This window comes from Lactuca virosa, chromosome 7 (genome assembly GCF_052849685.1).
Source record: "Lactuca virosa cultivar CGN04683 chromosome 7, Lactuca_virosa_CGN04683_v6, whole genome shotgun sequence".
Classification (NCBI taxonomy): Eukaryota; Viridiplantae; Streptophyta; class Magnoliopsida; order Asterales; family Asteraceae; genus Lactuca; species Lactuca virosa.
The window spans coordinates 208,352,661-208,424,749 of NC_136432.1; the positions used below are offsets into that span (position 1 = coordinate 208,352,661).

The following is a 72,089-nucleotide window of genomic DNA, read 5'->3' on the forward strand; positions in this document are numbered from 1 at the left end:
TTCTGTTGGTGTTTTCAGTACCAGTTAAGCTCCAAATATGCTTTAAGTTGCATCATATTTATTTGGAATACTACTCCACTTCATATTACCTGAAACAGACATCAAGTCATACATGCATTCCAGTAAAAACACAAGTTGTTCAATTATTATACTAATGTAGACACAAATGCAGAAAACATGATGTAAAAACGATACTAAAAACTAACATAAAAGATGCATAAAAATGCATCTAACAACAATTAATATCCTCTTTAGGAATACCAATAGGCCCGACCCATAAATAATACATACCGAGCTCCCCCGATGACTACTGCAAGCCAATGTTAAACTTTTTTTGTAGATTTAAGAGTCTCATATGGTTAGAATGGAGTTCATAGAAGACTGTTAAATCAAACAAACTTTTAACCATGCCCTTGTACTAAGATTCGGAACTAAATATCGTTTGAACTTATTACCCAATATCCTTTACCGCATTATCATTTTAGAAAAAAGTTTTTTAATTTATCAGCGTAAATCTATCATTTAACATTTAGATACTCAAAACTATATTATTTAAGCGTAATTTTCACATCTAAGTAACAATAATTAGATTATTAAATTTTGATATACGATATCCGAACATCCATAAATTCTCACAACATCTACATATACTATATTTGTTATTTTTGAGAAAAGGAAAGATGGATCGACTAAAATGCAACAATTTAGTAGTCTTGTTATATCATATGCTAAAAAAAGAGCACTTATCAATGGTCAATGAAATAATTAGTTCATAATTATTAAATTGTTTTGCTTTGACCAAAATATATATATATATATATATATATATATATATATATATATATATATATATATATATATATATTCACGATTAAAATTCATTCACTCATCTTGAGTTTCAACAAAAAAAAATCTAAAATACAAAAAAAAAAGTAAAATGTATATATATTTTTTTCTCTTATCTTCGTTATTTTTTATTTCAAAAAAAAAAAAAAAAAATCAACGTCACTATTTAAATTCATTCACTATTCTAACATATTATTATATTATTAGACTATTACTCATATATATATATATATATATATATATATATATATATATATATATATATATATATATATAAATATTATTCTATTAAAATATTATAATTTATAATTTTTTATAGAATTTTAAAATATTCTAATAGAATATTACATATATTATTCTAGTCTTGTATGTTTAGAATATTTACATTGGTGACGTTGATTTTTTTTATTTTTCATAAAAATTCTAAAATACAAAAAGGTGGAAAAAAAATTAAAAATGTATATATTTTTTATCATTTTCGTCAATATAAAAAATTTATGTCACTATAAAATTCATTCAATATTCTAATAGAATATTCTATAAAAATATTACTCATATACTATGTATATATGTATTATTCTATTAGAATATTATAATTTATAACTTTTTTGAAATTTTAACATATTCTAACATAATATTACATGTATTATTCTAATTTCGTATGTTTAAAATTTTTGCCTTGTTGACGACGATATTTTTAACTTTTATTTTTTTTCAAGTTTTTTTTTATTTTATTTTATTTTATTTTTTTTTTGCAAATAAAAAATGTATAAAATAATATAAAGTATTATATTTTTATTTTTTTTCATTTTTTTCGCATTTTAATATTTTCTTTTAATTGTTTTAAATTTTAAGATGAGTGGCAACGATAACGTCCCCATTTCACACAAAAAAAATCATGGTCTCAAATGAACATCTCTCTCTCTCTCTCTCTCTATATATATATATATATATATATATATATATATATATATATATATATAGGGTTGTAAACTAACTGAACATTCGGCGAACCGTTCGTGAACTGTTCGGCGGGAAATTCGTTTATGTTCGTTTATTTAATAAATTAACAAACATGAACAAAAATTATCGTTCGTTTAGTTAAATGAACGAACATGAACAATGGTCTCGTTCGTTCATTTATGTTCGTGAACGTTCGTTTATGATGTTCGTTTACGTTCGTTTATGTTTGTTCGTTTAAGTCTATTTATATTCATTTATATTCAATTTTTTTATTATATTTCTATATTATATGTTCGTTTATGTTCATATATGTACATATATGTTCAATTGTGGGTTTTTTTTTGTTCGTTTATGTTCGTTTAGCATATTCACGAACATAAACGAACGAACATGAACAAAGTAATTTGTTAAACGAACGAACATGAACAAGAAAATCTCGTTCGTTTATCCATTCGTGTTCGTTTGTTATGCAGCTAACATAAACGAACGAACATGAACAAGACCTTGTTCGTGTTCGTTTAGTTCGTTTACAGCCCTATATATATATATATATATATATATATATATATATATATATATATATATATATATATATATATATATATATATATAACATCAAGATCATTTGCGAACCTATATTTCCTACGAACCACTTTTAAAATGTAATCTTTTTTGTGTGATAATTTTTCAAAAAAAATTACAAAACACCAAGTCGGTCGTATATAAGCATATTCGCAAAAAAAAAAAAAAAAAAAAAAAAAAAAAAAAAAACTTGAAAAAATGTCCATATACGACAGGTGCATATGTGCATTTTTTATGAACTTTGTGAATTTCTGACGTTTGTAGACATACGCACCTATCATATATATATATATATATATATATATATATATATATATATATATATATATATATATATATATATATATATATAGGGCTAGGTTATTTTGTTTCTTACATTTATTGTGCGCTAGGATGCACAAATAGGAATTTAGTAAATTAAATAATTATTTAATTAAATAAATATAGATATTAAATAATTTTCATAATTATAATTATTTTTTTATGGAAACTAATTAAATCCTTCATTAATATCAGCAATAACATTCTTTCAGAATGAATTCGAATCTAGGTTTTATATATGAGTTCGAATTTTGTTTCAGGACCCACTCACTTAAAATACATAAAGTTGCATAGAATATGAAGAACGAGAGTGTATTCTACTAGAATACACTCTCATTCTGCTGGAATACATTCTCATTCTTCTAGATATGAATTCATTCTGAAAGAATATTATTGTTGACATTAATGACAAATTTAATCAGTTTCCATAAAAATAAGTTATAAGTATGGATAGCCTTAAATATACATATATTTAATACTAAATTCCTATTGGTGCATTCTAGCACACAATAGATGTGAGAAACATTTGAACCTACTTCTATATATATATATATATATATATATATATATATATATATATATATATATATATATATATATATATATATATATATATATATAGAGAGAGAGAGAGAGAGAGAAATATAAGAAATTCTTTTCAGAACCAAAAGATTTGCGAGAACATGAGAAATCTTAATCCGCTCATCATTTTTCAAAACCAAAACCACCAATATTAGCGAAATGCAGCGTCAAAGCCATATCCTGGCTTAAAAAAAGATTTGACAATTTTGTTTTTTAAGCCGATATATGGCTTAGACGCCACATTTTCCTAATATTGGTGGTTTTGGTTTTGAAAAATGATGAGCGGATTAGGATTTGTCATGTTCTCGCAAACCTTTGGTTCTGAAAAGAACTCCATATCTCTCTCTCTCTCTCTCTCTCTCTCTCTCTCTCTCTCTCTCTATATATATATATATATATATATATATATATATATATATATATATATATATATATATATATATATATATATATATATATATATATATATATATATATATATATATATATATAGGTGCGTATGTCCACAAACGTCGGAAATTCAAAAAGTTCATAAAAAATGCACATATGCACCTATCGTATATGGACATTTTTTTGAGATTTTTTTTTTTTGCGAATATGCTTATATAGGATCTATTTGGTGTTTTGTCATTTTTTTTGAAAAATTATCACACAAAAAAGATCACATTTAAAAAAGTGGTTCGTAGGAAATATAGGTTCGCAAAAGATCTTGATGTTATATATATATATATATATATATATATATATATATATATATATATATATATATATATATATATATATAGGTGCGTATGTCCACAAACGTCGGAAATTCACAAAGTTCATAAAAAATGCACATATGCACCTGTCGTATATGGACATTTTTTTGAGATTTTTTTTTGGCGAATATTCTTATATCGGACCGATTTGGTGTTTTATCATTTTTTTTGAAAAATTATCACACAAAAAAGATCTCATTTAAAAAGTGGTTCGTAGGAAACATAGGTTCGCAGAAGATCTTGATGTTATATATATATATATATATATATATATATATATATATATATATATATAGAGAGAGAGAGAGAGAGAGAGAGAGAGAGAGAGATGTTCATTTGAGACCATGATTTTTTTGTGTGACATGGATACATTATCGTAGTCACTCATTTTAAAGATTAAAACAATTAAAACAAAATATTAAAATGCGAAAAAAATTGAAAAAAAATAAAAATATAATACTTTATATTATTTTATACATTTTTTGTTTGGAAAAAAATAAAACTTGAAAAAAAATAAAAGTTAAAAATATCATTGTCAACAAGGCAAAAATTTTAAACATACGAAATTAGAATAGTACATGTAATTTTGTAAGACCGTGTGACCAAATCTAAAAATAATTTTAAAATGCAAAATAAAAGAAATATTCGAAGATTCTTTTTTTAATTATTATTTTCGTCACTTTAATTACCTCAAAGAAATAAAAAAAATATAAAAAATTACCATTTTTTTAAATACGTGAAATATTCTAATAGAATATTACACTGTACATATTCTAATGTGATTTTTAGAATGGTAGAATATTCTACTAGATTTTCCAAATATGTAGAATATTCTAATATTCTACTAGAATATGTAAAAAATGTATTTTTTTTTTGTATTTTTTTTATTTTTTTTGGAAAATATAAATTCCGAAAATAATATTTGAAATTTTTTTTTCGAAAATTTTCAATTATTTTGTATTTTAAAAATGCTTTTTTTTATCTACCAAATGAGTGGCTAGGATTGCGTCTCACGGTCTCATAAAATTAGTCCGTCTCACATGAACCTAACCCTATATATATATATATATATATATATATATATATATATATATATATATATATATATATATATAAATCTTCAGTCATATGGACTACGGACGTAGATATGCATGCATGCATATATATATTTGATCATTTTTCATAAAAATTCATCAAATCTATTTTTTTAAGCCTAGATATGGCTTAGACGTTGCATTTCGTTAATATTTGTGGTCTTGGTTTTTAAGATTGATGAGCGGATTAGGAGTTCTCATGTTCTCGTAAATATTTTGGTTCTCGCAACTAAACCATATATATATATATATATATATATATATATATATATATATATTATACATGTTTATACATATATTTATAATCATAAATTATTACGCATATATATGACTGTTAACAAAGTGATTAATGATATATGATTATGGTGGTTGGTGGCAGAGGAGGTGGTGGTTGCGGAAGTTGATGGGTTTTATAGGTTATAAAAGACATATGAGTGTGGAAAGACACTTAACACTTAAGGGCACATGCAAACTATAAAGGATCTATGTTTTCACAATTAATAGCAACATACGATGAATATCAAGAACCCTTGAGGAATCCGATTGAAACCGAAAATTCAAGAGTAGGGTTTACATACCTTTAGATTTATTGTAGCAAATAAATATCGTTGTCCTTTCTTTTAGTTCTTCAGAAAGCTAGCAGCAATAGCTTAGTGTCTATAATGGCTTGTACCGAAAGCCTAGCAACTAGAAGACAACAGGAGATAGGATAGAGAATGCAAATTTCGGCTATCCTTTTGTTATATGGAGTGTATGAAAATGCAAGGCCAAATAATCCTATTTATAGCTGCTCAAGGAACCCCTTCAAAAACAAAGAGTCCTTACATAATGAATTCTAATTAACTGAGAATTAAATCCAAATTAATTCTTAAATAATTATTACTATTTCTACTTAATATATTAATCATATAGTATATTAATAAATCATTTATTTCAATGTCCAATTAATTTTTTTATTCATATAATAAACTAACAAATTATCCTCTCTTTCCAAATGTCATTCTACTCGGTTACTAATTATGAGGGCAATCCAAAAAGGACTTTGCTTTTAATTACAAGTGTATTCGAATTTAGTTATGAGCTTGGACACCTTAATCCAACAATCTCCCACTTTGATAATTCTATAACTACAATGACAAGTATAACGTTGAACCGAACAACAAAGTGTGCTTTCCAAAGCAATTACCTAACTCTTATTCAAATTAAACGTTGGCCCTTAAATAAGTTATACACTATTCCTTCGTTCTTCATGATATCATATTATAACACCCTGTTTCGGGTCCTTTCTTAATTCGGGGTTGTGGACCGAAATTCGATCATGAAAAGGCTTTCGGCATTGAGAAATTAACGTTGCACCTTATTAAAGGTTGCTAATGTTGGTGGTGAGATGTAATCCCTTGACTTGTGTGCTAAAACCGAAGGGTAGAAAGCGAGAGTTATAGATCGGGCTTCTTTCATGGATTATGGTCTATGCAGTTATCGCGGTCCAAAATCTTATCGCGGTCACTTGCCGCGATTTAAAATAGCGGTTCTCGCGGTGGGATAGCGGTTTATATATATATATATATATATATATATATATATATATATATATATATATATATATATATATATATATATATATATATATATATATATATATATATATATATATATATATATAATCTCAAAGAGTCATATAAAATGTAAAAACACATAACATAGTTATACAAGGTCCACATCCACATAACATATATTAAAAGAGTCTAAATCAAATTTTCAAACAAAGATCAATCGCAATCCATTGGTTCGGCTTCCGAGTCAACATCGTCTAATGCATTCACTCTACATCAAGGTCCACATCCACATCATCTTCCACTTCAACTCTAGTCTGATCATTATTATCATCATCATCATCATCATCTCTATAACGCTCCATTTTGCTCCTCGTACTAGGCCCGATGTCTACATTTCCACCCATCGCTTCTCGCACATCCGACCAAAGAAGACCATCATGTGAATCCACAAAGTCTTGAAGTTCAGCCTCTATCGGTATCTTCCACTCATCATTTTCCTCTACATCACTCAACAAAATAGGATCAGTTTTATTGCTTTTTAGAGATTCAAATCTCCTTTGTAACCTTGTGTTATATTGGATAAACACAAGGTCATTGAGTTTTTGCTGTAAAAGACAATTCCTTTTCTTGGAGTGTAACTAAAAGAAAAGAAATATAAAAAGTTAGTTAGAGTTTCAAGCTTTCAATTAAACTAATGTAATCTATAATTTATAAAAAATTTGTTTAAAAGACTTGGATTGTCAAATGTACTCCAATTGCGTTCACAAGGTGAAGCACTACACGTTTGACCAAGGACCTTGATAACAAATTTTTGGAGCAAAGGAGTATCGATCCCATAAGAACGCCACCATATATCTATATTTTATAAATAAACATAAGTTAATAAAAAATAACAAATAATAAGATTTGATTGCATTATAATTTTTTACTTACATGGTGCAACTTTCATTCGACTTCTTTTAGCTGTTGCAGATCCAAATTGGCCTTCTGAATCAATGTAGATATTCAATTGTTGTCTTAAAAGATCGTTCTCATCTTCATCGGGAACAAGACGGTCGATGGCAACATATAGTACCGTTACTATATCTTTATTTTTCTCAATCTTTGAATTTTCACCATGAAAAATGGCAGGATTAATAAAACATCCAGCTGCACATTCATTAAAATATTAAAACCAAACAATAAAAATAATTTTTAATTTCCATCAATAAGTGAAGTTGTATGCCTGCATGTAAAGGATGATGAAGTTGGTCAGACCATCTTTGTTGAATTATAGACAAAACTATACTCTCCATCCTTGCATTAGGCCCACCTTTTAGATTTTTGCTTATTTGCTCTTTTGCTCGACTCATTGCATCATAGATATAATCCATGCACGGTTGATCTTCCCTATCAACCAACCGAATCATATCTACCAAAGGTGAAAATACTTGACAAGAGAAATACACATCGTCCCAAAATGCTTGCTTTGCAACTATCCTCTCCACCTTCTTTCCCATAACTTTCTTTACAAAGGCACTTTTTGTCCATTGTTCAGAAACAAACAACACTTGAAGATGATGACGATTCTCATGTACACTCTGTAAAGTGTAGTACTGAGTGGCAAACCTAGTTATACAAGACCTATGCATCATGTTCAAAATTCTTACATGGTTATAAATGTAAACCACAATTGCTCTTGCATCAGTCAAAGCACCCTTTATCTTTTTATTTTTTCCCCGAGATCTTGTATCATAAGGTTCACACAGTGTGCTGCACATGGAGTCCAAAACAACTTTGGATGTTGTTCTTCCAAAAAATTTCCCGCAGCTTTATAGTTTGAGCCGTTATCTGTAAGAAACTACAAGAAATGAAAAAAATATATGTAATTAATACAAGTAAATGGAAGTTAAAAATAAGAAACAAGATAAGACATCTAATAGTCAACTATTATGTTACCTGTACAATGTTTCCTCGCCAACATCTTCAATCACCTGATTAATCATCTTCACGATTAATTGAGCATCCTTCACATGCTTCGATGCATCAATTGGCTTAAGAAATACCGTTCCGGTTGGACAACTCACTAAAAAATTTATCAACGCCCTTCCTTTTCCATCTGTCCAAAAATCGGAGATAATGCTATATCTGTATTTCTGCCACTGTGGCCGAAATGAGTCCACAAACTTATATGTATCTTGTAACACATCCTTCAGTAATGTCACCCGAACATTATGGTAACTTGGAGCGGGCATACCTAAGATTGCTAGATATAATTAATTAGTTAGTAAATATTAAAATATTAATAAATAAATATATGATAAAAGGGATTACTTAATTACCTTTTCCATAATCTCCATTGGCATCAATTACATCTTGGAAACTTTCATCACGTACGACATTAAATGGTAAGCCAACCGCGTAAGCCCAAATCGCAAACTTTTTCCAAGCAATATTCTTCAGCTTCTCCTTGATTGGATTGTTTTTATCCAATGTGCTTTGATGTGCTTTTCCACGATCGCTCTTATAAATACAATCAATTGGACCGCGAACATTACTAGAACTTACAAACTTTCTTTTCTTGCTATCATCCCTGACTCGTATCACATCTTCTTCATCCTCGTTATCAGGTAATCCTATTGTGCTTGATGATCTTAGAATTTCTATATTTCTTTGTTTTTTTTTTTTTGCTTTTCTTTTTCCTGTATCGATGTAAACACTTTTTTCATTATATATGGTGTCACGTTAGGGCATTTGGAGACTTCTCCTAGTATATGAGCAAGGTGTTGCTTCAACCTTGTGATTCCTCCACATACCTTTTTGTCACAAAGAGTGCACCACATATTCGATTTTTTGTGGGATCTTTCCAAACTCCCCACTCCCAAGACATATCTCCATTTAAACATCTAGTACTGGCATCTGATGATGTAGTAGTAGTATCTGTTGGGTTTGTTGAAGCATGTGAAGATTGACCTTCCATGTTTACAAGTAAAAACGGTAACCGGTTGCACAAAAGAGTTGCAAATTAAATGCATTAACTGAGGTTTGATTACAATTACAAGTTAAATGCATTAATTGAGGTTTCATTACAATTTAAGAGAGTTTATATTAATTTTTTGGTTCCAAGTTCCAACTTCCAAAAAAACAAACAAATACCGATGAGAATTAATAGACAAGAAGCAACTAGCAACTAGCATTTAATCGGAATTAAGTCATCGATCAACATACAGTCATCGATCAGTATATAGGTACACCAACAAAATTAGGATTTAATGGAGATGGGGGGAGGAAGAGTCGAAGTTTCTTAAAGGAATAAGATGCTTACTTCCTTGAGCCGTTGGTGGCTTTGATTAATCTTCTCGTCACTTATTTTGATGGCTAAACATGAGATTTGGGATCGATCGCATTGGCAAGAACAGCGCAGTCGTAGCACGCAAGGAAAAATATGTGTTTCGTAATTTCTTCCGAGTTCAGATTAGGTCACGACATTAGATAAGGAGATTGGGCTTATATTATTCGAAGATGTGGGCTGATCCATACAAATAACTTATTTTTTTTAATAAATATGTACAAAAAACCCAAATAATCAAATATCGGAAAAAAAAGTGGGATATCGGTTTTGAAATATCGGTCAAATCGCGGCTGATATTTTTGAACGGTATCGGTTTTGAAATATTTTTTTAATAAATATCGGCGATAATCTCGGCTTCGATATTTTTGAACGATATGTGAAACCGCAATTTTCCAAACACCCGCGAAACGAGATCACACTTAGATCCCATCGGGATCTCGGCGCTATTAGTTGCCCAGATTATGGTTTTAGTTCGGTATGTGATAAGCCAAACGTAACTTCATAGGATTGTGGAGCTCTTTAATACCTTTATGTGCATGTAAAGAACACCGGATATGGAGTTGAAACGAAGAAGTTATGGTTGTTTAAAGTTGAGTTGGAAAATGGAGTTTGGCACTACGTTGGGCGTAGTGGTTGAAGGGTGAGATGCGTTTTTAGTGGGAGGCTACGTAGGGCGTAACTTCGCAGAGTAAAAATCTTAATTTCGGGATTTTAAGCCCTATTTAAGGACTCTAACCCCTTGGGGTCCTTCTTATCATCATCCTCCACCCTCTTAATGTCACACCCCCGGACCAGACGGCGGAAACGTCCAGAGGCGGGTGACTTCATTTTGCAGTATCATAACAATTGAATATAAATGAAACAGAGCAATCCAAACATCATACATTGAGATAACAAACTTACATTGTTTACATATTGTATTTGTCCTTCGAATTACACAAAAGAGATATAAGCAGAAAAATCCAAACTACAGCTAAATAGTCTTGCATACGCATCCCTTGTTACCTGCTTACTAGATCCCTGAGAATACAAGTTGTTTTGAAAAGTGTCAACTAAAAAGTTGGTGAGTTCATAAGCATTTTTGTATAAAATCGTTTACACTTGTTTAGAATCGTTCTTATTGAACTTTCAGAAAATCCGATATTTTCTATGAAATCGTTTAAAGCCTTGCTTTGGAAATCATGGATATATGTGTGCATGTCGTTACTTTTATTCATCCTTGCAAGGAATGATTTTGAAAAGTAGTGAAATTTATAAAGGCGAGCTGTTTTCGAGAATAGTTCTTTTGAATAGTAATAGTCATCCGTTTCCAGAAAATCCCTTATTTTCAAAAAGAGAATATGGTTGAAAATCTTGTTCCTCTTATCGAGAAAAATTGAGTGTGCGTTCTAGTTTATCGTTATCGAAATCGTAGAAAATCGTTTTCTCCAGAAAATCGTTTTCTCCAGAAAATCCTATATTTTCTACTATAAAATATTCGTAAGTTCTATTTTCAACTGTGTATATGTGTGGGTTAGTTTATTGTTTTCAAAATCGTTTAAAAACGTTTTCCATAGAGTCATACGCTTTTTGATTTGTAAAATAACAGTATTACGACCCTATACTTGTTAGGAGAAAGAATCAACATGACAATTGTGGACATTCTACGCGATGAAAAAGGACAGTCAACGCAACAAATGCGGACCATCACTTATCATGTATAGGACAGTCAGCACAACGTGCCAAAATTTATTTATGAGGTTTTTCCATGCATAAATTTCTAAATAACATAACATATTCTAGTGAGTCCTTCTAACCATACTAATCTGACGGAGTGCCTGTTTTGGCGTTTCTCGGGCGCCCTCGTTTTGGAAAAGACATTTGTCACCCTAGACTGGCCTGTCTAGCTGTAGCGAACGGCGAAGGTGCGGGGTGTCAACCCCGTATAGATCTATACACAAATTTTCGCTCTCCCTCCAGGAGACTCTGGCTATAACTCCTTACAGGACTTTAGACGTACACTAATATTTTTATATTTAGGTACTTTTGAGATTTGTCTGACTAGAATATTAACAACCTTTTGAGCAATCGTTAGAGATCCATTATTCGTTAGATAAATAATGAAATTCGTATTCATTGAATAGAAATATCGTTCTCGTTCCATATCGTTGATTGTGCTCGTTAACTGGGTGCTCGTGTTCGTTCCTTTTCGTTTATTGAAAAAGAAGTCATTTAGTCAAGAGAAAAAGTGTCAAGTTATAATTTGTATAAATTTATAATTGCCGGTTATGACACGCATTTTCTGTTTTATGACATATAGAACATTACTTATGTTCTTGGAGGTTTTACGACAGCAGTTTATGACATGCAAATATTTTTGTCATGAAAACTCTGTTTTCGTATATTTTCCTTGATAAAATTATTATATTAAATATTTATAAATAATCACAAATAGTTTGTTAATCTGGCAAAAAGTCATGAGTATGACATAATATTTCAAGATAACCCTTGTATTTATGTTTGGCCAAAAATGATCTAAAATATTAATATTTCCATACTTTAATCATTTTCCAAAATATTTTGTCCAACAACTTGTTTAAGCAAATATTAAAGTAAATCCTTATAGTTGTTGTTATAAAAATTTCGTAACTTATACTTGGTAACATACTAGTTCTTGATTCCAAACGTGATTTGTGAGATATAATCCAAACTCTTGAGACTTAACCAAAATCTCGAGTTTTTGGACTATTTATAAGAGTTTTCATACTTAAACACATGTAAGATGGCATGCATACATAGTAAGCAAATAAATCATGATTTACACAAGACTTTGACTTGTATTCACCCCCAAAAACAATAGAAATCTCGAAAAAGTAGGGGTATGAAGCTCACCTTGAGTTGGTTGAGGAGTTGTTTGGAGTGATGGAGTGAAGATCTTAAGCTTAAATTTTTGGCTGAGATGAGGAACTCCTCTGGGAAGAATGTTGTCCTAAAGTTGATTATCACATATTATTATGAGTAAAATAATATGGATTCATCTTGAAAATTACATAAAACGTTAGATGAGTGGAGAAACTTACTTAAAAACTCTAGAGAGAAGTTGAGAATTTAGTTTTCAACCAGATCTTGTTCTTGCTTTTGAGATGAGTTCTTGAGAGAAAATGAGAGAGATAGAAGTGGGGAAATCTAAAACTCCTCCACAGACGTTGCTTTAAGAGGATAAAAGAAAAGGTGGGATACTTAGGTGCATGAAAATCTGATGGTCCAAGCATTGATATTTTGTGGGTAAAACATTGGATACCGTGATTTGCATGGGAAATGGAAGATTACATCAAATCACAAGGTCAAACCTCTTTGTCTTTATCTTGATTTTAGGATAGGATCTTTATAAATCCTAAATTTTATTTTATGTAAATATGATTTAAAGAATCAAATTTGGCATAAAATAGAGGTTTTAGGGGTCTAAGTTACGAAAAATACGAGTTTGTTGTGATTTCCGATGTCAAAATGCCTTAAAATGATGAAAACGTCCGAAAATGACAAAAATCCGGAGTGTAGCCTTGCTCCTGCGAGGGTCCGAAGGGCTGAGGGAAGTTCCGGAGTCACTCTTCAAGGTTCCGGTGTCAGGTTCACATTTCCGGAGCATTTTGTCGGATTTTCGAAGTCACATGCGCAGTCCGGAGGTCCGGACCGGAGGAGCGAAGCCGGCTCACCAATTCTGAAGCGGTGCGAGGTGAGGCAATGTCTTCCGGAGCGAAGTTCTGAAGCTAGGGGAGTTCCGAGATTGCGAGTCCTCTTGGTTCCTTAGAAGGCATTCCAGAATAAGAGGGTTCCGGACCAGGAGGGTTCCGGACCAAGAGGGTTCCGGCCAAGAGATTCAGGACCAAGAGGGTTCCGGACCAAGAGGGTTCCGGACCAAGAGGGTCCTTTTGGTTTTTCTCCTCCGGTGTTGGGCTGTTTTCGACTAAGGAAGGTACGTAAAGAGATTTGGGAGAGATTCCACATACTTGGAGAGATTTGGGAGATATTTCATATTCTTGGAGAGATTTGGGAGAGATTTCACATACTTTGAGAGATTTAGGAGAGATTTCACATACTTGGAGAGATTTCACATATCTGGAGAGATTTGGGAGAGATTTCACATACTTGGAGAGATTTGGGAGAGATTTCACATACTTGGAGAGATTTGGGAGAGATTTCATATTATTGGAGAGATTTGAGATACATGGAGAGATTTGAATTCTATCTTTTCATGGTCCATTAGGAACCATAAAGTATACTTCTAATGTGTTAGCACAAGTCTCACAATAGTTATTGCTTACATGAGGACGAAATTTTCTAGCCAAAATGCTAGTTGTGACATCATCCCCCCGTTAGAGGGAATTTCGTCCCAAAATTCTTTGGATAGATAGGGTCCTGAATATCGGGATAGGTGAAGGTACTTTTGATTTATCTGGTCTTCGCCCTCCCAAGTGAATTCTGGCTCACGTCTAGCGTTCTCTCGAACCTTCACAATTGGGATGCGGCTTTGTTTTGTGTACTTAACCTTTCCGTTCATTGACTTGATAGGCTGATCAATGATTAGTAGGTTCTAGTTCACTTTAGTCTTTTTTAAAGGAACTGGGCGGGTTTTGTCCAATAGGCACCTCCTAGGTTCAACACATGGAATACAGGGTGTACGTTACTAAACTCGGAGAGTAGTTGGAGTTTGTAGGCTACTGGACCGATCCGTGCGAGGATCTCAAAGGGTCTGGTGCATTGGGAATTTAGTTTACTTTTCCTTTCGACTCGTGTCACTCTTCCCCGAAGGGAGTTCTTAAATAATACCCCTATTCCATACTTGGGATTTCAAGGTTTTAAGATGTGATCTGCATAGCTCTTTTGCCGGTGTTACGATGTTTGGAGTCATGTTTGGGTTTGGACTATCCTTTCCGTGGTTTCTCAAATAATCTCGGGTCTAGTGATTGTGCTATTGGGCGTTTGTCATCTTGTCGGCTGAGTATCTCCCATCTCAGCCTAACAGAGGATGATCTGCACCTCTGGCCACACAGGGCCTCGATGGGTGCAACTCCTATGCTCGAGTGGTAGCTGTTGTTATATAAATACTCGATTAGAAGCAAGTGGGTATCCCAAACTCACATGCTTCTCTTCGGGATGTGGGTTCTTGTTTACCTTGACCTCGTCAGGTGGGATTTCTAGAGTTTCGATGGTCTGACACTTGTGAGTGCTGAACACATTGAAATGTATGAAACTGGGTCCTTTGGTTAATCGGTGACTATGAGTTATCGGGCCTATCTTGGCGAGGACTTTTGAATGGTTTCTTAGAGATCGGGATCCTGGTGTCCTAGAAGTAGGGTTTTCTGCGCCCTAAGAGTTGGTACTATGGTCACCGAGGTTGAGTTTGCGTGTGGTGTAGTTAACCTTATGAGTCTTAGATTACCTTGGGAGTTTTCTTCCTATAGTTTTCCCGAGCTAATGGTAGGTCGGCCTCTGCCAGTCCTCGTTGTTGATTGAATATGTCTCTGATTCAAGGGTAGGGAGTATCGATCCTTAAGGATGGGTTTGTTTGGCTTATTCGTAGTCGGTGGTGCCTATGGTAGTTTCGTCTTTCTTCCTTATGAGTTAGATATGTGCTTCCTTTGGTTAGGGACTGGGTCTGATGTTTCCTTTATCTAATTTGTCGATCTCGTGATCAGACACTATCTGTTCTTGTGACCGTGCTAAGTGGTATCGGGTCTTTGGTTATTAGGGCGGTTCCAGGAGTCGGGGTGACTCTATCTCCACTTAGCACTTGGTTGAGGTTTCCAAAGGGATCCTTGGGAATCTCTGGAGGAAGGTTGGAAACCTTTCGGATTCCCTTGATGCTTTTTGCTTCTTGATTTTCCCTCTTTATTGGGGCTAGGGAAAGGGTGTGGTATTTCTTACACCAGGACTTAGGTGTCTGGTTGCTAGGGATTCATCGTTACTGGCTGAAAGAGTTTAGCTATCTGATTGAGTAAGACGAAGGTCTGTCTGTAGAAGGTTGTAAGGTGAGGATCAAGTCTGTCCGTGCCAATTGATGACATTGGACTCCTTGTTGATACGTCGATTTGAGGAGTATTGGTTGCCAGGAACGACAGGGTGTTCTATGTTCATATTCTTATTGTTGCTAGTTTTGTTTTCGTTGTTACCATTGGGTCTATCTTGTTTCTGCTTGTTAGGTGTTCCAATGTTCGTGTTCTTATCGTTGCTAGTTTCGTTTTCATTGTTACCATTGGGTCTATCTTGTTTCTGATTGTTAGGTGTTCCAATGTTCGTGTTCTTATCATTGCTAGTTTCGTTTTCGTTGTTGCCATTGGGTCTATCTCGTTTCTGCTCGTTAGGTGTTCCAATGTTCGTGTTCTTATCATTTCTAGTTTAGTTTTCGTTGTTACCATTGAGTCTATCTTGTTTCTACTTGTTAGGTGTTCTAATGTTCGTGTTCTTATCATTGCTAGTTTCGTTTTCGTTTTTACCATTGGGTCTATCTCGTTTCTCCCTGCTAGGTGTTCTGGCGACACGAGGGTGCTGTTATAAGGCAAGGGAATTCGTAATCCGAATTCTGCCAGGTCCTTCCACTATAGATGGATGTGACCTAACCGTACATACTTAGGATTTTTTTAGAGATGGTTGGCTGCGGGGTTCTGTCCTAATCGCTATTCAGCCCAGGGACAGAAAATAAGGCGAAATCGCACGCTCTTAGTTTGCAGAATCCTAACTATATATGATACTAACGTTCATATGGGACCATCATGGTCCATTCGTAAGGATCCCTAGCTTCCTGTGATTTATAAGATTTTCTCTAACGAGAAAACAGTTTTTGGATTATATTTTTAATTGACAAAAACTTTTGTGATAATTTGATGTTTAAAGTTTATCGTGGAACTTACCAAAAATTGCGGTACGATTCCTTGTCGTCTCTTCCTGTCTAATTGCCGACTCCTTCGTTAGTCATCTATGTTGGACAATCTCTCTTGAAATGTCCTGTTGCACCGCACTTGTGACAAACAGGACTTACTTCTGGGTTGAGGGTTGGAGCGACGCATGGGGCCGGAGCCCTATAGTAGCGGGAGGTGTGCCCCATCTTGTTGCACCTTTTGCAACAAAATGTCTGGCAGGATCCCCAATGATGGTATTTGCACTTGTTGCAGGGTGGATTGTTCCCAAGGTATGATTGTCTCGATGGGGGATGAGTAGGGTTAGTAGGGGTAGGAACTGGTCCCGGTTGTTGCCTTTTAGTAAGCCTCTGAGTCGAACTGCCTCCTTTTTCGTTCCCGAACTTTCATTTCTTAAGTTTAGGTTTAGGTTTTTGGGTGCATTGGCGAGTTGTCCTTCGTTAGTTTCCCTGGTTGTTGTTACGATTGAGTTTATCGATACTGCTTCCATTTTCGTTCGTGTTGTTGGCATTGAAGTATGCCATGACAGCTGCCACGGTAGCTGCTACAGTGGCTTGGAATGTGGTGGAGTCTATTCGTAGGATCGGTGCATCGTCAGGGTACATGTTATCTTCATGGGAAGACATGACCCTGTTGCACACGAAAAGTGAGCTCGTAAGTACTTGTAGCTAGTTTCAAGTGAGTTTACTCGTATAATCTTAACGTACTGGTGCTAATTGTGTCAACCTACATCCCCATGATGCAGTTATGGTATAGAGTGGAAACATATATTGCATGGCGTTAAGCCCGTCAAAATAGCACATAGTTAGTGGTATAGTTGGTGGATTTGGTTGCATGGATTCTTGGAGGGCGTACTCCTCTTGGTTTACTACTACTGGTTGCGATTAAAGGCATCATGAACCTAAGGCGAGTGGTGCGGTGATTCTCTTTTATCGACATGGCGCACAAGGTGCTTGGCCTTTTCACTCCTATCCTGAGTGCTCTTTTTGTGTTCTTTACACTGCTAAGGCTGCCCTAGCCTTGATTACAATGAGTTCTAGTCTCTAAATGACCACCTCCTCTTTCAAGGAGTTTAGATGGTCTGCATAGTTTTCTGGTTCTACTTGTGGGTTTCGCAAGGCATTTGGAATGGCATTCTTGTTACTTGTGGGGGATCGGATTTACATTTTTGCATACTGGGCTTTGCTTACGGTCTCCACTACTCCATGAAAGAGAGTTGGAAGCCGGGAGTCAATTCGGGTTACTCGTGGCCCATACAGAGGTGATGCTTGATTCGTGAGGGTGTTGGCTATCGGAGTTTGGTGCATGTGGATTGTGGATCGGGGTGTCTTTCGTGAAGGTGCACCCTAAATTGGATAAGAGTCAATTACTCAACTTGTTTTTGCATGGGTTTCGTTTTGTTTCTAGGTATGTCAATTCCAGGAGTACCTATATGGGGTGTTTATGTATTTAGGAAGAGAAACGTGAAAGGGTCTTCTGCCAATAGGAATAAGCTTGCTATGAGTTCCCTTGGCGCTTTCATCCTTGTTTGGCCCTTAGTCGAAATCCTTCCTTTCACAATTCATCTTTTGGTATTCCTTAGGATCCACTTCTGGGTTTTCCTCATGGACTTCTTTAGGTCTATCCTTGCCCCATTCATAATTTACCGTGATAGGGTAGTAGAAGTCCTGGCGAGGAATTTCAACTACGTTGCTTGTGCGAGAATCGAGGTACGAGATATACGGGGAAAGTTTTAGGTGTGGGAGGGGTTTATAGTATCCTAAAATACTCTTATAGTATTTTAAACTTGATGTTCGATTCTAGTATTCTCTTGTACTCATAGGTGGTAGGTTTTAGGTTTGTTGCAACACCACCATCACTCCCAAGCACATGTTAGTCATATCTCAAATAAATATAGTTGATCAAGCTATATTTATCCCAGATATGATTACATACTGCCTAGGTTTGACTGTAGCGTTCAACCTTTAGTTACTTTTGTTTTCTTCTCGTTATGATACTGTGTTAGTAGATATGTATACTTTTATAAAATACTTATCTTTTTAAATTATACTTTCAGGCAGAGTGTGTTTTAGTCTGATTGTATTTATAGTTGTATATCTTGCATGGCTAGATATACCAGTTCACTATAAACAATGCTCTGATACCAATCTGTCACACCCCCGGACCAGACGGCGGAAACGTCCGGAGGTGGGTGACTTCATTGTGCAGTACATAACAATTGAATATAAATGAAACAGAACAATCCAAACATCATACATTGAGATAACAAAACTTACATTGTTTACATATTGTATTTGTCCTTCGAATTACACAAAAGACACATAAGCAGAAAAATCCAAACTACAGCTAAATGGTCTTGCATCCGCGTCCCTTGTTACCTTCTTATTAGATCCCTGAGAATACAAGTCGTTTTGAAAAGCGTCAACTAAAAAGTTGGTGAGTTCATAAGCACTTTAGTATAAAATCGTTTACACTTGTTTAGATTCGTTCTTATTATACTTTCAGAAAATCCGATATTTTCTATGAAATCGTTTAAAGCCTTACTTTGGAAATCATGGATATATGTGTGCATGTCGTTACTTTTGTTCATCCTTATAAGGAATGATTTTGAAAAGTAGTGAAATTTATAAAGGCGAGCTATTTTCGAGAATAATTCTTTTGAATAGTAATAGTCAACCGTTTCCAGAAAATCCCTTATTTTCAAAAAGAGAATATGGTTGAAAATCTTGTTCCTCTTATCGAGTAAAACTGAGTGTGCGTTCTAGTTTATCATTATCGAAATCGTAGAAAATCGTTTTCTCCATAAAATCCTATATTTTCTGCTTTAAAATATTCGTAAGTTCTATTTTCAACTATGTATATGTGTGGGTTAGTTTATCGTTTTCAAAATCATTTACAAATATTTTCCATAGAGTCCCACGCTTTTTTATTTGTAAAATAACAGTATTACGACCCTATACTTGTTAGGAGAAAGAATCAACATGGCAATTGTGGACATTCTACGCGAGGAAAAAGGACAGTCAACGCAACAAATGCGGACCATCACTTATCATGTATAGGACAGTCAACACAACGTGCCAAAATTTATTTATGAGGTTTTTCCATGTATAAATTTCTAGATAACATAACATATTCTAGTGAGTCGTTATAACCATACTAATCTGACGAAGTGCCTGTTTTGGCGTTTCTCAGGCGCCCTCGTTTTGGAAAAGACATTTGTCACCCTAGACTGGACTGTCTAGCTGTAGCGAACAACGAAGGTGCGGGGTGTCAACCCCGTATATATCTATACACAAATTCCCGCTCTCCCTCCATAAGACTCTGGCTATAACTCCTTACAGGACTTTAGACGTACACTAATATTTTTATATTTAGGTACTTTTGAGATTTGTCTGACTATAATATTAACAACCTTTTGAGCAATCGTTAGAGATCCATTATTCGTTAGATAAATAATGAAATTCGTACTCATTGAATAGAAATATCGTTCTCGTTCCATATCGTTGATTGTGCTCGTTAACTGGGTGCTCGTGTTCGTTCCTTTTCGTTTATTGAAAAATAAGTCATTTAGTCAAGAGAAAAAGTGTCAAGTTATAATTTGTATAAATTTATAACTGCCGGTTATGACACGCATTTTCTGTTTTATGACATATAGAACATTACTTATGTTCTTGGAGGTTTTACGACAGCAGTTTATTGAAAAATAATGTTCGCCGGTTATGACAAATATTTTTGTCATGAAAACTCTGTTTTCGTATATTTTCCTTGATAAAATTATTATATTAAATATTTATAAATAATCGCAAATAGTTTGTTAATCTGGCAAAAAGTCATGAGTATGACATAATATTCCAAGATAACCCTTGTATTTATGTTTGGCCAAAAATGATCTAAAATATTAATATTTCCATACTTTAATCATTTTCCAAAATATTTTGTCCAACAACTTGTTTAAGCAAATATTAAAGTAAATCCTTATAGTTGTTGTTATAAAAATTTCGTAACTTATACTTGGTAACATACTAGCTCTTGATTCCAAATGTAATTTGTGAGATATAATCCAAACTCTTGAGACTTAACCAAAATCTCGAGTTTTTGGACTATTTATAAGAGTTTTCATACTTAAACACATGTAAGATGGCATGCATACACAGTAAGCAAATAAATCATGATTTACACAAGACTTTAACTTGTATTCTCCCCCAAAAACAATAGAAATCTCGAAAAAAGTAGGGGTATGAAGCTCACCTTGAGTTGGTTGAGGAGTTGTTTGGAGTGATGGAGTGAAGATCTCAAGCTTAAACTTTTGGCTGAGATGAGGAACTCCTCTGGGAAGAATGTTGTCCTAATGTTGATTATCACATATTATTATGAGTAAAATAATATGGATTCATCTTGAAAATTACATAAAACGTTAGATGAGTGGAGAAACTTACTTAAAAACTCTAGAGAGAAGTTAAGAATTTAGTTTTCAACCAGATCTTGTTCTTGCTTTTGAGATGAGTTCTTGAGAGAAAATGAGAGAGATAGAAGTGGGGAAACCTAAAACTCCTCCACAGACGTTGCTTTAAGAGGATAAAAGAAAAGGTGGGATACTTAGGTGCATGGAAATCTGATGGTCCAAGCATTGATATTGATGGGTTTTGAGCACTACAACATTCCTATGGTGTATATGCAAACCCTAAAGCTTTGGATCTAGTTTGTCTAATGAACATGCAATAATCATCCAAAGCCATAAACCCTAGATCTAGCATGTGATAATCGATATTAACATATGAAAAAGGGTTTAGATCTTACCTTTGATTGTTATGTAGTAATAACAATCTATTCCTTCTTGTAGTTGGCTTTAGAAAGCTTAGAGTCACAAGTTTCACTCCTCTAATGGCTCACAAACACCAAGAGCAAGAGGATGAAGAAGGATAAGAGGAGAGGCACCCAAAAACATCTATAAACCCTAAGGAAACTCTTAGCCACGTTTTTGGTGCCCTAAGGGTCCTTAAATAGTGAGGCTATTAGGGTTATCTAACAAGGAAACACTAATTTGACTGCTTAGGCCCTAAGCAGCCCATGAACTCCCTCCTTAGAGGCCTTGGACGACTTCTAATGGGTTTCCCCATAGAATTCGTCAACTCCTCTAATATGGAGTCCATTAGCCCAATATTCAACTATCACACAATTGATAGTTCCAGTCCCCTAAGTTTAATTAATCTCTTTTAGCCACAAAATTAATTCTTAATTAATTATTGACTAATATTAATTAAACAATATGATTTCTCCTTTAATATATTATTCTCATAATATATTAATAAATCATAATTAATCCTCTCTCTCCATAATTCATCCTATCAAGTTGCTTTGGTGAAGGCAACCCAAAAGGACCATGCACCATCGGGTCAAGTACATACCAAAATAGTTATGAACTTAGACACTAATCCAACAGATATTTGGTGGGTAAAGCATTGGATACCGTGATTTGCATGGGAAATGGAAGATTACATCAAATCACAAGGTCAAACCTCTTTGTCTTTATCTTGGTTTTAGGATAGGATCTTTATAAATCCTAAATTTCATTTTATGTAAATATGATTTAAAGAATCAAATTTGGCATAAAATAGAGGTTTTAGGGGTCTAAGTTACGAAAAATACGAGTTTGGTGTGATTTCCGACGCCAAAATGCCTTAAAAGATGAAAAAGTCCGAAAATGACAAAAATCCAGAGTGTAGCCTTGCTCCTGCGAGGGTCCAAAGGGCTGAGGGAAGTTCCGAAGTCACTCTTCAAGGTTCCGGAGTCAGGTTCACATTTTCGGAGCATTTTCTCGGATTTTCGAAGTCACATGCGCAGTCCGGAGGTCCAGACCGGAGGCGCGAAGCCGGCTCACCAATTCCGAAGCGGTGCGAGGTGAGGTAATGTCTTCCGGAGCAAGGTTCCGAAGCTAGGGGAGTTCCGAGATTGCGAGTCCTCTTGGTTCCTTAGAAGGCATTCCGGACTAAGAGGGTTCCAGACAAGGAGGGTTCCGGACCAAGAGGGTTCCGGCCAAGAGGTTCAAGATCAAGAGGGTTCCGGACCAAGAGGTTCAGGACCAAGAGGGTTCCGGACCAAGAGGGTCCTTTTGGGTTTTCTCCTCCGGTTTTGGGCTGTTTTCGACTAAGGAAGGTACATAGAGAGATTTGGGAGAGATTCCACATACTTGGAGAGATTTGGGAGAGATTTCATATTCTTGGAGAGATTTGGGAGAGATTTCACATACTTGGAGAGATTTGGGAGAGATTTCACATACTTGGAGAGATTTCATATTCTTGGAGAGATTTGGGAGAGATTTGAGATACATGGAGAGATTTGCATTTTATCTTTTCATGGTCCATTAGGAACCATAAAGTATACTTCTAATGTGTTAGCACAAGTCTCACAATAGTTATTGCTTACATGTGGACGGAATTTCCTAGCCAAAATGCTAGTTGTGACACTTAAGCATAAAACTCGAAACCCTAGCCATCTTGTGAGGATTTTGAAGCATTTTATTGTTCCTTGTGTGTTTTGATAAGAAGTGTAAATTATTTGAAAAAATGGTCCCATGTGGTAATTAAATAAAATGTGTGGATCTGATGGCGTGTGTTGGGTGTATGCTTGGTACGATGGGCGTACATGGTTGAAGACCAAACTCTAATTTTTAGGGTTTTGAGCCTATTTAAGCATCATTAACTCCCCAAGACTCCTTCCCTCATCATCCTACGGCCCCATTTCATATCTTGCAAACCCTAATCCATATTTATGAGTATTTTGAGCTTTAGAGTGTGTTGTTGGTGTTCTTGAAGGAGGAAGAAGGAAGTGGACTCAACTTAGATGCTCAAAACCTCTTTGGATCTAGAAGCATCTTTCCCTCAAGCTTCATTTAGAGGTATAAAGTTCCGAACTGGTTGGTTATTTGAATAGATCTTTCTAGATGTGGAATTTTGTGCTTTTTAGCCCCATAATCTTGGTCTATTTCAGTATGAGCTACTCTAGACCAAATGAGTTGTCATTTTGGACATTTTAGAGTGTCTAGAGTGATAAAAATGTGATCTTGGACCTTCTAGTCCTTACATGTAATGGTTATGATGTCTTAATGTGTTAAGAAGTTAGGGTTTTAAGGTTTGGGCACTTAATAGCCATGCAAGGTCATAAAGTTGGAAACTTTATAACTTAGAACACTATTTGGGACTAGATTTGGGCTTTAGACGAAAAGACTTAAGAGGATAAGCACTTAATAGAAAAATGCCTTCTGATCGAGTACATTGGGTATACTTCTGAGTACACTGCACATACTTGTGTGGAGTCCCGTTTTTGGATGGTGAGTACGACATGCATATGAGCTGAGTACGTTGGGCGTACTCAGCCTAGAGTTTGACTTCTTGACTGGTTGACTTTGACCTTTGACCACGGTTTTCACCAAGCTTACCTAAGGGTATTTATTTTAGACAATAGTTTGAGACAAGGTCATTGTCTGTTATACAGGTGACCTGTAGAGATGATATACGGAGTTGTGGTGTGTTCAACTATCTTTTTGTACTGAAAGTTGAGTTTTCCTCACTGTACCTGTAGGTCGAAGGCACTAATGTCGGCCCACTAGGTTATGCATCCTGGTATATAGGATGTTGTTATGTGATAGTAATATGTAGATATTCATGTAAGTCTGTTGACTGGTCACATGATTATCTGTTTACTAGTTATATGTTATATGTTATGTATATGTCGACATAGTATGGTTGGGTTGAGGAAATGTTGCTTTGTGCGGAAGCCAACAAACTTGGAAGAAAGCCAGACATAAGTTGTGGGCCCAAGAGGCAAGCCAGACTTATGATGTGGGCTCGGGAGTAAGCCAAATATGAGTTGTGGGTCGAAAGGCGAGCCAAACTCATGTTGTGGACTCAGGGGTAATCTAGTATGTTAGTTGTGGACCCAGTATGCATGCTTTTATATGTTTGTGTGGTGGTATGTTCGGAGAACTCATTAAGCTTTGGCTACAGTTTTTGTTTTATGTTTCAGGTACTATAGATGATCGTGGCAAGGCGAAGGCGTGATCATACACATCCTTTGATGGCATGGTTTTGGAGATTTATGATACATTGATCTTGGGATATTTGTATTTGATACTTGATCTTGATATGGGTCTTTTTTTAAAATAATGATTTCTCTTAATTTAAAAATGAAAAATTTTACCTTGATTTTTGAATGTTACAAGAAGGAGGTCATTAAAGGTGTGATTGGGGAGTCCAAAGCTTTTAGATCCAGACTCTACTCTACTTTAATATTCTCCAGGAGGTATAAAGTTTGAACCTTGATGATTCATTAGATAGATCGAGCTTGTTATGGGTTTTATGAGCTTTTTGTCCCTTGATCTTGGGTCTAGTGAGTATAAGCTACTCCAGACCTCATGAGTGGCATTTTCTAGCATTTCTGAGCTTGTAGAGTGAGAAAAATGGGAGCTTGGCCACTCCCATCCTTCTACTCATGAGTATTTGGTCATTGGAGTGTGTTTTGGACTTAGGATTTGGTGTTGTTCTCTTTTAAGCCATGAAAAGGCATAAAGTTAGGAACTTTATCACTCTAGACTTTTATTAGGACCTAATCTGAGTAATAGATGGTTGGTCTTTATGGATTAAGAGCTAAAAGATGGAAATGGATTAACAGCATAACACACGTGACATACTTTCAATACGTATGGCGTACCACTACGCAGGGTGTAGATTTGGTATGCAGGGGGTTAATCAACTGGCGTTGACTGTTAACTTTTTGACCAGTTTGGCCCTTGGTCAACTGTAAGGGGTTTAGGACTTGGAAGGGCAAAATGCTCTTTTTCCCAAATGGGGTTTCGCATTGGCTATTGGACCTGTTAAGTGGGATATTACCTTAATTCCTAATTAGGGTTAGGTTTTTGGATATTCTTAGTGGGAGAGACTTCAGCACCAGTGGCTTGTGTGTTAGATTTATCCATTTACCGATCGAGGTGAGTCTCCTTACTGTACTTATGGGTCGAAGGCACCAATACTAGCCCACTGCGTTATTCTATGTATGAAGATCAGGTGGTGGACCCTGTCAATTGTATGAAAGACTGGGATATGGCTCCCGACAAACTGTATGCAAGACCAGTGTCAGGACCTTGGCAGTTATATGTAGTATGCTATTTTTCTTTGTCATGCTTGCATGGAAAATCAAGAGGTGGCTATTGCATTTATTTGTTAGACCTAGGTTTTGGCCCCTGGCTTGGCAAGGAAAGACCATGATATGGCTCATGACATGATAGTAACTGTAAGACTATGGTTGGAACATAACATTCTCTATTATGTGTATGATATGTGGTATTTGGGGAACTCACTAAGCTTTGGGCTCACGGTTTATGTTTATGGTTTTAGGTACTTCCGGTTCTGTTTATCTTCTTCTGTTTTTGCTCTGTGATATGGTTTTGTTATACAATTTTCATTGCCTACTGAAAGCAAGAATGGAGCATAAATCGGATAAATATCAACAATAAGAGAAAGTCAGCAACCCAAGGTAATTTCTAGAATCCTGTTTCCAATTTCAATTTGTCAAATTCTGTTTATCTTCTTCTGGTTTTGCTCTGTGATATGTTTTTTTTGGACTTTCATATTTCTATTAATTATCAATGCTTTAAACCTGAAGCTTAGTAGTAATGGGAAGTTAACATTTATTATAACTACTATCTCAGCATCTTTGTTTTATGCATGCATATGAACTGTTTGATGAAATATCTATACAAAATCATTTTTGAAAAAACTATTTTTCAAATGTTAAGAAAACGTATCAGATAGTGGGTGTTTCAAGAAAATTATGTACTTGAAAGTAGGATGGTATAGAGGTTGTTTGAGTTCGATTTGTATCACTTTTTTCACCCTTTTTGAAATGTTGGTTTGTAGAAATCAAGTAGCCCACAAAGATGCAACTATGGTGGTGGAGATATTGAAACTGGAATGCAATCTGGATAGTTAAACTTGGTAGTTAAACTTGAATGCAATATAGATACTTAAACTATAATGAAATTTGTATCACTTTTTTACCCTTTTTGAAATATTGGTTTGTATAACAGTTATACTCTTTATGTTTTTCACTTTTTATAATGATATTGAACAGGTTTGCACTCGTTATGTTTTTCAATTTTTTATAATTATGGTAGTCCTGTTTTCTGCTAACTTTGTCATACTCTCTAGTCTTCTTATCAGCACCGATTTATTATTATGTTTTGTAGGGGCTTATGATGGATTTTGCTACATCTAAAAAGGAGATTGCTAGATGAAAAGTAGCAACACAACAGGAAGCTGCAACAGGTAAAGGTATGGAAGAAGGTTGGTGGTGGTTTTGGTATGGCTGAGAAATAAGGTTGAGGTTCAAGGTAATGTAGGTGAGTGATGTTTTCATCTAATATTGTTACCATTGTGAGCTTTTTGGCTTACTGATTCTCTTCAACTTTGAATTCCACTATGGGAAAAGTGTTAGTAAGTATGTTGTTGTAATGAGTAAAAAATGTAAGTACATTGATATTATGTGTAAAAGCTAAAGTATATTGCTTATATTTGTTAAAATAGGTGATTTCTTTCCTATATGAAGTGATTATGTGTAAAAGTTAAGTGATGATTTGTTTTTATTTCTATTCATGCAGATGTGTTTATTAAAGGAACTAATGGGGATGGTGTAAATGAATGTGAGTCTATTGGTAATGTAGCATTTGCACATGTGTAACATCCCACAAATAAGACCATAATTTTTTTTCATTTTTAGATTAGTAAAGCGTCAAACCATAATATAGTCATAAAACCAAGGCTATCAAATGTATCAATACATCATCAATATCCGGGTAAATTATAAAATGCATAAACATGTGGTGTGTGTTCTGCAATCATCCCGAGCTCTCTCATTTGAAAACCGAAGTACCTAAAATATAAATTGAAAACTGTAAGCACAAAGCTTAGTGAGTTCCCCAAACTACACCATACTATACATACTAAATCACATACTGGGATCCCGTCCTCCATCGGGCCCCGCCGGGTGTCAAGTCCCACTCGGCTTCGGGCCCCGTTCGGTATACATATCTGTTAATCATAGGCCCCACCTGAAATCGGGCCCCGCCCATAATACACACAGACATATATCACATAATCATATTAACACATACAATGATCATAAAACCATAGCATACGATACAGTCATCAGGCCTCGCCCGACATCGAGCCCTACCCGGTATACATAGCAGCACATATCACATGCAATGGTCACGCAGACTCCTAGCATCCTAACATAAATAAAAACGGCCAGAATTGGTGCCTTAGACCCGCTAAACCCAGTGAGGAAACTCACCTCGCACTGCCGAATCTCATAGAAAAAATCTTTGGTGGCTGCCCCACTAAAATCCCCATGCTACAAATCACCAAAATAATCATCCATCAATAATCGGATCTGGTCCGCACTAGGTGGCCAAACTAGGCTAAAAGAAATTTTTACCCTTTACTCAACAAGCCCCAAACCTAGGCCCAAACCAATAATCCAAAGGCCCAAAATCAAAAATAAGCACCTAAGGCCAAATATGGCCCAAATTTCCAAATTGGGCCCTATCCCTTTCAAGAGCATTCACCCAAGAAATTCCAATAAACTTTCGATAGTCCAACCATAAAAATTATGATGACCCAATATGGCCCAAGACAACCAAGCCCTCCTAACCCAAAGCCGAAGCCAAAAATAATGAAACCCAAGTCTGCTGAGTACAGGGGCATACTCAGCCTGTACGCCCAACATACTGCATAAACGGCTTGTACACGCAGCGTACAAACTTGTATGCCAAGTGTACTCATCAACTTGGCCAACTTTTCCATTTCAGCTCTTAACCCGTTAATACTTTGATCCAAACTCATATTTGACTTTCTCAAGGTGGTTAATCACATAAAGTTGCCAACTTTATGTGCATGCATGGCTAAATGGGGCACTAGAGCTCAAAAGCGCTTAATGAATGACTAAATACATACATGAGACCCAAACCACCATAAAGTTTGTACCTTTATGCCTAAGGAACCCTTAATATGTCCAGATCTATAAAGCTAAGCTCCAAAAACGACCTTAACCTCCAACCACCAACCAAAAAGGACCAAATGACTAAAAACATGCCAAGAAGTAGATCTAAGAAATGAAATGGCAAGGTTTGAACTTTATACCTCACAAGCCACCAAAATAAGGTGCTTAAGCTGGATCTCAAAGCCCTCATCCAAGGAACGAGTCTTCAAGCTTCACCTTCCTCCTCAAGATGCACAAAACCCTCCACAAACGCTTCACAAAAGCTCAAAATCACCAAACATTGGCTAAGGAATGAATTAGGGTTTTCAAGGGTGAGGAGACTGATTAAACAAAGCAACAAGTGGCTAATTTATGGCTTAAATAGGGTACAACCCTCAAATTTAGGGTTTCTTGCTGATGGGAGTATGCCCCGTGTACCCCTTAGTACGCTTGGTGTACTAAAAAAGGACCCACGATCATTTAACCCTCTACGCCCAGCGTAATTGGTGAGTACGCCCCACGTACTCAACCAAGCTCCAAATCCCATGTTGTTTAATTGGCCATAACTCTTCCGTCTTAAGTCCGTTTCCAATGAACTTTATATCCACGGAAAGGTAACGAGAAGCCCAACACTTCCATCAACTCACGTCACCTTAAAACCTCTCGAATAAAAACCTAAAATTCATAAAGGACCGAGCTGCCAAATTACGATTATACCATTGGGCTCCGAAACACAATCGAACACTCGGAACACTTAATCTATAACTCCCCCGTCCAAACAGGGTCAATTCCATTCTTTCCCAAGACCTTAAGCCTTAGGATAACCAACAATCGAGCCATGATCCCGAATAATGAAACGATTCAAAACCGAGTGTTACAACATGTTATGAATTCAATTGCAGAAGCCGACTTCTTGTAATGATTTATCAAATTGTTGTTGTAAACATACTTTCTATATGTGAATGTGAATGTAGGGATGAGCAAAGGAACCGACCCGGCTGGAACCGGCCCGAACCGGAACCGGCCCGGGAATCGAACTTGATGGAAAATAGGAACCGAACCGGACCGCCGGTTCTACCGGTTCCGGTTGTACGAGTTCCCGGTTCCTACCGGTTCTTGTCGTGTCTTCAAATGTTGGAACTGGTCCTCGAAAAATAGCATCATACGGTTCTGGTTTTTGTCGGTTCTACCGGTTTATGCCGGTTCTACCGGTTCCGGTTATATCGGTTCCGGTTCCTACCGGTTCCAGGTTCCAAAAATCCACAAAAATAATGTCCCGGTCCCAGTCCAACCGGTTCCATCGGGTTCCGGTTCCGGTGCCGGTTCTGGTTCCGGTACCGGTTCCGGCCGGTTCCCCGGTCCATATGCTCATCCCTATGTGAATGTATATGTGAATGTTGTATTTTATTTATTAATTTAAGTTGTTTATGAAAATAACGTACATGATGTTAATTGGTCAATATTGGCATATAATTTATTTTAAGTTGTTCCACAATAGTCATGACAAACAAAAAAGTGATTAAATGTCAACAATAGACACAGTTTAATCTATTATGTGTCACTAAAAGTCAATAATAGTTTTGACAGATGAAAAAAACGTGTGACTAAAAGTAGTTTATGGTCACGGTTTAATATATTACATGTCACTAAAAGTCAACAATAGTCATGACAAACGAAAGAACATGTGACTAATAGTAGTTTGTGGTCACGGTTTAATATATTAAATGTCACTAAAAGTGAATAATAGTCATGACCAAAGAAAAAACATGTGAGTAAATGTAGTTTATGATCATGTTTTAATCTATTATGTGTCACTAAAATTCAACAATAGTCATGAAAACAAAACAACTTGTGAGGGAAAGTAGTTTATGGTGACAGTTATCAAAAATGATTGAAAAACCTACAAAAATTAGTACCCTATGGTGACGGTTTTCACCTATCGTAACAGTTTTTATGGGTTATAGTCCCCACAATTAAACGTCATCATAACTTACCTTTTAAGGATGTGACATTTCCTTTCACATTGAATGAAAAAAAAAACCCGTCATAAAATGTCTATAGTGATAGGTTTTTTGCGTGGCCAAAGACCAATTTTGTACTAGTGTAAATTATATGCGTCGTTTATTCGTTTATTTATGTTTGTTTAACATCTTAATCAATATAAATGATCGAACATGAACAATTTAATGTTTTTAAACGAGTAACATAAATAAGAAAATTCAATCGTTTATCCATTCTTGAGTTGTTTATTTGTTTTAGTTAACTTAAACGAACGATCAATAAACTCATGTTTGTATTTATTTGATTCATTTATTTATAGTCTTAATTTTTAACCCCCATTTTCATTTCCAAGCCTATTTAATTTGGAGTAAACGAAATTCAACCCCACTAGCTAATATAGATCAAGAAACTTTTCAAGTACTACATCAAAATTCCACTTCAATTTTAGTAGCCATATAGATCAAGAAACTTTTCAATTACCACATCAAAATTCCACTTCAATTTTAGTAGTCCCTTAGTTCCTTGCATTATAGATTTATTATTTTAGATTTTATTTTAATTAATTAACTGTCATTTTACTAATTTTAATTAATGAAAAATAAAAAATATAATATTTAAATTTATATAGAAATTATGAATACTTTTTAAATTCTAATAAGTTGAAAGATGTTTTTGATAATTTTTATAAGTTAAAAAAAAGTATTAGGAAATATAATTTTTTGGTATACCAAATGAAATATATTTGAAAATAAAATACCATTTATTTTATTTTTATTCTATTTTAAAATTAAAATATAAAGGTGTGTTGAAGATGATATTCAGGGCCGGTCCTGACGGTGGGCAACCCGGGTGACCGCCCAGGGCCCACGACTCTTAGGAGCCCAAAATTTCTGAAATATATAATATATATACATATATAAAAAATAAATTTTATATATATCTCTTCTAAGGGCCCAATTACCAAATTAACCTAACTTTAGCCCAATGAAATAACCTCTTTTTATCTAGACTCTGGAATGCGTTTTGAAGTAACGTTAAGCAAACACGTCCGTTTTAGGGTGTCTTTCAGGAATCCACATCAGGTGGGAACCAATTAATCAAATCGACACCTCGTGAATCCTAATCGTTGCCTCGTGAATCCTAATCAAAATAATGATTCATAATCAGTTATGTCGCGCGACTTCTTCCCTTCTCGTAGTCTCTTACCAGCCTTCAGATTATAATCAGTTATGTTGATTGAATGCAAATTTGCAAAGGACCCGACGAATGAGATAAAAACCATAAGGTTAGCTATAGATTTTTTTGTTTGTATTTTTTCCTCTGATTCTTTTGTTTTTCAACTATTATTAGTTTCTGATTTGATTTCTTATTCATGTTTCTTATATTTTTTTTATTATTTATTTATTTATTTTTTGATTTTGTTTGTGCATCTGTGTCTCATCTCAGATTGCTGGAGACTGGACTGTCAATTCTTTCTAGCTTTTACCTACGTTTCATATTTTTTACTTAACAATGTAATTTTTTTTGTAGATATCTGATTCAAAACTCAAAAATTTAAATCCAATTCTAATTTTTCTGATGTTTTAGTGTTGTTTCTGATTTTATTTTGTATTCACGTTCCTAGTCCTGGTATCTAATCAAATGCTGAAAGCTTATATTTTTTTCTGGTTTTGGATGTTCTCAGATTTCTCGATACTTGACTTTATATCTTCTACCTACGTTTTAGATTTTTTTACTTAAGAATGTAATATTTTTTGTTGATATATGATTCAGAATTCAAAACTTTAAATCCAGTTCTAATTTTCAGATGTTTGATTGTTTGTAATTTGCAGTTGCACCTTGATTTAAATTGAATATGATATTAGGCTTCTACAACTTTGAGACATAAATCATATATCAAAAATCAGATGTAATCTTTTCCCATAAGTAGATAGTGTTTAACTATTGGCAATCTACAATGTTTTCCAAAAGACATTTATCTGGAAGCCAAAAAAGGAAGAAACGAAATTTTTTTGATGCATTCAATCAAACTTATAAATGATCCATGCATAATTTTTTTAAACCATTAAGTTCGTCTAGTTTGATTGAAGAAAAACTAATTTGAATTAAAATGATACTAATTTCTCTTTTAGGTAATGGTGTGGTCATATTTATGTTTCTAATATTAATATTGATTTTTGTGGACATTGTAACGATGTGTTTATTTTTAAATTAAATTAAATTTTATTTATTATTCTAGAGGCCTATTTTTTCTTTTTGTCTTGGGCCCGTAAGACGTTTGGACCGGCCCTGATGATATTTACCATCACCTCTATTTTTTAATTACAAAATATAGAGAAATTAATCTAATTCTCTTATTCAAAACGGAATAAAGAAATAAATATAAATCCATACCACTTATTCTAGCCTAGTAAATTGCCCTCAAAGCATCAGTCACTCCTCTACTATCTTCTCAAGCCTGGTAGACATCCGCCCCTTACTACCACCCCCACGGCGGTCTCCGACTCTACCGCATACATACCTGTGGTTTCCTTCATAATCATCACCACCATCTTCAACCCTACTCAAGGAAGATGTTATCATCTCGTCCCCATCTGAGAAAACTAACGGGTCAACCCTTTTCACACAACACCAACATCTCACCTTGCCACCACCAATCATAAGTGCCTTACCAGCTTTAACCGCCATAGAAGCCATGTCCTCCGCTGTTAACCGCCTTTTTAACCAGCTGGACGGCAGTTGAAAGTAGAGCTGACTGGGACGAAGCTCCTCCTCTCCAGCCATGGCGGTTACATACCCATCAAAGTTCATCTCATCCGCGTTGCAAATGAACGACCCCTGATCATACCCTAAGTTTTCTAACGGTGGTGTTAACAAGAACACCTTCATCGGCGACGAAAACTCTTCAAGTTGGCCGTCTAAAAGGATAAGTTTCGCGGTAGTGGCGTTGCTCGCAGTGGAGGCAGAGTAGCATGAGGCACTATTTATATGTTTTCTAGTAACTAGGCTGTCTTATATCTTATCTTCATCAACTTTGATTTATATATATGATACATAATGTACTTATTTAACTAATAATTGAATCCCATAATTTAAATATTATAAGTAAAAGTTTGTTAAACACAACTATTTCGTCGATATCCCAGAATGGTGATTTTAGTAAACTAATGCGTAAATCTGGAAGAAAAATATTAGAAAAAAGATGTTGTGTTTTGTTTGTTTCTTTTCTAATTAGGAAGATTCCATATTTGACTTATAAACATGGAAAGCAAGAATATTGTTCATGTAAACTACTAATAAACATGAAAAGTGGGTAGGGTTTGTTATCGAATTAAAATGTAATCACAATCAAAACTAAGAATAGAACTATATAAATACGAAAACTATCTAATATTAATTCAGTTAAAAGGCTAAATGAAAGTCCAATAAAAAAAATATGCCCAAAATACTTTATTACCTTCATATTCTTCATCAAACTCACGACTACATCAATAAGCATTAAGAGTTTTTCAGTCAAGAAGCAAAAACGAGACGCCGTATGAGCCTTCGTAAAAATATCAATAATCTACAAAGCTGGTGGTACATATGGCATCGAGATGGTTCTGAGCTGAAAATGATGACGAGTGACATAACAATTAATCCCGATGTACTTTATCCGCTCATGGAAAACAAAATTTGTCGCAATCTGCATCGCAATATTGTTGTCATAGTGTAAGGGGGTAGGTTGAGAGATAACACATATATATGTAAGAAGCCAACACAACCAAACAATCTCACATGTAGGTACATCCATAACACGATACTCAGCTTGTATAGAAGAGCAAGAGACAACATTGTGTTTCTTACTTTTCCACGAGATTAATGAATCTCCAAGGAGAATACAAAAACCAGAGGTGGACTTGATATCATTAAGGACATTATCGTAATCATCATCATTACAAGAATACAACTCTGGAGAAGACGAAAATGGGAACAAAAGACTCTAAAACTAAGTTCCACGAAGATATCTCAAAATATGAAAAACAACTTCCCAATAAACAGTAGTAGGTGTGGTTACAAACTGTCTAACCACATGAACCACATAAGTTATGTCTGGGCGAGTGATAGTAAGGTAAACCTAATTGTCAATAATAATACAATACAAGCTTGGATAAAATAAAGAAACTTCATCAGTTGTAGAATGTTGGGCACTGGTTTCAAGTGGTATGTCAGCATTCATATTGTTAGTGCGTCGTGAACGTTCACATAAATTGTATGTGTATTTCGACTGAGATAGAAGTTAACCTTTTGGAGATTGAGTAGCCTGAATACCTAAGAAATAACAAACATCCCTATGTCTTTTATAGCAAACTGATGAGCCAAATCACAATTTAAGGATTCAATACCAACATAGTCATCACCAATATATAATCATGAATACCCAAGATCACCATTCAAGAACACATTCTTGACATTCATCTATAAGATCATCTATTATCGAATATAAGTAAATGTTGTTAGAATATGAATAGTCGTCATTTTGCAAATGGGATAAAAGTCTCCCTACAGTCCATACCATACTTTTGCTAATATCCCTTCTTAAAAAAATTGGCCTTGTATCGTTCAGCTGACCTATTATACTTAGTTTTAATATTATATACCCAACAAGAACCAATCATATGTTTTCCGGGTGGGAGTAGAATAGGATCCCATGTATGAGTATGATGAAGAGTCGTAAGCTCATCAGCCATAACATTCTCGTAAAGGGGATCATAAACAAACTCTCAGTATGACGCATCTGAACAAGTATATATATTGTTAATAAAGGAAGCAAACGAAGTTGAATAAGATAAAGAATCAAACTCTATGATTTTGGTATACTTCAGAGAACGATTAGACTTACAAAGTAGTGGATGATATGTAGTCACAACAACAGGTGGATGATCAGTTTCAGGAGCAGATGGAACATGAGTAGTACTATATCAATACCATATCCTAGAAAAAGACATAAAATTGATCATTAATATTTCTTGTTCCGCTCAACATGTAGGCGGAGAACAAAGCAAGTACACCAAAAACTCGTAATGAGGAGAAATTAACTAAGTTACCATACAACTTTTAAAATGGAGAAAATCCATAATTATGTGAAGAAGGGATCCGTCAATAATAGTCTTCACTAACTAGCTAGGTGAGCACATGTGTATTTTTCTGGGTACATATCAGAGTTATTGATGTTATGGGAAAATGTGTAAATAAGGCACTAGATGTCGTTGTGCTTGATTATGTGATAATATTTTGATTCCAAAGGATTTTAAAATGTAAATTCCTAATTTCCTTAAGTTATAAAAAGGAATATTTTGGAAAGAACAAGCAGTCGAGCATGCCAAATATTTAAATGATTTTAAAAGGGAATTGTTCATAGTTTGATGAATTTAACCAATAGTATACGTATGATTGTCCAACGAGAGTTATGGTTAAGCTCTATATCTATGTAACTGAATAATTGATATGATTGGAAAAAAGTCGATCAGCGTATGTGTATCTAAAGCATATGGAAACTATAAGTGAATATATGTATTAGAAGCTTTATGAAAAGTTATAAGTGTGAAAAGGAACAACATGCCTTTGATGTAAGTGATGATATTCTATACTCTAAGGGTGAGTACTATGATTATAGTTAAGCTTTGCAAGTGTTATGAGTTTTATGGGAAGCTTTTGGCACAAGTGTATATGTGAATGTAGTCGAAAGCTTTATAAAATTTTGTTCGATCTATATGTCTTACACCTTCCTCGACCGATTGCGGAAACGCCGAGTGGTAACGGTACAAAGATTTCCCAAATCACAGAGTGCCAATCATAATTACCTATTTAAACGAAAATCTATGAGTCTTCATGTTGATAATCCTTTCCTGACTTGATCTTTATTCCATCCAAGGAACACATGCGATTTTTGAAAACGTTAACTTGATGTTGGTGAGTTCACATGTTTTGAGGTAATGTGATAATAAACTCTTTTGAAAACTTTTAGCAATCTTTAATATTTTTGGCTTCCTAGTTTTCTATGTTGTATTATATCACCTCTATCTTTTTAGGACATTCTGCTAATCGTATTTTATTGTCTTTTAGGATATATTATTAATGCTAACTTGCTATCTTTTCAGGATATCTACCGATCCTATTATCTTTTAGAATTTCTAACAATCCTATATTATTATCTTTAGGATATGTTACTACTAATAATTAACTATCTTTGTAGGATATTTACCAAATCCTAAAGTATTTTATCTACCACTCTAAGGTGTCTCTAATGGTAGTCAAATCTCTAAGGTGATATAATGTATTACCATGAGCCATCATAATCAACGTTGTTTGACTAATAATTTGCCCCGCTACAACGCTTCATCAGACGTCGAATAGTGAATAATAAGAAAGTTATCATGTCGGGATTATAGCTAACAATCGCAGGTGGGGTTGGCAACCCCCATATAGATCTATACATATCTTCTTAGCTCTCGCATTATTAACGATTATAGGTATCGAGGAATGTCGAATTTAATCAAGGCGTTTGGATGAATATAACAACTCACTAACGCATTGATCTTAAGTATTTATCTTTTCTCTTTTAATCATTCCTAGGGATTTCCTATAACTATCACAATATAAAACTTTTAGTCTTATATTTGATAATTATATCTTTTGATCTCATAACTATTTTGTATATACAAGTATTCATATATATATATATATATATATATATATATATATATATATATATACACCCTAATTATGGTTATTTGAAAACATAATATATAGGCAGAGTAACAACTAAATACAGTGCATATCTCTATATTTGACCAACATAACTTCTAGGTACTACGTTATCCTAGGTATTTGGACATTATAACATATAGGTATTATCTCTTCCTAGAGTATTGGGCATCATAACTCTTAGGAATAATATCATAGGTTACAGCTAGGCATAGTCTCTATAGCTACATTCTCCTAAGGCTCTAAGCTTTATAAAATAATTTGATATAATATAAATATATTTTGATAACCCCCCCCCCCCCCCCGCATAAAACATTTAAAATAGTAAAATATACGCTGTGAACTCACTCTAGTAGCGTATTCTAAAGCATCAGAAGCTTTGCGCCATCGAGAGGGTCTCCGGAACAGCTTGAGAGGTATAGAGAGAGTGTTTGGGATGAGAAAATCAGAAAGTGAGCACCTCTATATATAGTGGTTGTGTGCGCGGCGCACTTCATGCACGACGTGCACTCGCTTCGTGGCTCCATTTAGAGCTTGCCATGTGTCACGCTCCTAATGGTCCACGTTTCCTGAATCTTCAACGAATTTGGGTGTCAAGTGTGCGCAATGAGCATGATGTGCACTAGGCGTGCACCCTAAATCTTTTATAAAAAAATCGTATCTTCCTTATATGAATCTTGTTTCTTACCCTCTTTATATATTTGTGTAGCTCTCTACTAGTACTACAACTTTCCTTAAGGTCGCATTGCCAAACTTTAACTTTTATTTTAAATCCGTATTTTATACTTTTCTAAAAAATCGTAATTCCTTCATACAAACTTCATTTTTGACATTTTTCGTTTCAAAGTCCTTATCTCTTAGGTAGCGTTTGTTGCGTGGGACTGGACTGGACAGCACAGAACAAAGTTCTTTGAATAGATGTTTGGCATAAATAAGACTAGGACAAAGTCGGTTATTGACTTGGTCAAATGGTACTAATTTACTCCATTTTAGTCCTTTGAATAGATGTTTGGCATAAATAAGACTAGGACAAAGTCGGTTATTGACTTGGTCAAATGGTACTAATTTACTCCATTTTAGTCCTACCGAGAAGGGTGGAACACAGCAGAACATAAAATAAAACGACTAAAAACCCCTTTCGTTTCACCACTCCCTTTCATCTTTCTTGTGTATACCCTGATTACCCCACCCTCAAAAACATTGGACCAACCTTATGAACACCAATGTTATTCATCAATACCTTGATTCTAACAACATAATCAATTAAAATCAGAGTGGACACCAAAAAAACAATAAAGAACAACAAAATGTAGATGAAAGATGCAACATTGAAGGGATTTGAAATGCTTGTTTTTTCTCTTCTGTGATCTTCACTCGAGCAACAGTTAACACCACCTTCACCACCGGAGATCTCGCCGGAATGATGTCGAGACTGCCAGGTGCGTTACTTTTTGTCGAAGATGTAGGCCTGACATAGAAAAGTTGCGAGTTGTTGATGACTTGTTGAACTAAGCAACCACCCTCACTTCTGAAATCTCACCGGAAATGAAGTGAGACTGCCATGTCGGCTGCTTTTGCCCGGAGATGGAGGTGTAAAAGTGAAAGTAAACAAAAGATGTTTAATGGCGATGGTGAAGCAACAAACATCGGAAAAGAAACTGTCGGAGCTATTGCAAAATTGGCCGGAAAAACAAAGGTGCTTCAAGAAAAAAAGCACACAACGATGATGGTAGAAATGAAAAAGGTGAAGAAATGATATATCTATCTGGTAAAGGATGAAGAACACGTGGGTACATAGATAAGTGGCATTGAAATTTGCAATTGCTTTAATCAATTTAATTAATCGATTGATTGATTAATTAATTAATTAATATTAAAATGTTATATAAGATGTTGGTTTATAATTATACATATGGTAAAATAATATTACTATCAATCTTAGGGACAAATTGGTAATTTTAGCATTGTGTAATGTTCTATTCGAGTCCTACCAAATACTATACAATCAGTTTAGTTTAGTCCTGTTCAGTCCAGTTCTATTCTGTCCAGTTCTGTTCTGTTCAACTTAGTCCTTTAGTCCTTATACGATTTTCCTTTTTGTGATGTTAGCCGAAACCCAACCGATCTCTTTATGCCATTTTGACGTTAATATCGTTATCAACGCGATTGGTTTTTATCTCTTATAAAATCATAACTCCTCCAATTGGAGTCAGATTTTCGCAACGCTTATATCCTTGGGATCACTTTATTGTATAATTTCCAAATACACTAACTGTCATAAAAATTTATATAAGTTTTTGGTCACTCTTTTTTGACCCAATTATTATCATTCAACTAATCATATTTTCCTTTAATATGAAACGTTCTACCATTATCATCAATTAATGCCAAGGTTCTAAATGGCGTGAGGCGTGGTGTGGCGGCAAGGCCAAACCTCAAGCTAACGAGACATGATGAGCCATGACGTTTTTCAAGGCGTGATGTAAGGCGACAATTTTGTATTAATTTATAATTATATTACCACATAAATATAAATTTATATTAAATATAACTAGTTTTAGAAGTGTTATATCAATAACTAATAATAAAAAGTTAACAAAAAACACAATACTTGTATCCCTTATTAGAAAAGACATAACAAAGAACAAAAAAACGTGTCTCAAACGAAAAAACATGTGCCATAACACGCCATAAAGCGCCATGACATGTCATATCACGCCTTGCCACGCGCCACGTGTAATAGCAACGTTATGAGGCTTTTCGTAATGATGAAGCCACACCTCACACCATGACACACCTTTTAGAACACTGGTTGATGTTAATCTCTAGTGACAATTGGTGACGGGAAATTCTCAATTGTTACGATATGCTCAAAAACCATTTTAGAATGATGTTTGCCAATAACATATGATCTTATAGGGTCACACCTTTAACAAATTATCACTTATTGACTATTTATTAAGAATTCAATTATTAATTAATATATTCAACTCTTGTATTTAATTTTGAAGAAATTATTATTTTGTGAAAATAATTTCGGGAAATTATTATTTTATGAAAATAATATTTTTAGAGAATATACTAGCTATTAACTCATATGGTATGATTTAATATGCTGTGTATTAATTTTTGGACACTTAGAAGTTCAATAGACTTTAACATGTACATAAAAGAAATATGGAGGAGTGAAAATCAGTCATAGTCACTCTCTTTCATAATTTTGGGCACACCTCTTCCATGGAAGAGTCTTAGTTGAGTGTTTGACTTATTCTTACACGTTACATGCCTCTCATTCACCATACCTTTTCATTTAATGAAAGTATGGTGCTTAGATCATGTGTGAGACTATATAAGAGAGTGTAAGGTTTCTTTTTGTGTTAGTTTCTTTCTTCTTCTTTTATTTCTTCCCAAATCATTCTTAAAAGCTTAAGAAGTTCTAAATACAAGTGAAAAACTATAATTCTTGGTGTCTTATACTTGTTGGTGGATAGAATATTGAGAAACTCTTTTTTGATTTTTTGTCATCTTCATCAACTCTCCAAAACCAAGTGGGATCAAAGTCTTCAAAGGTTGTCTTTTTAATATCTTATGGTTTTCATAACTTTTTTAGTTCATGTAATTGGATTCTCTCAGTGATTTTGTTAAAATGATCATAAAAAATAAACTAGTTATTTTAAAGTCTTCTGTTTTCCGCTTAAAATTGTTTTATAAAAAATCGTTTTAGTTTCCCAAAACCCAACAACGGTATCAGAGCCTCTTTTACATGTTAGAAAGATTTATTTAAGTGTTTGATAACCTTTGGTTTTTCTTTTGACAATAAAATCACCAAATATATTTTCTAAGGCAACTTGTTTTTATCATTATTATTTTTATGCAACCAATTTTGTCATGCATTTGGTTATATAAAGTTGCCTTAGAAAAAAAAAATGCTTGTTTGTAGATTTCATATGATGTTTTTGTGTATAAGCAAGCCATTAGGACAAACGTGTTGTATTTTGTTGATATTTATTTATTCATAAGATGTAATAGATAAATAAATATTTATTTATTCATAAGATGTAATAGATGTTTTTGTGTATAAGCAAGCCATTAGGACAAACGTGTTGTATTTTGTTGATATTTATTTATTCATAAGATGTAATAGATAAATAAATATTTCTTACATTTGTTTATTTTTATGTAATAAATTGGTCAGACTAGTTGTATTCTTTTTTCTAAATGTAAAAACTTGAAGAAATGACCATCACCTTTGAAGATTTTCTATGTCTTAACCACTTGAGACTATAATCCCAACATTGAGCTTATACTCTTGGTTTTGGGCTTAATTGTAGTTTTAATGGTTTAAGAGTCACAACCTCTAATACACATGGAGCCTTGAAGTTCTTTTTGCAAACAATAGTTTTATTGGCAAGTGGAAGCTTGAAGACCTTTTAAAGTATTCCTTAAGTTCTTTACAAAATACTTATAAATTCTTGTGTTCGCTCACAAAAAGTATTACTAGTATATGACTTGATTGATACAGTTTTAATACATGTTTGTGATGTTTATTATGTTATGTTTTATGTGTTAAAATGCTTTTTACATGTTCAATAATATTTTTTTTCATAAAATAACATCACTTGGAGTTTGAGAAATAAATATTTAAAATATAACATGAGATGTTTATAAATGAGTTTGTATTAAAATGTTTTAAAACGTTTAAAATTAATTTTTTATATTAAAAATAGTTTTTATTGTAAAACTTTTAATAGCCAACTCCAAAATATTTAAAATGGTTTAAATTGTGTTTAAACTAAATCTGAACTTCATGTCTTTTATAATAAGTAAGATTTTTATTAAAAAGACTAAAAATCGGTTTATACCATTATGACGTCAAACTATAATACTATGTATTTTTTCTACGTCAAAACATTATATATGATATTAATATTTTAAATTTAACGCAACATGTTGATATTATGTTTATGCATGCTAAATGTGATTTTGAACATAATTTTCATCACTTAGTTTTGGTCTATCAAAATATGATTTTATCATGAGATATATAAAATGAGTTTATCAATAAAATAAGTTTTATTCTACAAATCCATAAAGTCATAAGATTTTGATTGTTAAAAGGAAATTTAAAAATGATGATTTTGAAACTCATCCAAATCTCCAAGTCTTAATTATAAAATGAAGTTTTATTAAAAGACCATAACCGATTCTTAAAGTGCTCTACGACTAAACCTTAAATATAAGATATTAGTTTATAATTGATCATGGATAAAATGAAGTTTTATTTGGAACCTAAAAAACCTTATACAAGAGATGATTTTTTCAAAAGGTACATGAATTGTTGGATGCAAGAAATAGTAATGAGACCATGTTTTTATAAATATATTTGTAAAAGATATATAAAACTTTTTGTCTTAAAAATGCAAGTCTATGTCGTCCTTTACGAAGAACACTTGGCCATCGTTTGTATAGTCCTTGTGGTACAGGATCAACTAGTCATTAAGATTTTTTCTTATGATTGTCAAGGTGGTTTTTGGATTTGCTAGTGGGCGATGGATTACCTAGCCATTAGTGAATGTTGATACTGCAAGTTTTTCAACTAGGAACTCTTGACCGAATCTTGTGTGATAAAAATCACCTAAAAATGAGAGACTCGAGGCATTGATGGGATCAAAAATGTCAAGTTAAACAATAGTTGTTTAGGATCCCATTTTTTAGGAATTACATTTGATATAATTGGTAATCGCTTCCTACCGAATTGGATTAAGTGGATGGATAAAAGTCACCTAAACATTTACTTGTTTCATAACCTGGATCCTAGACTCTAATAAATTAATTTTTTTAGAAGAAAAATATGTTAAGTTTTAAAGACTTAATATTGAAAATACTAAATGAAATTTTGTTAAATTCTGTAACTGACTACGAATACACGTACACCCCTGTATAACCTCTCTTGTTGAGTTTCAATATATAATAATATTTTATGATTATAATTTCTATAATTGGTATGAAGCCTTGAGAATTTTCCTCAAGGATAAACATAAATTATATGTAGTGAAACATCTTATTCTTGAACAACCTCTACCAACCAGTCAGTCTGATCATGATGCTTTGTGGAAGGACTATTGTGATGATGTTGATGTATCTTACATCATACTGGAATAATGACCTTTGACCTACAGAATCTCATGGAGAATTACAAAGCATATCAAATGTTTCATCAAGTAAAGAAGATATTCATTCAAAGCAGTTGAATATGGTTCAAACCTGTTCAATCATTGCATAAAAGGAAGGTTTAAGAGAAAATGTACTCTTAGAGAGCGATAATTCAGTTAAGGGAAACACGACAACAACCAAAGAAATCAAGAAAGGGCTAAAATGATCAATTTTGTTTCTATTATGGAGAAACTTGACACTAGAAGAGGAACTTCTCCTCTTATCTCACCGAGTTGAGGAAGTCTAGCATGACCAACACTTCAGGTATCTATTTGATAGAACTATTTATTTTTCCACGTTTCACTTGAGTACTTAATACTACATGTGAAACTAATACTTGATATTATGTGCATATGATTGGAAGAAATAAGCATCTGATTACAGACGAATGGTATTCTATGTTAGAGATATGAAAAGTATTGTTATTGACACCGCTAGAGCTTTTTATTACCAAATAGTTTGTAACTAAACAATAAATGTGTTGTACATATTATGAGTGGGAACATGTAATAATTGAAACTTTTGAGTAAATCCAGATTTACATATCGTTTAATGGATGTTTACATTCATGTTTTGAAATGGTGCATTCTATGTTAAGAATATTTTCTCATAATGTTATTTATGAAGTAAATCTATAAGTTTTATTAATTTAATAGTTCTAAAGATAACATCTATATAATCAATAGTTCTAAGGATAACACCTATATAAAAAAGAAACACATATACTAACTTCAAAAGATGGAATTTTGAAGGCAAATAAGCCTGATTCATTTGATATATGTGAATGCTATGTATATGGGAAGATGATTCACAAGTGTCTTTCTCTATTGGTAGTGAAAGAACAAAGGGTTTGTTAGAGGAATATACATAATGATGTATGTAGTATATCTCAATCCTATGAATAGATTTAGTGATAGATACTAATTTCACCGATGACTTTTATTTGTTATTGTTGAACCGTTTGATTTGCTCAAATTGTTTCATAATGAATATTGGAATACAAATCAATGAGCTGATCGTAAACCTTTTCGTTCTGATAAAGAAATTGATTTTTTAAACCAAGTCTTCTTGGAACATCGTAGGAGGTAGGAATCGGTTCACAACGTATTCCGTCAAAGAACACTCACTCATAGTTTGTGCAGTCTTTGTGACACAAGATCACATGGTCGATTGGATTTTTATTATGGTGTTTGTGTTAACTTTCATATTTTCTAGTGGGATAGGGTCACCTGACCACTGGTTGAATGTCGATGCTACAAATTTTTGAAGAGGATAAAACAGACCTTATAGTCTAATATATGATGAATTAAAGAACCCTTTTCTTTATATATTTTTCTAAGTATGCTCACTACAAACAAATATATATTGAATACATATTTCCAACCGAAAAAGTAGGTTAAATACTTTTAGACTAAGGTTTAAATTTTTATCCTTATCTTAATGGTATTAAGTTATGGAGCATGTGTTAGACAAGAAGCTTAACTCAAACTCATATCTAAACTATCCTAAATGATCAGATAGGATGAAGTTAATACGATACCACTTATTGTCATTCCAAAATACATATAGTTAGAACGTTCTTTTTCTAAGTGGGAGTAATATAGAACTTTAAGGGTTAAAGAACCATAAAGTAAATGCATCACAGTTTGGAACTAGCAAGTTTTTTCAACAGTTGTTTAAGATGTTCAAATAGTTGATTAGAAACTAATAGAACACATTGATATGCATTCATGTATGATAATCAAGTATGAGATTGATTAATAGTCCTCAATATAGTACGAGTATAATGAGTAAGTGAGTTTTCAAAGGAGAAAACATATATGGATAAAAAATTCTTTTCAGATTTAAAGCTAACATTTCTAACTAAGATTCTCAAGCTAACATTTCAAAATAAGATTCTACTTTATTATAAGAAAATTACACGGTGTGATTTAATTATGAATGAAGATGAGTCTTGTGTTTTCTACAAAGCTAGTGGGATCGCAATAACATTCCTAGTCTTGTATGTAGTCGACATACTAATTATTGAAGTAAAGGTTTATACAGATAAATCATGGCAACTTAAAAGATTAAGTAGAATTGCATTAATTGTCATGATCTTGAAGAGTTTAAGATATAAGATTTTAAGAGAGTTTATCTTTTCAAAACCACATGACATGATTTTGATCATGCCTCAAAATCCTAGTATAATGGTTTAACTAGTTAGCATGATTGTACTCGATATGCTAATGCAATTAGATAAATCATATATGTCATGTTATGCATGAAGACCAGATAAGTCGTATGCATGGAGAATGACGAATAAATACCAGTATAATATGAGAATAAATCATGGTATGACTTAAAGGAACATTCTAAAGTACTTACGAAGAATTGAAGAAATACTTATAATCAGCAGAGTATTTGAAAGAAAGTTATGTGTAAACTGTCAAACATATGCAAACTCCCAAATAGATCGAGATGATCCACTATCACAATAGGGCGTGCCCTCATTCTGAATGAGGAGAAAGTTACATGGATAGGAGTTCAATGTAGATTTTAATTGCAATTACACTACATAGTCAAATACATTGATGTTTGGGGAAGACCTTTTTGTTCTAAGTGAATGGATTTTATTGAAATTTAGCATTTGGTTGTTGTAACAGTATAAGCAACATATATTGTAATGTATTTTCATTAAATAATTGTTGTGTTCTATATTAACAGGTTTAATTCTTAAATAACGTGGTTATTCTAAATGCCCATAGTCATTCATAATTATGAGAGTACCTATGAGGTAAGACTAATATGAACGGATTGGTTAATTTTCAAGGAGATGAAAATGAAAAGTGTTGCGAACAAATTCATAGGTACTTTATTAGGAGAATAAGTATTAGACATGACCCACATCGAGATCACTTAATCGTAGTCATGAGTGATGTTTAACAAAGGTAAATATATTTATGTTATTCGACCTGCGATACATATTGGGGACTTAAGTATGGGGAAATATTGTGTTTTGACATGGTTCAACATTTTTCATAACCGTGCAACTACAAAATTCATCGTTGGGTACAATACGAACTATGCAAGAGGCATATGTAGTCAAGAAGGGATTTTTTTCCTCTTATGTGTTGAGAGTTAGACGTCTAAGGTGCCTTAGTTAAAGTTTAATACAAAATGAGAATGATTTGATCCATGTATCAATATCCAACATGATGTCTAAACAAAAGGAATAGTGATATACTTACGTAAAGCACCAATTGTAGCCTTGAGCTCCTAGAACTGGCTGTCAATAAGATGTGTACTTGTTATTGCAATATTTATACATATTTTTAGGCATTATTTTAATACATTTAAGATATATTTTGGTAAATTGGAAAGATATTTGGTACTTATTAAGCTCAATTATATTTTGTAATAAAAAAGAACACTTTTGAAGAAAAAGGACTGAAAACGACAAAAGCTGGATACTTTGAGGAATAGAGCTGAAGCTAGGAGCTTAAAGGAGAAGAAATCATGCAAAAAGAAGTCCTACGACATGGAGACATTAAGATTACGGTGTGGCATATGGAAGAATCTCGATTCCTTGCGTAGAAATAGAGTTCACCACGTGCCAATAAGCATTTTGTAAGGTCACACCTTATATCATATTGTATGATTTAATAAGTTACGTTCAAATTTTTGGACACTTTGGATTCTTCATCACTTAACTAGTTCCTTTAGTTCATTTAGTTAGTGTAACTAATTCACTTCTCTCTCTTATTTCTCTCTAGAGCCATGAAAGCCAAAGGGATGGAATGTTGCTTGCCAACCTCCCTCTTAAATGCATCTTACTTGCAAGTTACCACCACTTTACATTAATTGGAAGTATAGACATTAGTTGTTGGTTTTGGGTATATAAGAGAGTGTAAGACTTAGTTTTTTTCTAGTTTTTAACTCTCTTCTTCCCTTTCTTTTGCACAAACGCGAGAGCTCTCTCTAGCTCTCCCTTTTTCTCCCTTTTGAAGCTAGTTGAAAGCATTGGTTTTCTAAAAGTGTTTCTCCTTTAGTTCTTAATTATGTTAAGCACTTAAAGGATTAAGAAGTCACCTATACAAGAAGGTAACTAGCATTCTGTTGTGCGTTACACTTGGTGGTGGATACTTGTAGAGAAGATCAAGTTTCTTGTTCTTTGCTATCTTCATCAACTCTCCAATTCCAAGTGGGATTAAAGGCTCCAAAGGTTTTCTTCTTAACATCCTCTATTTTGATCTTTCTAATTCATGTAATTAGATCCACTTGGTGGTTATGTTAACGGTCTTTAAAATAAAGCAGTTATTTTAAATGCTTATGTTGCCGCTTAATATTGTTTTATAAAAAAATGATCATTTTTAGCTTCTCAAAACCCATCAATGTTGTAAATCCAATAAGAATGATAAATAATAAGATTAATCTAACCAAACTAGGAGATTAAAATCATATTCTTCGATCAGAAGAGTGTAAGGATTTGGTTACTTAACATAGGCTTCTAGTAAAAATTCTTTATGCTCACGCTAGGGGTAGTAGGGTTTGGGAATTATACCCTAGGGCTTCGAAAAGCAGCCATGTGGTTCCTAAAAAAATCAAATGAAGAAAACCCTTAGGTATCAAATAAATACCTAATATATTGTGGATGTATTGTGAGTTGGCGTGAACAAATATATCAATGAAGTTGTGAACTATACGATGATTGGATTTAATTTAAAAAACCTTTCAATAAAGAAATTTTCTTTATTTGTAAGTTGATTGAGACGATGGAAGCTAAGAATAAATTTCATTGCTTTGATAAAATGTTAGGATTCTGAATGGAAAAAATTGATCAAGAAACAAAGGCTTGAGAAGTCGAGAAACATCAAACCAACTATGTGTGATATTAAATTGGATAATAATAATAATAATAATAATAATAATAATAATAAAGAGAATTTTCAGATAGATTTTTAGTTAAACCTTGGAAGGTAGGATAACTTAAAATGATGGAAAGGAAGTGAATGATAGAAAATGAATGAGGGTTTTCTATTTCCTGGGTAGCTTTTTCGTTAATATATATAATTGTTGGGTATAATTGTTTAAGTATCTTCCAAGTTGTTTATCATGTAACACAAGTGGTACATGTCCCTATTGGTTTCTTTATTAATAAATATGGTAGACTTTCTAGGATTTAGGGGATCTTGTTTAGATATGAGTAGTGACACCCCATTTTTACCGTTCCATAGGATTCAATATAAACAGATGTTTATATAATTCAAAGTAGAAATATATTACTCTTTAGCCCAAGAAAAATATGAAAAACAAACTGAAGCGTTCGTAAATCGTAAAAATGAGTGGCCAAAACATATATATATATATATATATATATATATATATATATATATATATATATATATATATATATATATATATATATATATATATAGAAAGTGCACGTCTTCCCGATCCCGAAAATATAACTTTCGTAGAATCCGACTCCGTATGAATTAGATATGATTTTTATAAGATATAAAAGTCAGTGACACACAAGGAATGTGTGACGTAAAAAATCTATGAATAACATGGTTAAACTTTAGCTAAAGTCACCAAAAGAAAAATCATAGTACTCTTTAAGATATGAATTTAAAAAAAAAATGCCAAAAAACGGAGTTTGTATGAGAGAGTTACAATTTTAGTAAAATCACTTAATTATATAAAAATAACGACGAAACATAAAGTAGGAATTAGTTGTTGGGGTCTAAAGGAAAGTTGTAGATCTCGTCGAGAGCTTTTCGGGGATATAAAGAACGTCAAAAACGGAGTTCGTATGAAGAAGTTATGGAATTTACAAAATCTGCGTTTTACGTCGTGCGCGGCGCGCCAGGTGCACGACGCGCGTTTCTAGAATGTGAAATGTGGACCACGGAGAGTCAGACACATGTTATAAAATGGTTGGGGAGACGTAGCCTTAAAATGCGCGACGTGCACCCCATTTCCATGCTGTGCACCCCAAAAATAAAATATTAAGGCAGCAACCCTCATTCTCTCCCTCATACCCTCTAATTCTTTCTATTGGAATTCTATGTTATAGTTATGAAATCTCCTTAGTATTTAGGATATTTTGGTGAAGCCTTGAGGCCCCGTAGAACCCGACAACTAGTAGTTATCAACCCGGAGTTCTGCCAATGCAATTGCCGGACTTTGTCTAGGAAATCTGTGTAAGTTAAGTTACACTCTTTTGTTTTCAGTGTAACTTATAATTATAGACATAGTCGTTATTATGAACCTATAATTAAGAATAATCAGTAATTCCATGTTATAATACTGATTAATCTACTTACGGGAGAGATGTCTAGAATGGTCACGTTGGCTTGGTTGTTGGATTTCAGAAAAGTTATATGCAGAAATGATCATGTGTAACGATGTAATTTTTCAAACCAAGTTTTCATTTTTAAAACACATAAAACTCATATATTATATTTCATAAAAATCATGAGTGTCTCAATGTCAACATAAATCCACAACAAAAGTCAAATCCCAGAATCCTCAACATATTTTCGAATAGGTGTGTACAATCACGCTGGTGTCTTCCCGGGATCCTCAGAAGTACCTGAAATACATAACACATAACACGGTAAGCATAAAGCTTAGTGAGTTCCCTAAAATACCACACACAAATAATTAGCCACTCGAGGCTATAGCTCTGGAAGACCCTCCGGTCAATGTGTCTTAGTGGGACCCTCCAGTCCCACAACTCGTTGGACCCTCTGGTCCGGTCTAAGTGAGGACCCTCCGGTCTCATAGTTCGTTGGACCCTCCGGTCTGGTCTAAGCATCACATAATATAGCACACAGTTCATATCACACATAACATGCATAACTCAAGTGAACACATAAGTCCCTCTGGTCACACATAATTACCACACTAGGTAAGGTATAGTGAGAAGACTCACCTCGTAAGCTAGCTAGTAAAATCTCGTGCTCGAAACCCTTGATATAGCCTCCACCTATCATAAGGATAATATCTCTAATTAATACTCTCCTCATACTCGGCTACACCATTCAGTGGTCTCTCTTACACCTCTAATTAATACTCTCCTCATACTCGGCTACACCATTCAGTGGTCTCTCTTACACTCTTAGCCCTCGAAATAGGTAAAAGACCATTTTACCCTTCCCTGACCTCCATTACTCATTTGACCAACCCTAAAGTCAATAGAAGTCAATTCCAGTCAACAACCCAAATTGACCAGACTCGCCGACTGTACTCATGTGACTCGTCGAGTCCCATCGTTTTCAGTAATCTCATGAAGGTCTAGCTCGTCGAGTTAACCCCTAACTCGCCGAGCCATCACATGATAAAGCTCATCGGGACAAACCCTAATTGACTCGTCGAGTCGGCTCATCAACTTGGTGAGTCCATTCAGACTCAATTGCTATTCAGACGATTCCAAGGCAGAAAACCCTCTTACACTCTAGATCTAAGCTCTCTAGGCTCGAATATCACGTACAACCTTGAGCTTTACGTTCATGCATGGCACAAAAGGGCTAGAAGTGCCAAGAACAAGTTTGAGAAGAAGTTTCTCATTCAAAATGGCTAACATGGCTGAATAAAGCAGGGGACTTTCAACCCTAGGGACCTCACAAGGTCCATATCTGATGTCCAACTCTAAGAAGGTGCTCAAAACCTTCAAGGTCCCCCATAAGAGGATGGAAATGAAACCCTAACTCTAGGACCATGAGATCTATCCATACAAAAGAGAAAGGTCCAAACTTTATACCTCAAACAAAAGCTCCTGGACGTATAAGCAGTAGATCTAACACCCTCTTCACAATCCTTGCTTGAAATCCCTCTTTCCTCTACCAAAATGCACCCAAAAATCTCAAATAAAGCTCAAAACTCTCTCAAAAGCTCAAGGGGGGCGATTAGGGTTTCTTCTCAGTGAGGTGTGGCCGCAAATGAGGCCATAAGTGCCTTTAAATAGGCCCCAAACCCGGGGATCTAGGGTTTCCACTTATAATGCCTACTCTGCGAGTTTTCTCTCGGACTCGTCGAGTAGATCATTAAACTCACGTGGCCATACCCGCTTCTACTCGGCGAGTTATAGCACAAACCCGTCGAGTACTTCAAAAATAAAAAAATTAAAATACTATACCTGAGAATCCGGATGTTACAATTCTCCCCACTAGAATCAGACTTCGCCCTCGAAGTCATGCTCCCCAAATAACTCTGGATGCTGCTCCCGCATCTCTGAATCCAGCTCCCAAGTCAAATCGGACCCTTTCCGATGCTGGCACTGGACCTGAACCAGGGGCACTTCCTGGTTCCTCAGAACCTTCACCTTTCGATCCAAGATCGCGATCGACCTCTCAATATAATTCAGGCTCACATCTACCTGAATGTCCTCCAGTGGTACCACTGCCGTCTCATCGGCTACACACTTCCTCAATTGGGACACGTGGAAGGTGTTATGGATCTGACTCAACTCCGCAGGTAGCTCCAATTGGCATGCTACCCTACCCACTCTAGCGGTCACTCTGAAAGGACCGTTGTATCAGGTCCCAGCTTACCCCCTTTCCGGAATCGGATCACCCATTTCCATTGGGATACCTTCAGGAGCAAAAAATCTCCGACCTGAAATTCTAGCTCGGACCGTCGCCTGTCCACATAACTCTTCTGATGACTCTGTGCCGTCAGTAACCTCTGCTTGACCTACTGAATCTGCTCGGTCGTTTTCAGTACTATCTCCGTGCCACCCATCACTCTCTGTCCCACTTCTCCTAAGCAAATGGGAGTCCGACACCTTCTCTCATATAAAAGCTCAAACGGAGGCATACCAATACACGAATGATAGTTGTTGTTGTAGGAAAACTCAGCCAGTGGTATGTAGGTGTCCCAACTTCCTTCGAAGTCCATGACACATGCCCGTAACATGTCCTCAAGCGTCTGAATCATCCGCTTGCTCTGACCGTCTGTTTGTGGGTGATACGCGGTACTGAAATGCAAGCGCGTGCCCAACTCCTCATGAAACTTCTTCCAAAACCTAGAAGTAAAACGCACGTCTCGATCCGACACTATCGAGACCGGCACACCATGATGCGCTACCACTTCTATCACATACATCTCAGTCAATATCTCCACAGAAGAGCTCTCACTAATAGCAAGGAAGTGAGCACTCTTCGTCAGTCGGTCCACAATCACCCAAATCGCAGCAACTCCTCGCGCAGTCCTTGGCAACTTGGTGATAAAGTCCATCGATATATGTTCCCACTTCCACTGGGGAATTTCAAGAGGTTGCAATGGACCATGTGGACGCTGGTGCTCTACCTTGACCCGACGGCAGGTCAAGCACCTCTCAACTGCCGAAGCAACATCCCTCTTCATACAGGGCCACCAATAGTCTCTCTTCAGGTCTAAATACATCTTAGTGGCCCCGGGATGGATCCAGAACCTCGATCTATGCGCCTCCTCCATCAGTATATGCCGATCTCCGCCCGTATAGGGCACCCAAATCTTCCCTCAGAAAGTCATGAGTCCTCGGCTATCCGTCACAAACTCGGACACCTGCCAAATCACCCGTTCCCTCTTGCGGTTCTCTAGTTTCACGGCCTATGCCTGGTCCTCTCGAATGGTATCCAAGACTGGAGTCATCACTGTCATCCTCATACCCACATCTCGAATCGGGGCACTCTCAGCTCTACGGCTCAGGGCGTCAGCCACCACGTTAGCCTTGCCCAGATGATACATGATCTCACAGTCATAGTCTTTCACCACATCCAACCATCTCCTCTGCCGCATATTTAGGTTGGCTTGATCCATGATATACTTTAGGCTCTCGTGGTCCGTGTATATGGTACACCGAACCCCATACAAGTAGTGGCACCAGATCTTGAGGGCGAACACCACCGCCCCAGCTCTAGATCGTGGGTGGGATATCTCGTCTCATGAGGCTTCAACTGCCTCGATGTGTATGCTATCACGTGTCCTCTCTGCATTAGCACCGCACGCAACCCAGATATAGATGCATCATAATAAACCACAAAGCCCTCCATTCCCTCGGGAAGAGCTAACACCGGGGCTTCGCACAATCTCTGGCGAAGAGTCTCAAATGAGGTCTGCTGCTCGGGACCCCAAGTAAAAGTAACGCCCTTACGGGTTAATCTGGTGAGAGGGACAACAATCTTGGAGAAATCTCGGATAAATCTCCGTTAGTAGCCGGCCAATCCCAGAAAACTCCTGATCTCGGTGGACGATCTCGGCACCTCCCATCTCATGACTGCCTCAATCTTGGCCGGATCGACCATAATCCCATTCTGATTAATGAGGTGTCCTAGGAACTGGACCTCTCTTAACCAGAAATCACACTTGGAGAATTTGGCATAAAGCCTCTCCGATCTCTATATTCCAAGAATCTCTCTCAAATGCTCCTCATGCTGCTCTCTGGATCTCGAATACACCAAAATATCGTCGATGAACATGATCACCGATCGATCCAACATAGGCCTGCATACCCGGTTCATGAGATCCATGAACGGCTCCGGTGTGTTGGTGAGTCCAAAAGGCATCACCACGAACTCGTAATGCCCATAACGAGTTCTAAAGTCCGTCTTCTGGATATCCTCCTCACGAACTCTCATATGATGATATCCATACCTCAAATCGATCTTGGAAAATCAAGACGCACCCTGCAACTGATCGAACAAATCGTCGATCCTCGGAAGTGGATAACGGTTCTTGACTGTCAGCTTGTTCAACTCCCGATAATCGATGCACATCCGATGTGAACCATCCATTTTCTTGACAAAAAGGATCAGTGCTTCCCACGGCGAGCTACTCGGTCGGATAAAGCCCTTCCCCAACAGCTCCTGGAGCTGTGAGAATAGCTCCTGCATCTCAGGCGGCGCGAGGCGATTAGGTGCCTTGGCGATAGGCGCCGCACCTGGAACCAAATCAATCCGGAACTCCGCTTGCCTCTCGGGAGGCACACCCGGTAACTCCTTGGGAAAGACATTCGGGAACTCACTCACTATCGGTACCTCAGCGATAGAACTCGGTCTCACAGAAGCAACTTGTGTATCCATCACATACGCTACAAAACCCCTGCAACCCTGTTGTAGACTCTGGCCCGCTCTGGCGGCCGAGCAGAATGCTGACCCAGATCAGGTACCCTCGCCATACACTGTAAGCACTCCCCTACTAAGGTCTCGTATGGTCACCAATTGACGCTCGTATTCGATCATAGCTCCAAATCGACTCAACCAGTCCATGCCCACATCGACACAGACATCACCCATCGCGATCGGGACCAGATCTATCGAGAACTCAACACCAAAAATCTCGAGCACATATCCCCGAATCACATCAGTCGCAAACACCGCATGCTCATCGGCTATTGAAACTCTTAGAGGTCGACTCAACGTCTCTCACCAGATACTGATGTGACGACTAAACGCTAACGATACAAAGGACCAACTCGCACCCGAGTCAAATAACACCAAAGCAAGTACAGATTTCACAAGAAAAGTACCTAAGCATATCACAATGTAAGCACAACATAAATCGAAATAGAATAAGTAAAAGAACACATACCGACCACAACATCAGGTGTTGCGCGGACCTCCTCCACTGTCAGCTGAAAGGCTCTCCTGCGAACCCTCGGTACCTCGGCCTTCACTGGCTGGCTGTCTGTAGCTCGTGTAGCAGCAGGGGCAGATCCTTGTGCTGATTCTTGTAGCAGCTGTGGGCACTCAGCCTTCCGATGGCCGGTCTGGTTGTAGTGGAAACAGACTGCAAACCCCTTGGGGCAATCCCTCGCGATATGCCCCTCCTTGCCACACTTATAGCAAACACCAACTCGACACACCCCCTCATGACTCTTGTCGTACTTTCCATAAGTGCGGGCCTTCTGGCCTCCAGATCTCGAATCAGCGGGCTTTGCCCGCTTGGCTGCCAGCTGAGACTGTGCCGGTCGCCGATCCCTCCCCTGAGACTCCGCCTCCTCTTTGGCCTGAGTCTCCAGCTCAATCTCCCTCTTTCGGGCATTTTCCTGAAGCTCAACAAATGACCGATAAGTCGAGTTCGCCACAAATTCTCGAATATCCTTCCTCAGTATGCTCAAATACCGGCTCGTACGTGCCTGCTCGGTAGACACGTGCTCAGGGCAAAATTTTGCCTTCTCATGGAACATCCTCGTAATCACTGTCACTGACTCTGTCCTCTGCTTGAGGGACAGAAACTCCTGGGCCAACTGTTCCCTATCCACCAGGGGAACATACTCATCTCGAAACATAGCAGTGAACCTCTCCCATGACACTACAGTGAGCTCTGCAGAAGTGAAACTGGTTGTCACAAACTTCCACCAGTCCTTCGCTCTCAAGCGAAGCTGGTTCAACGCGAACCGTACCCTCAAATGTTTCGGACAGGAACAAGTGTAAAAACACCCCTCGATGTCAGAGATCCATCTCATCGCGGCAATCGGATCCTGAGTCCCGTCAAACTCTGGTGGATTTGTGTTGTTGAACTCCCGGTACAGCAACGAGTCACCCCCCTATGGCCTGGCAGCAGCGACAGCTGCGGTGGCTGCAGTAGAAACCGCCTCGGTAACAACAACATATCACTCATCAAACGTCTCAATCAAGGTGATCTTGGTAGACCCAAACATCTCCTTGATGGCCTCTCGGATAGTTGCGGCCACCTCCTCGTGAATCATCCTGCGAATCGCCTCGTCACCGGTACCACTGCCCCCTGGGTTGTGTCGCGTACCCACCATGATATCTCTGAAATACAACACAAAATAATCATAGACTCGCTCGAGTATACTCACACTCGATCGCTCGACCCTACTTGTTCCTTAGCATCCTAAGGATTCTTACTTGGACTGCTCACTGACCGGGTGCTTCCCGTAGTACAGGCTAATACTACCTTCCACACCGCATCTGTAATCACCCCAAGTCCTCCTCCGAGGATTCCCGATCGCAAGTACTCTATATCTCACCGAACACAGACTACTCTCATAAGCTCATTTCTGCTACATACTCGCACTCAAAGCAAATCACAAGTAGCAGTAACTCCTAGGCTAAGGCATCACAAATCAGGCCACTCTAGTCCTAAAATATGAAGTACCTAGCCTACTTTCTAGCATTCATAACATATCTCATAATATCTCATAAATATCTCATAACACTGAAGGTAAGGGTATTTTTGGACAATCACCGTTCGGGCGCTGGCTGATTGTACACACTGCTATTCCTTGTTTTTCTCTTAGAAACTCTTACTCTTTTAAGAAAAAAAAACCGTTTGTCTTGAAAAATTTCTCAAATCCTCAGTTTGAGTCCAGACATACCCGAAGTTGCATCCGAATCCCTCAAACCAAGGCTCTGATACCAACTTGTAACGATGTAATTTTTCAAACCAATTTTTCATTTTTAAAACACATAAAACTCATATATTATATTTCATAAAAATAATAAGTGTCTCAATGTCAACATAAATCCACAACAAAAGTAAAATGCCAGAATCCTCAACATAATTTCGAACAGGTGTGTACAATCACGCCGGTGCCTTCCCGCGATCCTCAGAAGTACCTGAAACACATAACACATAACACGGTAAGCATAAAGCTTAGTGAGTTCCCCAAAATACCACACACAAATAATTAGCCACTCGAGGCTATAGCTCTGGAAGACCCTGCGGTCAATGTGTCTCAGTGGGACCCTCCAGTCCCACAGCTTGTTGGACCCTCTGGTCCGGTCTAGGTGAGGACCCTACGGTCTCATAGTTCGTTGGACCCTCCGGTCCGGTCTAAGCATCACATAATATAGCACACATTTCATATCACACATAACATGCATAACTCAAGTGAACACATAAGACCCTATGGTCACACATAATTACCAAACTAGGTAACGTATAGTAAAAAGACTCACCTCGTAAGCTAGCTAGTAAAATCTCGTGCTCGGAACCCTCGATCTAACCTCCGCCTATCACAAGGATAATATCTCTAATTAATACTCTCCTCATACTCGACTACACCATTCATTGGTCTCTCTTACACTCTTAACCCTAGAAATGGGTAAAAGACCATTTTACCCATCCCTGACCTCCATTACTCATTTGACTAACCCTAAAGTCAACAGAAGTCAATTCCAGTCAACACTCCAAATTGACCAGACTCGCCGAGTACACTCGTGTGACTCGTCGAGTCCCATCGTTTTCAGTAATCTCATGAAGGTCCATCTCGTCGAGTTAACCCCTAACTCGTCGAGCCATCGCATGATAAAGCTCATCGGGATAAACCCTAATCGACTCGTCGAGTCGGCTCAATAAGTCGGCGAGTCCATTCAGACTCAATATCTATTCAAAAGATTCCAAGGCAGAAAACTCTCTCACACTCTAGATCTAAGCTCTCTAGGCTCGAATATCACATAAAGCCTTGAGCTTTACGTTCATGCATGGCATAAAAGGGCTAGAAGTGCCAAGAATAAGTTTGAGAAAAAGTTTCTCATTCAAAAGGGCTAACATGGCTGAATAAAGCAGGGGACTTTCGACTCTAGGGACCTCACAAGGTCCAGATCTGATGTCCAACTCTAAGAAGGTGCTCAAAACCTTCAAGGTCCCCCATAAGAGGATGGAAATGAAACCTTAACTCTAGGACCATGAGATCTATCCATACAAAAGAGAAAGGTCCGAACTTTATACCTCAAACAAAAGCTCCTGGATGTATAAGCAGCAGATCTAACAGCCTCTTCACAATCCTTGCTTGGAATCCTCCTTCCCTCTAGCAAAATGCACCCAAAAATCTCAAATAAAGCTCAAAACTCTCTCAAAAGCTCAAGGGGGCGATTCGGGTTTCTTCTCAGTGAGGTGTGGCCGCAAATGAGGCAATAAGTTCCTTTAAATAGGCCCCAAGCCTGGGGATCTAGGGTGTCCACTTATAGTGCCTACTCGGCGAGTCTACTCTCGGACTCGTCGAGTAGATCATTAAACTCACGTGGCCATACCCGCTTCTACTCGGCGAGTTATAGCACCAACTCGCCGAGTACTTCAAAAATAAAAAATTAAAATAATATACCTGGGAATCCGGATGTTACATCATGCCTCCTAACTGTCCTGCCTGGCTAATCCTTGCTTGATAGATCTATCATCGTAGAAGTTAATAAGTTATAGTATTATAGGTTAATACTCGTTAAGCGTGTTGCCCTTCTATTGGATCACCAATCGGATCGCCCAGATCCTGTTAATCGTCTAAGTAACTGTCCAGGTGAGTTCATCTCACCATATTATGTATTCTAGTATATATCCATGTATGTTAGGATATAGTAACTAGTTGTGTAGAACCCATAGTATAGTTTTCCATGTGTCTGTAGAGCTGAATATGTAGTATCTATGTCTGTGATTGTTGATATGCTTATAAGTTATTACGAATTAGTTAGGCGATAATGGCGGAAAGACAAAGAGGTCGGGAGCCTATAGGCCCATGTGTTAACAAAATGGAATGTAGGCCGTAAGTAGAAATTAATACTTGTTAACCAAATTGCATGTAGGTCGTAAGTACATGTAGACTCGTGTTGAAGACAAAATGGCGTGTAGGCCGTAAGTCTAAAATATTTATATTATTTGTATGTATGTATGTGTATTGTGGTATATGATATATTAGGGGAACTCACTAAGCTTAACGTTTACCCAGTTGTTATAAATGTTTTTCAGGCACTTCAATGGTTCGTGAGAAGGGCAAGGTTCGATTGTACTCATACACATTCGTAATCATGTTTTCCGTATTATACTCTGATGTAATTGAATATTTAATAAACGAAAATGAAAATTTTTGTTTTGAAAATCGGGACATTACAGTGGTGGTCACCCACTTCTTGTAACCCAGTTGTAACAATCTATTTCTTTTTTTTTTTTCAATAAAAGACTTAAACTTTTAATATTGTAAAAACCTTTGCCTCATTTATTCTTCTGCTTCTTTACATTTTTTGCAACTCACACATTTGAACTATAATTTACCTTTAATATTGCATACAATTAGATCATTATTTGCAAAAGGCATCTTACGACTTCACATTCGTCTAAAAAAACTAGAGCTGTAGAAAGACGAAATTGTAATATTATGGATATGGCAAGAAGTATACTTAAAGGAATAACTATATTAGGAGAATTTTGGGGAGAAGCTATTAGACACACAAGTTATCTTCTCAACCACTTACCTACAAAAGCGCTTCCCGACATCACTCTGTATGAAGCTTGGTTTGACAAAAAAACCAAACCATGAACATTTGAAGGTTTTTGGTTGTGTTGTTTATGCCAAAGTTATAGGAGGACATTTGAAGAAACTTGAAGACCGGATCAAAAGGATGGTATATCTTGGGGTTGAAGATAGAAGAAAAGGGTATTGATTATTGATACAGAGAGCCATAAATTGCGGGTTAGTCACAATGTTGTTTTTGTTGAAAGTGAAGGATTGGTACAAAAAATAGGAAGAAGAAATTGCAACTCCTAAAACCATCACAATAATCGATACGGATAGCCATGGAGTTAAGCCGGTGCAACCGGATATCCCTGGAGTCAACCTAAAAAACCTGGACTACCCCTATGTCGAATCTGTCCATCCCGAAACAGCCCTATATACTCCTATTTCAGCCCCATTTTCTTCAATTTTGACCGACACAGAAAGCCCTTGAAGTGAGGTTGGGCTAAAAGGATTTTGTTCGCTTACCAATATCTATAATAATGCAAAAAAATATGATACCAGAATCTGAAGAATTGTTTATGATTGCAACAGATCAACCCTTGAATTTTAAAGAGGTGGCTAACACTAAATCATGTCTCGAAGCCATTCAAACAGAGTTGGATGCAATCTTGAAAAAATGCATGGAAACTTACCAACTTGCCAGTCGGTGACAAAATGATAGGATTAAAATGGGTCTTTTGTAAGTCCCTAATCTGCTTGTGTATCAATCAGATCCGTTTGATGGTGCGGAATCCCAATCAAACGGATGATGTCAGATCAAATAGAAGAGAAGGAGAAGAAGAATAATATGAATCTCAATGTATTAATGAATAGAATGATGATCCTTTACATGAGATTCATACACACTAACACACACTTGTTCTTCTCTCTAGTTTCTCTCTCTAGAACACCTTACCCCCTCTTGTTCATGCTCTACTCCTCACCCCTTACACCTATATTTATAAGGAACATGGGCCGAACACAGTTCACGGTCGTGATTGGGTTTACGGCCGTAAACACCTACCTAGCCGTAAACTCATAAAATATTACATAAAAATACAATTGCTCAGAAAAGCAAAGTATAAACCATAATTTTGACCCAACAATCTCCCCCTTGGTTTATAGCTTTCTTTTCTTAATTGACCCAACAAGCCCCCCCTTAAAAGTAGCTGGCTTTTCTTGTCAATCTTCATCGAGAGCTTGGCTTCAGCATTAATCTTCAAATTCTTCACAACTTCAAGATGAACTTGATGAATCTTCAATGAATGACTTCATCTTGAGCATTTGGGTTTTTCTTCAGAATTTGACATTGAACGCACATTGGGTGAGGAGGCTTCACGTACTGATTCTTGAAAGATAGCGCTTTCAGCTTGAGAATGTTCAGGGAGAACAAATCTTCTGGATCACTTCAGCAGGTTCATAGATAGCAACAGACTGATTGAGGAGGCTTCAATGCAATCCGTCACATAATCTTCGAGTGCAGCTTCACCTTGCTTCTAGGGTTGAAAGATTGAATGTTGAAAGAATTATCTTCATTTCTTGCTCCTTCGAATGAGAATTCTTCGATGATCACGGATAAAGCCTTGGCTCTGAAATCTCGATACAGTCTCCATGAGTCTCATCTACACCTGAATTCACTTTTCAAGACAAAACAAAACTAAAAGAAAATTTAGCACACAATATTTTTGGGTTTTTCATTTTTTTTAACAGAAAAAATAAAAACAGAAATAACACTATTTTTGGATTTTTAATTTTCTGATTTTTGTTTGATTTTTGAATTTTTTTTTTAATTCTCCCCCTAAATTTGTGCATAGAGGAAAACTATGAACAAATTTAACAAAAACAAAAATGATATCTAACTTTAAGAGTGATTTGGGATCAAAGTTTTTAGACAGCCTTTATCCGTTTATCAGTACCTCTCCCTTCATGAATAGATCTGGTCAATCGCCGATATTGTGGTCCACTTAAACATGAGAGATTGTGACAAAATTAGGACATACTATAAGTGACAAGACAATGTGATCCTAAGATCCTAGATAATATTCCTTAAGGACCATTCAGCTAACGACGACCAAAGATATTGTTGTCCACCTAAATTGAGCAGCGAGATCTACAGACAACCTAGTGATTGTTCAATTTTAAATGTACTAGAACATGTTTCCCGCTTCCTGACATACCCCAATAATCAGGAACTTCCAAGGTACTCCTTACTTTAGGTGAGCAGACAATTATTATGAGAGAAGTCAGATTTAGAATGCATATGCTATACACCCAGGTTGGATCTCTTCCAATCTCGCAGAGGGTGAAACATATGACTAACTGAAGTTTTAGAGGGATTGAGAAGTAGAATGGTGCATATGCTGTGTACCAGGTCGGATGTATTTCAATCACGCAAAGGAGACAACATATGGCTAACAGGCAGGAAGAATTGTATAGATAGAAGATGCATAGAAATAGAGTTGCATATGTTGCAGTCCAGTTCAGATGTATTTCAATCACGCAGAGGAGGCAACATATGACTAACAGAAGGAAAGCAAGAAAATAATTTTCTACAGACCTACTTTATCGGAATTCCCCAGTCGCCCCATCAATATCAGAATTAAGGACACAGTCCGTACATCGAGGAAGAGTTAAACCACAGTTCGAGATACAGATTACTTTAATGTGACCGGTGGATTATCATGTATATCCCCTTGCTCAACCTATCTGAGCGTCGTATTGTCAGGCTAAATGGATCTATCTAGGTCAATATTTTTCAAGTCTCTAGATTCCTTAAGTTCATTAATGCTTTGTCAAGTCCATTTTAATCTCTCGTGCCTACCAGCACATCTGACACAGAGCCTAGACAATTCAGATTTAGTCCCTTACACGGATTCAGATTGCCTGTTATCACATGATTATATCACTTCCCAAAACATCTCCCTCAAGCACATTTCATTAACACCATATTTTTGGATTTTCTGATTTTCTAATGTTTTTGGATTTTTTAAAATTTTAAAATTTTTGTTTTGTTTTTATTTCTCCCCCTAAATTTGTGCATAGAAGAGAAACGAAAGTAAATGCACAAATTTAAACTATCCTAAAACAAAAATTAGTCTTTAAAACGAATCAGCTTAAGAAAAACTCAGGAGTATAGAGAAGAAAACTCAAACCGTAAGTCACCGATTGAATTTGCATCCAGAAGGTCTGAGAATAGCACGCATGATCTCAGAACAGATTCGAAAATTCTTCATGTCATTAAGCACTAACCCCGTTTGTGATCTCTTCCTTTCTTCCTTTCCCGCAAAGGACACATACTCCCAAACAAAGTTATGAATGTTGTACAGTTGAGAGATGTCCCCTATCATGTGCCTGGAACAGCCACTACCAACAAACCGAAGTATGATGATATGCCTCCATAGCTGTTCCGACACAGAGAGGGATCAGTTGGTCTTTGGAACCCAATCCATTTTGAAACTGGGTCGACCTTTGTCATTAACGCACGGTACTCTCTCCCATGACATATCTTGTTTATCACAAACAGAAGATGAAGAAATATTAGAATCGTTAGAAGATTTGGGAGAGTGAGCCTTTGGAACCCATTTGTAGTTGGGTTTAACCCATTTGTTTTTCGATCTGATGGGTGGCTCAGTACTTGCTTTTGATCTTGATGTCGGCCGTTGAGATGACTTTGACCTAACCGGTCTTTGTTTCACTGGAGCATCTCTTGGATTGGGCTTCTTGGCCGACATTCCCTTCTTTTCCTTGGGATTCGAATTCTTGGCCTTGTGGGTTTGATTCTTGGCCTTCTGCGCGTTCCAGTCACCATTTTCTGAACGTGACCCCGAGGGGTTTCTTTTGGAGTATCTCCCTCTTGGTGCGTTCTGCCACCCTTGTGCATAGTAGGGAACTTATGCTCGATTTGGACAATTTCTAGCAACGTGTCCAGGTGTTCCACAGTGAAAACATGTCTTTTTCTTCACTGTGAAGTTGTTTCTTCCTGCCCCTGGTGGCGTATCCTTGCCTTGTCTCTTATTGTTCCCACAAGCACAATTACAACAGGCACTCTGTTTCACTGGAATTGGTGGCCTGTACTTCTCAACAACAGGTTGATCAAAAGCAACTAAGTTCGAAGCAACAGATTCAGAGCTCAAGGAGATGTTGGTTTGTTCAATGGTTTTCTCCTTGTTCTTATCTTCTGCTACTTTACTATCAGGCACACTCTCTTCAGCTGCTTGCTTGGATTGATTTAAGGATTGATCTGCAGGGGAAGTAGAAACGTTAGTATTTTCAACATTAATAAAACCTCCTGAAACAAAACCAGATGGCTTGCCATAAACCATGAATGGTTCGTTGGCAATCTCCTCTTTAGACAAAGGTTGATACTGATATGTATGATTAAAAGGAGGAGGTACATTATCGTATCCTAAACCCTTTGACTGATTATGTTTAAATTGCATGCAATGGTCTATCATGTTGGCAACTACTTCGCTTGATACATCAAACTTTTTAAAATCAAAATTTGTAGTTTCAAATTGCCCTTTTAATGTATCAAGCTCAGTAATTAACTCAACATTCTGTCTCTTGATATAATCATAATGTTCACATTTTTCACTATAGTCTTGCTGAATTCTCTTAAAGTCCTTTATTTTTGTTTCTAATTCAGCCTGAAAAGGATCTTTACCAATGATCAAGCAACAAACAATCACAATAGAAGTAGAAGAAGAAAAGAAATCAAGCTTGCACACGTTTATAGCATAAAAACGTCTGGTACAACTCGATGGAATAAACTGTAAACACAATGGCATCAACAACCAGACAAAGACCTACACCTTCACTATATATACTCGACTGGGCCGCAAACTGGGTTTACGGCCGTAAACTCACTTCCTGACCGTAAACACCTAAACAACCCACAAAATGCATTAAAGACTCATGCTGAACTAATACAATGAAAGCCTAGACCAAACCATTAACTGGACCCTTCAATCTCCCCCTTGGTTTGGTGCTAGCTTGGACTCAGTCTTTGTCGACCACCAGCACATAATATTTTCCCATAGCTCCATTCCACATCTCCTTCTCAATAATCTCAGCAACCATCGAAGTGTACTCCTTTGCAACGGACTCAAAAATGTCTTCAGCCACCTTGATCTGATGAATGGAGAGCTGATGTATATCCCACTTACCAAATTGAAGCAAATCCCTCTTGTCATACAAGCGGATACAATCGTCTTTAAGCTTGATGACAGCAGCAGCTGTAGATTCATCAAACACCCAGTATTGCATGGATGCGAGAGATCCATCTGGATAATTTTGAAGAACGGAATCTGCTTTACTTGGGCAGTAGCGGGCCACATCACTGACCGAAGTGGCTGACTTGTTTTGGGATCAATGACGCTAGGGTAAATCTTGATGATAGACTCTGCAGTCTTCATTGAAGGGAAGCCCTTAGCTACTTGATCTTACAAAAATGATTTGAACTGAGTCGCCATGGGATTGTTTGATGGATTTGAGAAAGGAGCTTTAGACAGTTCCGTAAGATCAACCCTAGTAAAAGAGTGAAAATCGTGAGCATCGTTGTACATTTCAGTATTGCCGCTCTTTCTTCTCACCATCCACATATTCATAGTGTCATGGAATCCCCACGAAATGATTCCTGACCTATCACCATAAACGTCTCTGAAACGATGTTCTCCCAGATCCGTAAAGGTAATCTTTGATTGATCCCAGGGAGCATTATGATCTGCGCTCCTTTTGAATAGAAATTGACCCTTTTCAGCTGACTTGGCCAATTTAGCGCGTTTCAATGCCATTACACTCGGAGCCTGAGCCGGTTCCTTTTCAAAACGGTCAACAACGGTGGTTGTTCTTATAGGTTGTGGAACTATGGGAGCATCTTGATCAGGAAGATAGATCTTTGGCTCATCAACATATGACTTGAATTTGTCGCCAAAATCTTCTTCCAGCTTCTTCTTAAGATCGTAGTAGCTGGCGGTTAACAAGCCGAAATGCGTCTGAAGATCAGTAATTTGCTTCGACTTTAGAGCTTTATCTTCAATAAGTTCTGCAACTTGAATATTGAGCTTTGCATTTTCAGTCTAAAGGTCTGCAACCTTGATATCCAGCTCAATATTTTTCTGATCTAAATCAATATTTTTCTGATTCAGAGCATCAATCTCCTTCTAAAGTCCAAGTATTGAAGGATTCTCTTCTCCTGAGCTGCCACCCCCAATAGAGATTCCTTTGCCACGTGAGGGAGGCGGTGTGAATTGTTCTTCGGCCAAATACCTGGCTAGCCTCAAAGAAGCAGCATCATGCTCTGGCATGGGAGGAGAGAAATCCGTGGGGAAGGAAGAGCCACCAACTTCATAGAAGGTACTAGGACCTTCACTGACAGGTTCAGATGAAACAATAACAGGAGTTGTTGTTGGTGGAGTTGTAAAGCTTTGAAATACACCTGAATCAGGAATTCCCTGTCTAGGGTCAAGTCTTCGTCTTTTTGATGGAGGTTGAGAGGCTTGTGTAGTTGTGCGATCACTTTCCAATGGCTCAGATGTAGGTAGAACAATATCAAGGGGAGGAGTCCCTGACACTGTCACCATAGGAGTTGCTATTTCCGCCGTTGGATTGGTAGGAGGAGGCGTGGCTTCGAGAATGTCATCATTTTCCCTTATCTCCATTGCTGGATGAGCAACTTCATTGATATTGTCAAGCAGCGTGTTGAGGTTTACACCGGTCATGAAGTCTTCATTACTACCGAAGTTGAGAGGGATTTCATCGTTATCGAAACCGGTGAGATCAAGGTCTTCATACATCTCAGATTCTGTTCCACCCCTTGAAGACTCCTCATTATAATTACTTTGAATGTGAACAGATGTCAGCTCATGTTCTTCAGCTACTTGTGCATGAGTAGCAGAAGTTTCTTCTTCTTCAGCACGATCTGACACAGTAATGAAATCATCTTCCGAAATGACTCTCTCGGAAGAAGTAGGCTCAGATGACATCTTGTCAGACGTTCCATGAGATTCGGAAGATTCATTTATCTCAGCAAATTTTCCGAACTTCACAAGAGGATGTAATCCTTGGAAGACGACTTTGCCCTTTCGATTCTGCTTAATGAGACCAATCGTGTGTGGGCCTAATGACTTTATATCCAGTGTGTCTCCCTCTTTGACCATCTCAGGAAATTGGGTGTCAATGAACATCTGAATAAACCTAGGGTACAACAAGAAGGCATCTCTGGTCTCCCGGCTTATAGCGTTGATGTTTACCAAGAACTCATCCAATATGAACTTTGAGAAATTGAATTTGATACCAGCAGCCAGTGAAACAATTGCCCCTGTGTTCCTGAGTGAGATTTCATCAGCACCTGATCTTCTGCCCGAGATACAGCTCACAAACACATGCGCCAAAAATCTCCAGTAGGGTGGCAGAAGCTTTTTCACCGTGGGAGGGTAGATGCCTTCATACCCCATCTTCTTGAGAATCTTTTGTACATCATCAATCCCGATTTCACTAGGAAAATCGGGTTGATCATTGATCAGCAATGTTTCTCTGATGAGCTGCTCAGTGATCGTAATCTTGCATCCTTTCACAATAGCTTCAATGGTAACTGCTCCTTTGTCTGATGTCATCTTAGCAGTCTGCCAGAACTCCCTCACATTTTTCAGATAGATGACTGGATTCATAGTGATGGCAAAGGCCAGGCAGCATTCTCTCAATTTGTATATCATCGACCTGAAATCTCCATGAGCAGCAGGAGGGTCATCCAGAACAATTGCCAGGTTATGCATGTCAGCAAACTTAAGACTTGCCATTGATCTGCACTAAACCAGGCCAAGTAAGAAAACAAAGTATTTAAACAATTAAAGCTTTAAGTTTTCTTAATTAATCAATTTCATTTTGGCCTTAAAAAGAAATATTTTGATCAAAAATTTGGAGTTTACGGTCAAATATGGTCAAAAATGAGTTTACGGTCAACAGTGGTCAAAATTGAGTTTACGGTCCAAATTGGGTTTACGGCCGTAAACCCATTGCATTGGTCTCCTGACCGTAAACTGAGTTTACGGTCGTAAACTCAAAGGGAGTTTACGGTCGTAAACTTCTAGACCGTAAGCTCAGACCGTTTATGGTCGTAAGCTCAACCGTAAACCCTCCCTAATTTTCAGAGATCTATCCAAAAACGCAGAAATCTTTCAAAAATAAGATCAAATAAGCTCCAGATCTGACAAAAATGATTGATACAACCAAGCTCTGATACCAATTGTAAGTCCCTAAGTTGCTTGTGTATCAATCAGATCCGTTTGATGGTGCGGAATCCCAATCAAACGGATGATGTCAGATCAAATAGAAGAGAAGGAGAAGAAGAATAATATGAATCTCAATGTATTAATGAATAGAATGATGATCCTTTACATGAGATTCACACACACTAACACACACTTGTTCTTCTCTCTAGTTTCTCTCTCTAGAACACCTTACCCCCTCTTGTTCATGCTCTACTCCTCACCCCTTACACCTATATTTATAAGGAACATGGGTCGAACACAGTTTACGGTCGTGATTGGGTTTACGGCCGTAAACCCGTTTACGGCCATAAACACCTACCTAGCCATAAACACATAAAATATTACATAAAAATACAATTGCTCAGAAAAGCAAAGTATAAACCATAATTTTGACCCAACATCTTTAAAGTGAAAAAAAGACAATCTTTGAAATATGATAAAATATAAAGGTCGAATTGTTGCGAAAGGTTATGTAGAAAAACAAGGAGTCAAATTTGATGAAGCTTTTGTATTGGTAGTGCGGCTTGACACCATCATACTTATTCTTACCTTAGCGGCTCAACATGGGTGGGCCGTCCACCACCTAGATGTCAAGTTGGCTTTTCTTAATGTCGATCCTGAAGAAGAAGTTTATGTAAGTCAACCGGAAGGATACATTGACAAAGTACATAATAACAAGATGCTTAAACTCTCCAAGGCGTTTATGGTTTACAAAAAGCTCCTCGAGCTTGGAACTTTCGACCCAACAAAAGCATAAAAGGACTTGGTTTTTCGAAGTGTTCACAAGACACAACAGTGTACAAAGGAAACCCGAAAGGAAAAACTCTTTTAGTTGGTGTCTATTTCGACAAATTGATCATTACAGGATCAAACAACGAATGCATTGTTGAATTCAAGGAACAAATGAAAAAAGAATTTGAAATGAGTGATTTGGGTATAGTTTCTTACTTTCTTGGAATAGAAGTATTGCAAAAGAAGTTGGGAATTTCTTTACGATAAACGGATTACACAAAAACGATTTCGGAGCAATTTAGGTTACTAGAGTGCAACCTGACAACTTCACCCATTGAACATAAGTTGAAGGTTAAGCAAGATGAAGATAGTGAAAAATTTCATCCAACCGAATATAGGCGAGTAGTAGGATGTTTGAGGTACTTGACACACATTCGATTAGATTTGTCACACATAGCTGGAATTGCTAGTCATTTCATGGAACAACCAACCACCTTGCATTTTCAAGTGGTAAAACATATTTTATGGTATACGAAAGGAACGATTGATTATTGGCTCAATTATGTAAAGGTTTGTGAAGTTCGAGAGTTGGTTGGATTTAGCGATAATGATCATGCATATGACAAGGTGGGTGTCAACAGTACAAGTAGGATAATTTTCTACGTTGGAAGAAATGTAATGACATGACAATCCCAAAAGAAAAGGAGTGTTGCTTTGTCAACCTGTTAAATTGAGTTCATGGTAGCCACGACAGCTGCGTGTTAAGACATTTATCTTGGGAATATTGTGAAGGAGCTTACGGGACATCGTGTTATGCTTATCAGTTTTTTTACAACAGGTCAACGATTCAGTTGATGAAGAATCTTGTGTTTCATGGTAGAAGTAAGCACATTAACATTCGTTATCACTTCATAAGGGAATGTCTTGAGGAAGGAAAAACATTGTAAGCACAATTAAAAAAGCGTTGACACACATGAAGCATGGCGAAATACGAAATATGCTCAGCGTGACAAATACCGAGTTGGTCCAGTTTAACGAGAAGAATGTGATATTAAGCTGGATAATAATAATAATATAGGGAATTGTCGGATAGTTTTTTAGTTAAATTTTGGAATGGTATAATAGCTTTCGAAGGATAGAAAGGAAGAGAATGATAGAAAATGAAGGATAGCATTCTCTTTCCTTGGTAGTTTTTTCATTAATAAACAATTGTTGGATACAATTATTTTAATCATCTTCCAAGTTGTTTCTTAGGTAAATCAAGTAGTATATGTCCCTATTGGTTACTTTATTAATAATGGCATAATTTCATATATATCCTTCCTAAACATCTAAATATCGTATTTTCCCGACCTAAACTTTAAATATCGTATTTGAACTTATTAATATTTTTTAATATCATATATACCCAAATCTAATTTTTAAATAATTTTTATTGATTTATAATCTTATTTTATCATTTTAAAATCATTAAAACTGAAAAACAATTTAAATGGACAAATTTGCCTTTGGTTCTTAATTCTAATACAACAACAGATCGTGTGAATATCTAAATTGCAACCTGCTTCTTCGATTATAATCCATCACTTCTTCGATTGCAACCTGGTGGCTTCTCCCCTATCACAAACGAGCAACCTCTATTCCCTCCTATTTGTCGAAGACATGCACCAGGTAATTGATTTCAATCTTTTTCCAATTTTTCATCTATCAAATTTCATTGTTGTTGACTTCATTTCTATTGATTGATTTGTCCACATGAACATTGTAACATCCCCCCTCTGGCACGTATCACAATATTGTCCGCTTTGGGCTCCCGACACAAAAAATTCCCAGAGGGTCACCAATCCCTGGATTGTTCTCGCACGGGCACGCTTAACTTATGGGATCTGCTTCCCTCACGACTTTAAAACGCATTGTGACAGGGAAGGTATCAACACTCCTTATAAGGGATGCTTAGTTCTCCTTCCCAGCCGATGTGGGATGATGTGCAGCTAGCATGCCCTCCTTCATCCCCATTATAGGTTTCGACGTCCCCGTCGGGCATGTTAGCTGCACCTGATCCCACATCGGCTGGGAAGGAAACCTAAGAATTCCTTATAAGGAGTGTGGATACCTTCCCTGTCACAACTCATTTTAAACCTATGAGAACTATGTAGTTAAGCGTGCCCGTGCGAGAACAATCCAGGGATGGGTGACCCCCTGGAAAGTTTTCATGTCGGGAGCCTAAAGCGGATAATATTGTGATACGTGCCAGAGGGGGATGTTACAGATAGTATTAGAGATGGGGCGCGGGTCGATGTGTTCAACGAGGACGTCGAACCCTATAATGGGGGGTGAAGGTGGGTTGCACAAGATCCCACATCGGCTTGGAAGGAGAACAAAGCATTTCCTTATAAGGGGTGTGGATACCTTCCTTGTCATAACGCGTTTTAAAGCCGTGAGGGCAACAGATTCCATAAGAACTCTGCAGTTCTGCGTGCCCAGATGAGAACAATTCAGGGATGGGTGACCCCATGGGAAGTTTTTGTGTTGGGAGCCCAAAGCGGACACTATGTGATATGTGCCAGAGGGGATGTTACAAACATGTTCATGAATGCTTGAAGTATGTGTTAATGAAGGCCCTACTTCAATACAATCTATAAAATTCTTTACTGTGGCCGTTTAGATATATTTAATTTAAATTAGAAATAGAAAATAAAATAATACTTTGTATTAGTGTGTTGTTTGTTGTTTCTTGGTTCATAAACCAAAGGTTGTTATTTGTTGCAACTTATCCGAATCCGAAAGTATAATGCCTTTTTTGGGTTCTGGTGTATGGATTATGAAACTGTAACTAATTCTAATTCTAAATTTTATTTCTTATAACCAACTTAAAATTATGTTGTAGAGGTGATACAACCAAATTTCGGAAGATCATTCTCGAACAAAAGATATTACCTGTAGCACCTGATTCCTGGTACATATTTAAA

At 36.3% G+C, this 72,089-nt stretch overlaps 2 protein-coding genes across 2 annotated transcripts; both read right to left on the bottom strand.

Annotated features, from left to right (window-relative positions):
• Positions 1 to 6,965: 6,965 nt before the first annotated feature.
• Positions 6,966 to 9,661, bottom strand: LOC145127499 (uncharacterized). Its single transcript, XM_079062687.1, has 7 exons — positions 9,478 to 9,661; positions 9,024 to 9,383; positions 8,641 to 8,938; positions 7,928 to 8,310; positions 7,636 to 7,851; positions 7,499 to 7,557; positions 6,966 to 7,340 (listed from the first exon to the last, which is right to left on the bottom strand). The coding sequence occupies exons 1-7, from the start codon at positions 9,659 to 9,661 to the stop codon at positions 6,966 to 6,968; spliced, it is 1,875 nt and encodes a 624-aa protein (XP_078918813.1).
• Positions 9,662 to 33,393: 23,732 nt separating this feature from the next.
• Positions 33,394 to 33,849, bottom strand: LOC145127500 (uncharacterized). Its single transcript, XM_079062688.1, has one exon. The coding sequence runs from the start codon at positions 33,847 to 33,849 to the stop codon at positions 33,394 to 33,396; it is 456 nt and encodes a 151-aa protein (XP_078918814.1).
• Positions 33,850 to 72,089: the final 38,240 nt, after the last annotated feature.

What these genes read in the sequence shown, in the direction of transcription:
- LOC145127499 (XM_079062687.1), bottom strand. Translation starts at nt 9,661, where the DNA reads ATGGAAGGTCAATCTTCACATGCTTCAACAAACCCAACAGATACTACT. An exon ending in GGCGAGGAAACATTGTACAG is followed by an intron (nt 8,311 to 8,640) that starts GTAACATAATAG and finishes TTGTATAACTAG; the next exon opens with GTTTGCCACTCAGTACTACA. An exon ending in TCCAAAAATTTGTTATCAAG is followed by an intron (nt 7,341 to 7,498) that starts GTCCTTGGTCAA and finishes CTTTTCTTTTAG; the next exon opens with TTACACTCCAAGAAAAGGAA.
- LOC145127500 (XM_079062688.1), bottom strand. Translation starts at nt 33,849, where the DNA reads ATGAAGGTGTTCTTGTTAACACCACCGTTAGAAAACTTAGGGTATGAT.